Source organism: Juglans microcarpa x Juglans regia, chromosome 1D, assembly GCF_004785595.1.
Source record: "Juglans microcarpa x Juglans regia isolate MS1-56 chromosome 1D, Jm3101_v1.0, whole genome shotgun sequence".
In the NCBI taxonomy this organism is placed as follows: Eukaryota; Viridiplantae; Streptophyta; class Magnoliopsida; order Fagales; family Juglandaceae; genus Juglans; species Juglans microcarpa x Juglans regia.
In genome coordinates, this window is record NC_054594.1 from 7,585,809 (window position 1) to 7,657,897 (window position 72,089).

Sequence of the window (72,089 nt, forward strand, 5' to 3'; positions counted from 1 at the left end):
AGACCAAGACAACCGTGATGAAAAGAAGAGGATACAAGACAACCTCAAAGAGCTGATGGAGAAATAAGAGGAAATGATGAAGAGAACGTGTATGTTGTATTCGATAGATTATTTGCCTAAGATTTTCCGTTTATTAGAGATGATGGTCTCTCTACCTCAAAGTTCAAGGTTCCTCAGATGAATCTTTACGATGGGTCTAAGGACCTTGTGGAGCACCTAGAGACCTAATGTTGCAGGGGCTCTATAGAGATAGCATGCAAGGTCTTCCCCCTTGACCCTCAATATCACTAGGGAAGCCTGCGAATCAAGTTGATCACGGGTTTTGATGAATTGCATCTACAAATTACGTCTACAATTCCTCACATAGTTCATGGTCGACAAGAGAAGGAGGTAGGGGGTTCCTCCTCACGATGATGTAACGTGAATTCGGAGAGATAGTATACAAGGCCTTCTTCCTCTTGACCCTCGAGGAGATGACTAGGAGATAGTTTTGGAGCCTGCGAACTAGGTTGATTACAAGTTTGATGAATTAGGTCAATAATTCCTCATGCAGTTCATGCCAACAAGAGGCCAGCTGCCTTCTTACAGTGAAGCAATAGCGTGAGGATGGAACTCTAACCAGGATGAAAAGACATTAGCGACTTTGCAAGAGAGTTCATGGACTGGGCCGACAACCTTGTCAATGCTGAGAGCACTGATGAGAAAGAGAGAGGCGACAGAAGGATGATTGAAGAAGAAGATACGAATGAGATGACGAGGGCACGAGAAGGCATTATAGGCATTCACTCGAAATGCTAGAGCTGTTGTGCACACAAACTAGAGTGTGCAAGCCGAAGAAGAGCCTTGGAGGTAGTCAAGTGAGGAGAGAAGAATGCGCCAAGATTGTATGGTTTTTGCACCTATTATAGGACACAAAGTCACAACACTCACGTTTTGCATATGCTAGAGCTCTAGCAGCTGTGCACACATCACAATGGAATGTTATACCCTCAAGAACTAGATTGTGGAGATGTGAAGAAATGGGGAGCTGGAGCCCTTTGTGGTCGAGCAGTTGAGCACCAACCCCAACCAAAATGGAGGATTACAGAAGAAAAAGAGAGAGATTTGCAAGGATCACTAAGGAGGAGGAGTGGAAGTCTTAGAAGAAAAGACAAAAGTCCAAAGATCCGTGCGATAGTCGGGGGGGCTTTGCTAACAAGGGGTATGATGTCCTTTGTAAGGCATGAGGAAATATGTGTGTTGAAATTATTGCCTAAATGACTAACCGAAGAGGAGGATGAATTAGATTGTTTTAAAAAATTAACAATTATAAATCAACTACTTAACATAATCTGTAAATAAAAAAAGTAAGGATAAAAAGATGCAAACTAAGTATTTTAACGAGGTCTAGTCCCACTGCCTACATCCTCACCTCAAGCTAATCAAAATCTCATTCAGGTGTATATAGAAACCTACTACACCTTTGAGTAATACCGCTTTAAAGAATCACCTTACGAGTGATGATTCAATAATTTCCTGTGTAGAACTCATACTACACTCATAAGGGGTTAACACACCTTTTTACTATTTATACAAAAGCTGATAGTGGATAGGTTATCAGACTATACTCTCTTTAATGAGTGAAATAAAAAAAAGTACAACGCAAACTATATCTTTCATAAAATAAACAAGAGTTAAGGTTCAATGCTTAGCAGAGAGATTGAAAACGTAAGCTTGAAGTTAATGTATGTAGTGTTATGATTTTGAAGATTTCAAGTGAACGACTTTCTTTTCTAATTTCAAAATATTCAAATGTCAAAAAGGAGAGCATCACTCATTTCAAAGATTTCAAATAAAAGTTGTTTTTTTTTTTTTTTTTTTTTGTTTGCAATTGTAAAAGACAACACCACCAACCACCTTTCAAATTTTTCAAACCAAATTTTCTACTTTTTGCATACATGTCAATAAGAACAATCACTTTTCAGAATTTCAAAAAAAAAAAAAAAAACTACGTTTTGCATATGTCAAAAAGAACATCATTCACTTTCCAAATTTTTCAAACTTATCATGCACATGTGAGAGATGACAATCAATCATCCTTCAAATTTTTAAAATTCAAACTTTCAATCATGTCATGCACATGTCAAAGATGACAATCAAATCATCTTTCAAAATTCAAACTTTTAATTTTCAAATATATCATAAACATGTGAAAAATGCAACTTGATGCTTTATGAGAAAAGATTTTTTTATGAGCCTTAATCAGTTTTTTGAGTTTTGAAAGAGATGTATAAAATTTACTCTAAAAGCTTTATTTGTAAGCTTGTTCCCTTTTTCATTTTGCTTGATACGTTGATGTGCTTGGTCTTATTATGTGTATAACTTGAGCTTGAGACTCATTTATGCCTGAACTTGTTTATTATCATCAAAATCTATATGTAGTTATAAATATGATGCTTGAAACCTTGGGTTCAACATCATATAACTCTATTTACTCTATATTTACATAAGGAATTTGATGATAACAAACGAGGTCAAGCATAAAAGAGTCTCAAATTGTCCAGAAAATAGAGTCAAGAACATCAACAAATAAAAAATGGGAAACTTACAAATGAAACTTTTAGAGTATTTATGTACATCTCTTTCAAAATTCAAAAAAGGTTTAAGGCTAAAAAAGAATATTTTCTCACGAGACATCATTTTGAATTTTTTTCCGTGTGATATTTTTAAAAGTTTGAAATTTGAAAGATAACTGATTATCATTTTTCACATGTGTATGATATGATTGAAAGTTTGAAATTTAAAAATTTGAAAGGTGATTGATTGTCATTTTTTACATGTGCAGGATATGTTTAAAAGTTTGAAAAGTGATTGATGATCTTTTTGACATATACAAAATGTAGAAGTTTTTGTTTGAGAAATTTGAAAAGTGCAATATTCTCCTCTTGACAATGTGCAAAAAGGTAGAAATGTAGAAGCTTTTGTTTAAAAAAAATTTGAAAAATGAATGAGTTGTCTTTGAAAATTACAAAAGAAAGAAACTTTTTGTTTGAAATTTTTGAAAGATGTGATACTTCTTTTTGACAATTGCTTTATTATTATTATTATTATTATTATTATTTGAAAATGAACATGTCTATAGATCGCTCATTTGAGATCTTCAAAATCACACAACAATTTACAATATTCAGCTTTCAATCTTTTTATTTTCTAAGTATTGAGCCTTAACATTTATTCATTTTGAGAGATATAGTTTGTGGTATACGGTTTTCATTTCACTCATTGAAGAGTGTACTATGATAACCTAAACCCACTATCTTTTGAGTGTAGCAGGAATTCTACACTGGGAATAGCTGAATCACCACTCGTAAGGTGATTGTAACTGTAAAAGGTGTTATACACGAATTCATTGTTGCTCAAAGGTGTAACAAGTTTCTATCTACCTAAAGGAGGTTGAATAATGAATTTGAAAATTCTCAAGGGATAATAATAGCTTGAGGCGAAGAAGTAGGTAGTAAGACTAATATTTAGTTTGCATCTCTCTTACCAATCGCTCTTTATATTTATTGTTGCTTAGTATGCATATTTTATATTGTCTATTTGATTTATAATTGTTAATATTTACTGCTGGTTAGTTATCTGGACAATAATTGGTATTAGAGAGCAAGGGTTTTATATCTTATGGCTAACATTTCAGCTACATTTGGTGAAGCCATTGCTCAACTTCCACTATTTTGTGGAAACAATTACACATTTTGGAAAGCTAGAATGAGAGAATATTTCTTGAGGTTCAAGATCAAGAAATTTGGAGATGCATTGTAAAAACACTTTATATCCTAACAAAAGTTGTTGATAATAAGATTTGGATGATGAAGACAATAAATATCTCTTCAATTGAATGTAACGACGATTAGAAGTGCTCTTGATTGGAATGAGTTCAACAGTGACTTCCAAGTCGACAAAGAAAATTTGAGATAAGTTGGAAGTACTTATGAAGGAACTTTGCAAGTTAATGAATAAAAAAGTTGCATTCTTATTCATGAATATGAAATGTTTAGAATAATTGATGATAAATCTATTTCCTCAATGTACTCGTTTTACTAACATTATAAACAATTTAGCAACTCTTGGCAATGTTTATTCTAACTTGGAGATGGTAAGAAAAATTCTCAACTCTTTATCAAAATGCTGGGAACCAAAAGTAACAGTGATTTTTGAAGCAAAAGACCTTACAAAACTTGGGAAATGAACTCATCGGGTCACTTATCACCCATACACATAGAAAATGGGAGAAAAAGGAAGAAAGTTAAAGAAAAACTTGACACTTGACACTTCAAGTTGTCCCACATGAAAGCAAAACGAAGAATATAAGGAAACTTGTTAAACTTGACACTTATCAGAGATTCTTAAATTTGATAAAACTTTTGAAGGCTTTAAAGGTTTTTCAAGAAAGACCTGGTAAAAATAATTCTCTAATTTGTTACAAATGCAATAAATCTCTGGACATAGTAAGGCGGAATGTCTTGTACTAAATATATATATATATTTTTTTATAAGTAAACACATTTTATTGATCGAAGAATTAGGCAAAGCCCGATAAATACAAGAAACATATGCCCTAATTAAAGGGGCACAAAAGAGACAAGAAAGTCATTCTTATATGCAAATATTTATTGACCTCGTTGAGCCCGCGAACATTCCACAACATAATTTTGGGTTTCATTGGGAGAAGGCTAGCCCCTCCCTTTCAACCTGCCCCTGCTGGCACTACCCTCAGTATTCATCAATCACGTCAACCTTTTGAGCTCACGCTGTTTTTTTGGAGCCAGCTTTTCTTTGTTGTTTATGCCCCGCTTCAATGGCTGTAAGTAAGGTCATAAACTGTTCCTTGAAACCTTCGCACTCCAAACCCATGAATTTTTGAATTTCTTTGACCTTATCCATGACCCAATCTGACACCTTAGGATGAACAAGAAGCATAAAATTCAAGGGAATAGGTTCAACCTCCTATTGTCCAGCTTTGTACCTCATGTCTCCTACATCACAATAATTTCATCCAATCCCATGAAATTATCATCATCGGAGGACACCATTTCCTCCCCATCAGGGTCCAGTACTGAAAGGTTTGCCAGAGTCACAGCTACATCCTCGCACTATACCAGCACTGTCTGGCCACCATTCGCCGGAGAAACCCCACCCAGAGGTGTCAGAGAGCCTTTCACTTGATCTACCATTGAAATTCGCACACCCACCACGTGAGGGCCATCATCGGAGTGCTCCATCGTCGTTATTGGGATTTTTTGCATGCTCGCCAGCAGTTCCACCTCCGTCCGCAGGCATCGCGGCGAGGTCTTTGGTGGGTTCGCACGAGAGCCGCCATCGAAAGAAGCCCCAGGGCATTCTTTCCATGGATGTTGGGCCCTGGGCTACGGCCCGTGTGCATTCTTTCCACGTCCAGTTTCACTATGACCCATGAAGTGCGGCCTAACCACATGGCTCGAGGAATTTGCCTTACAACCATTAACCTTCCTCCAAAGAAGCTCATTCGCACGAGATCCCTCACCCCTAGACTTACTAAAACGCACGTGAAGGGCCTGAATGGGCCTTTGTAAGCCCAGCCCCTTTCCTTTGAAATCCTTAGCTCTGTCATCTTCCTTTTTACACCCAACACAAAATAGGATTTCTACCACTGCCAACTGTAGTTGCCGTAACTAGCCCTGCATCTCCAACAGCCTGCATAAGTCCCCCTCAGCCTGTCCAACAGCCTCCCTACCAGAACCCACGTTTCGTACACCAAGAGGGGCTCGACGCAAATTTATGTCTGTGCACCAGCCACCACCGTCACCCTCACTCAGACCATGGTGGTCCAATGCTAGCATGAGGACCTCCATATAGGACCATACATACAGCCTCTCCACCTCCTTCTGTGGCCTCAGTTGGGCTCCTCCGAGAGGGCCTCCCCTGTTTCTCCCTAATTGCAAACACTCCCACAAAGCCTCCCTTAGCCTCCTCCACCCACTCCCCCCCTCCCTTCAGGTATGAAAATAAAGCTTCTTCTTCCTCCCTCATAATATTTTGCAACCACCATGTACCTTCCATAGCTATTCTAGCACCTTTGTGCTATAAAGCTACGACATCCTTTTCTGGTGGTGCTATAAAACTCCCTCTTCTCCCCTCTCAAGCATTCATCCAGTGTTTTCCCAAGCCACTGAATTGTGCTTGACTCCACCAGTAGCTCATGCTCTTTTTTCCACCCTCTCTCTATAATACGTAGCAGACCTTCTTCCTTTACAAGTATGAACAGTTTCGAATCTATTACACTCTCTTGTGAAGGCCATCAAACTCAACGCAACACTACCGCACTGTCACCCAACAAAAGCAATATTACGTCCTTTGCAATCCTGTGTTGCAAGTCATTTTTGACAATCTCTTGTGCTAAATAAATATCGAAACAAGGACAAGAAATGAATAAAAGTTACATGTGATGATTCGAGTAGCTCACACAACGATACAAGTAATGAAGAAATGACAAATCTTTGTCTTATTTCCAAAGATGGCATTTGAGGTAGCAAATCTTGACAATATTTCAATTGAAAATATCTATAAAAAAAATATTTCAATTGAAAATACTTCATATGATGAATTGCATAAAACTTTTGAAGAGTTACATGTGGAACTTGAGAAATTAGGTATCAAATATATTATTTTGAGAAAGAAAAATTATTTTTTAATAAATGAAATTTGACTTTTTAAGAAAAGAAAATATCGTTTCAAAAAATGAAAATCATGAGTTGAAGAAGGTGACAACTTGAAAAGATTGTTGAAAAATTTACTAATGGAAAAAAAAAAATTGAAAAACTTATTGGAAATAAAAAATGTGCTTTTGACAAAGCAAATTTGGAATATATGCCAAAACAAAAATACAAACCTTAGAAAAACTTCTTTGATAAATCTTCTAAATCAAGTCTAGTACTGAAAACGCTTTTCATAAAAGTAATTTTTTTCAAAGAACTATTACAATTACTCAAGTTCTTTATATACGTCACAAGTCATATGAAATTTTTGTAATAGAAATGATCATATTACAATTGTTTGTCCTATTAGAAGGAAACATATAATGACTATTAGGACTATATGGTACCTAAAAACCTTTGTTTCTTCTAGTACTAATAAATGAATAATGGTACGTATGTACGAAGCCCTCTATAAGCAAAAACAAATGATTCCTAGATAGTTGATGCTCAAGACACATGCTTGGAGATAAAACTAAGTTTATTGCTCTTACATTCAAAGATGGAGGACACATGACATTTGGAGACAACTCAAAAGGAAAGATCATAGAAATAGGTAAAATTGAAATCTGTTGATGAAGAAACGAAACTTATAAAGAACACGGAGAGCCTTAAACTCAATAAAGAGAACACCACATAGGAAGTCCAAGATAAAGATATCAACAAAATTATCAAAACTTAATGCAATATGCAACTAAACAGAGAAAACTTATGAAAGATCATCCAACAGAACAAATTCTAGGAGAACTATCACGAGGTGTAAGTACTCAATCATCTCTTAGAAATTACTGCTTTTTTTTTTTTTTTTTTTTTTTTTTTTTGTTCATCTCATATTGAATCTAAAGATATTGATGAAGTACTTCTTGATGAATGTTGGATTCTAGTTATGCAAGAAGAGGTAAATCAATTTAAAAGAAATGATGTTTGGACACTTGTTCCTAAACCCAAAATTCATAGTATTGTTGGAACACAATGAGTTTTTAGAAACAAGAGAGATGGGCTAGAGTCATCACTAGAAACAAGGCTAGACTAGTAGCCCAAGATTTCAATCAAGAAGAAGGAATAAATTAGGATGAGACATATGCACTTGTCTCGAGATTAGAAGCTATTCAAATGTTACTTGCGTATGCTTGTTATAAAGATTTCAAACTTTTTCACATAGATGTTAAAAGTGCTTTCTTAAATAGTTCTATAAATGAGGTATATGTTGAGCAACATATAGGTTTTGAAAATTATATTTTTTTCAAATCATGATTTTAAGCTCACAAAAGCACAATATGGACTCAAACAAGCTTCTAGAGCTTGATATGAGAGACTCAGTGGTTTCTTGATTGAAAAATTTTTTTAAGAGGAAAAATCAACACAACCATTTTCATTAAACATGAAAAGGATGAGTTCACTAAGTGGAATCAGCAGCCCTAGTTACCATTACAACTTGGAATGCAATGGGAGAACGCAAGGTTCCCTCCTGAGCACGGTGTGCAGAACTAAAGATCTGCAACTATTACTCTACTCAAGTCACCCACAAGCCATCAGACAACTACAAGAGGAAGCCGTAAACAAGACAATTATAGGGAGCAATTTTTGAAAAACATGTGGCCAGACTTCTATTTAAAACTAATGAAGATGACAGAGCTACATAGTAAGAGGTCTCTTCTGTATGGACAGGTGCTCAGTTTACAGCTTCGATGTGACAGGTGGATTTGGACTTCTATCCTTCCTAATTAGGCCCTCTTGAGTTAATGATACAAGAAGCTGCCATTAAGACATGCAAAAATCAGTTGATGACACAAGATTCATTTGGAAGGAGAGAAGTACAAATGAACAATGTTATTCAACGACTTAAAATAATGTTATATAACCATTGTGATTAGGAATGATAAAATCTAAGATGAAAGAGTCATTTCTTATAAATTTGTAATCAAGTCTTTACCTCTCCCTTTCTATTGAACATTTGGCCGGAAACAAAGCCCCGTGCATTGTTGGCAACAGGACTGTAGATCTAAAAAAGAAAACTAGACGCATTAGCACCTCAACAAATCTAAGCATGAGAACTAAACGTTGCGAGACATATACCACAAAAAATATCCAATCATCAGCTCTGACTGACCGGTGGAACCACATTCTGAAAAGGAAATATGAAAACAAATTACGATAGTTAATGAAAAAATGTGGCAAAGAAAATACTCTTCAACCAATATTGCCAATGAAGTCAAACGCATATACTACATGTATGTTAAGATAATATAGTTTGCCAATAAGAGATACATCCAAGTCATGACCAGAAATATCATTTCTGACAAATGAGAGAGATGGGCCTGCTACCCACCCTATGTGGGTGAGGTGCCAGCCACCCCACCCCCCATACCCCCCGGGGTCGCATCCCCTTGGGCAGAGGGTTGCATGTGGAACCTAGCCCCCCGGCCCCATCCAGCATGGGTCCCAGGCGGGGTTGCTGGGCTGGCCAGATACGGGTACCCACCCAACACCCCAAGGAGAGCAGTGAATCCATTCAGAAACACATTTAAATAATGGATAGAGAGAGTAAGCAGCTCTCTAGACTGAAACAGTAGCCTCACTTAACTTTGTGCTTCTCATGCGAAATCTAAAACCAGGCACATACTGCATACAAACATGTTCTGATATTTTTTTTACGCATTTGTCAAATAACTTGGTCACTAATTACTTCATTACACTGGTAGGACGGAGATACTTACGAGTGGTTTAGGCTAACAGAAATCGTCTCCAAACCCTTCCTACGGTGGGGATTCAAACTTACATTAAGAAATATTAGATCTGATGCATATGCCACAACACATCTGCAAGCAACCAAAACAGAATGGTAAGAAAAATAATAGAAAAAATAAAGCCAAGTAAATTGAGCCTTTGTTCATTAATCATCTGATGAAGAGGGTAGTCCAGATAATCATAAATTATAAAAAGAAGAAAAAATCTGATTTATTCGTTTAATCATAGATCATCATGGACTCTATTAATCAAGTTCACATGGTATACTAGCAATTCAATTGTGTAAATTGTTGACAAAATACACTAGCCAAATCTTTTTTTTTTTTTATCAAGACAGTAAAAGGTTTCCTCAAACTCAAAGCAGACAAAAGGACAATGGACCATTTCGCATGAGCAATACAAATACTCATCCCGCTTAGTTCTAATCCAAGCAAAGCATAATCAACCAGTAAACTTGGATACAAGTTTGTAAAAAGGCTTGCTTACCTATGCAAAGCCTGGTCATCAGAGAGTTTATCCCTTGCTCTCAACCAATACCTCAAACTGCAATACAGTAAACACGTACCCATAGGATGTGGCATGTAAACATGGATAGGCACCAAACAAATTTCCAGAATTTGTGAGGTGTATATTCAGCCCTAAAAAAAGATGATTATCTAACACATTAAACGAGAATAACCTTGGAGGAGATTTAATCCCATATGTTGAAGTGCTGGGCTCACAAAAACGTATCTCTATGGGCCAAGGGATATATTTTCCTGTTGCCACGATGTTCCGATAAGTCCTGAATCCACGAAAACTACAATTAGTTATTTAATACGAGAGTTTTACATTCAAATCCATAAATTAACTTTTAGAGATCCAATTGTTAAGATCACAATCAAAATACAATGTTTAAGGTGCAGTAACAAGGAAAAACCATCCAGTTGCATAATAGAGGCAAAGTGCACATTAAGGGGGGGGAAACCAATGAGGTAACTAAAAAAAAAACATAAAGACAACAGCAAAAGGCTACTAATAAATATCCATCTCTTTCGTTTTCTAAAAATAGAAGCATAGAATTGATAGCATTAAAAAGTTCACTTTAACCAAAGCTGACAGATCATATGTAAAGCAAAAAATTTCGGTGTTTAACTACCAGATGAACCAGAATTTACAACATGATTGCGGTTCCCTTCATTCTTGGGCTTTAGCAAAGCACCTACAGCCTACCCTGATTTCCTATAAAGGAGGCTCGCAAGCTTATCAGAATAGTATCCAACATGCGTGAAAGCACATTTATTGAATGTTTGTTTCTATTGATGCAGGCTTGCATGCATCTTTTGTCTTTAACATGGAGGAACACTATGCTTTAGGAAGGTATTCTGTAATTTAAGAATTGTTGAAATGTTTCTTCCAAAACTGGAGCAGGCAGCCACTTTATGGACAAGTGCTCCCAGGTTGCATCCACATAACATTTGAATCTCAGAAGAATGTGGGAGACTTAGCAACCAAAAGGCTGGTATGCATTTATATGCACTTAGAAAAACATTTCTTCATGTTTATGAAGGTATAATAATAAGCCCAAGTGTATCCTAGAACTCCCATGCAGCATGGATAATAGAATAGTCAATGTGGCAATACCAAAATAGCATCTTCTTCTGATACTTAATGCAATTTTATTAAGAGTATGGACGGGCACAGCCCAAGTAGACAGCAAGTATAAACAAGGAAGCATAGCAATAAGAAGAAAAAGAGCAAAAGTCTTTCTCTCATCTCCAAAGCAAGTAAAGGTTGACAAATATGCTAGGTGCCAGTGTCCCATCTGCAGCCACACATGTCAAGTGAAAGCCAACATTCATGTCATCCCTAACCATCTTTCTTTAAGTATATATTTGCTGCCAGGGGAATGGTGAATTCCCAAATAGATCATAATTTAGTTAAAAGAAAAAAAAAAATCCTAAAATGGTTTTGCTTTCTAACTGGGGTAGCCTTATACCAAAACTACGGCTCCCTCGTCGGAGTTAAAGGAAAATGGTGTACTGTCGAGGTCTGAAGGAGATGTAGGATCCGCTATTACCCCAGAGGTGAAGGGACTTGCTGTCAACCCAGAATCTCCAATGGGGACCCTGATACCATTGGAGAGAACCAATAGAGTTGCTGGAGAACCAATGGGTTTGGCACTGGTGCCTTGTGTAGAGGAATGTCTAGAGTCGAGAGTACAGTTGGATACTGTGTCTGGGGATAATGTTGCTCCCTTGGTCTCTCTTCCTCCAATAGAGGATTGGATTTTGCCTAAAGTTAACGAGATTCAGCAATTCGTGAGAATTTTACATGGAGGATGTGAAGACCAATTTAAAGAACTAATCACTGCGATTGAGGCAAGCCACGCGCTTGAAACCAAATCAAGTTTCAAGAAAAGCAGGAAGTTACAGCATTTTTCTTGGGCAATCAACTACGATGCTAAGGGTGGTAGCTCAACTAGAGGGAAGTCTAAAGGGAGGCATTGTGAAGACAGGGAAACACGGGGTTGGGATTAGGTTTTCGGGTAGAGTTTTAGTTCTACGGGAAAGAAGGGGTTGGGGTCAGGCTTGGTGTATTTTGGGTTGTTTTTTCACGGGCTTTTTGGGTCATTAGGGGCTTCTAATATGGGCAAAGTGTTTTCTTGTATACATTCAGTGTACTTGGTTACTCCTTTTGATATATATAATATTTTTACTTATATATATATATATAAAAAAAAAAAAAAAAAACTTCTATTTTTTGAATTTCATTATAAAGTTCCCCCATACGAGAGTGAGGGATGAAAACCAACACTCGACTTCACACTTTATTGGATCACGGTATAAATTTCTCCAATTAATTTCCAAAATCTCAATTGAACAAGGACTGTATGGCTTAAAAGAATAAGGCATGTCCAACACTGTAAACTCAAAAGGTTATAAGCAGTGGCAAAGGCACACATGGGTATTGTTAATAGTTTCGCTTGTCGCATAGCTAAGTTACAATGATGGTTATACCCGTCCATGCACATCAGCATGAAAACAATCATATACCAATTTACAAATAGAACACAATAGCAGTTAACTATATAATCTTACCTTGGAAGAAGTGGATTGGTAAGGAAGCTCTCATGAACCCCCTCCATTGGCCAAAGCTGTAAGTCAAAGTTCAAGAATTGCTACATAAATAAACAGGAAACACTAAGGAAAGTGCATATTATTTACCATCCCTGGCGGAGGTACAGAAGGCATTGTTGCTTCTTGGTGGTCAAACCCTTCTTCTTCTTTCTGCAAAATCAACTTAACTTGGTTATATTTATTTACTTTTGAGAACTAAGTTAAGCTTTACTGATAATAAAAAAGTATGTAATCCAGGAAAACGTGGAGTATACAGGATCTGCACCCAAGCTAAAAAGTAAAAAAAAAAAGATTGGGCAATCATACATAAGAAAAGAGTTCTAAAGAAAACATCCTTTCCTTCTACCACTGTTTCCTCACAATCCACAAAATTTCACTCATTCTTTTCCCTCCAAATGCCCACCACATAACACAAGATGGGATCAACTTCCATATGGTAGCTCCATTTAGAAAACAAAATTGCTCTCCTACATAACGAAAGGTCTTCCACTCTATACGGCATAACCAAATTAAGCTTGAACCATCCAAAAATAGTGTTACTTAAAGCACTTGCAACCTTGCCATGAAACAAAGACAGTCAAATGTCACCCCATTTCTCTTACACATACAGCACCAATGCACAACTAAAATTTGACTCTTTCTATGATTGTCATAAGTAAGGATCTTCCCAAGTGCTGCAGTTCAAACAAACAACGCCATCCTCAGTGGAGCCTTATTCCTCCAATTTCCCTTCCAAGGAAAGAGAAACTACCATGAGGAGATAATGCTCTTTAAAATGATCTAACATTAAAAGTCCACTCGCTTTAACTGAGTCCAATGAAGCCTATCCACCCCATCCCTTCTCCATCATATGGAGTACAATATATCACAAAAACAAGCAATAATCCCCACTCCCCACCTACTAAAATTCTCCGACTAGATTACCTTTAGGGCCTTCTCACCACACAACACATCAGGCCAGAACCTTATCTTAGAACCATCCCCACCCCATATCTGGTAAAGAGAGAGAACTCCTCCCAACCCATCCAAATATTCTAGACCGACGCCATGCAAACCTTTAACTGCGAGAGAACACCACCCATTCACACCTGTATTTCGCATCCACCACTACCCTACAATAATTTTCACATTCTAAAAAAATAGCACCATAACCACTTTCCCAATAAAGCTCTATTAAACAAGATAAGGTTTCTAAAGCCCAAGCCTCCCTCGAAAATTGGAGAGCACACAATAGACCACTTTACCAAATGGATCTGGGTTCTCATCATTTAAACCTCACCACAAAATGTCCCTCTACAACTTCTCCAAATGATGAGCAATACCCACCAGAGCAGGAAACAGTGACATGAAATAAGTAGGTAAATTTGATAGAGTGCTCTTAATCAAAGTTTTTATTTTCCCCTTAGACAAATATAGCTGCTACCATACTACCAAATGATGCTCCAACTCAACGATATCATCCTATAAACATCTTGCCTTTAAAGCAACACCAACGGGAGGATGAAGAAACCTGCACCCAAGGATAGTGGCCAAGCTATAAACATTTTCTATAGAACCAATGGGAACCGATCTGGATTTTTCGGAGTTGATCTTCAAAAATAATAACTGCAATGAGCAAAGACGATAAGGAATCCCCTCACAAAAACTTAATGTATCTTTTGCAAACAGAAGATGAAGAAATAAACAGCCCATCAACAGCCCTTGGTCCCATAGAAAAGCTCAATAGTAAACCCACATCCTCCATTGCTGATATCATTTTACTCGAAGCTTGCATGACAATGACAAAAAAGAAGTGGATATAATGGATTCTCCTTACATAAACCATGAGAAATACTGAAAACCCATTAGGAGTGCCATTCACTAATACCAAGAAACGCACCATAGAGCTGCAGAAAGCTATCCAACCACAACATCTCTCCCCAAAACCACCATCCTCATCATATACAATAGAAAATCCCAAATAGCATGGTCATATGCTTTTTTTTATACCCAGCCTACAGAATATTCTAGGATTGAAATCTGGAATCAAGGCACTCGTTCGGCATGAGTACTGAATCCAATATTTACCTCCCCTTGACAAAAATGTTTTGAGATTGGAGATAATCTTCTCCAACAACAAGTTCAACCTATTTTCCAAAACTTTAGCAATGATTTTGCAAACCCACCAACAAGACTAATATAGGCTGAAGATCCTTAATATCAATGGCCTTTGGTTTATTCAGGCTCAGAGCAAGAAAAGTTGCATTAAATTTTCTAACAAGCTTACTCTAGCATGGAAACACCTTTATAATGACTTCCTTGACTATCTCACAACATGTTTGGAAAAAGGTCAAAGAAAAACCAACAGAACCTGAGGCTTTATTAGCAGTAAGAGATCTCTCCACTTCTTAAACCTCACTATCCTGAAATCTTCTCTCCAAACAATTCTTCCCATCCTCATAAAGAGAATCAAATGAAAGTCTATCCAACATGGGTCTCTAGTCATACTGTTCAATCTATAAACTCTTGTAAAAGACCTCAGTTACAATTATGGCCAAATTCAAGTATTCCAACTGTTTTTTTTTTTTTTATAAGTAAAAATTTATTAATGCCAATAGTCATAGCCAAGTACACTGGATGTATACAAGAGAAAACACCTAGTTGGGGTGCAAAAAAAAAAAAAAAAAGAAGATAAACCCATCTAGGAAAATGAACCTAACAAAGCCCTAGCCCAAGCCCAAAGACGCGCCTGCACCAAACCACCACCAGTGCACCAATGCCTATCCCACCAAACCAGATTTTGCCCTTACACCAAGCCACTGTAAATTCCCCAACACACTCCTCAATACTTGTAAACTCCGAAAGGGCCTACTCCACCAAACCAGTATTCCAACAGTTTGCAACTGGTAACATATCAAAGGCAAGAAAAGTGCATGATGATCATAAGATTTTAGAACTGCAGGTCAAAATTCCAACTCCAACTCAAATTAATGCAACCAAATTCATACTTGAAATGAAGCGAGCAATGTGAATATCATGTTTCCCTTTTGGATTGCATCTACTCTTCGGGTAGCAAAGCTTTTTCCATCACGTAGCCGATGAACTTCATATATAAATGGCTCTACAAAAGCATATGTATACAATTAATTACTGTTTCACTTATTTGTTATATTCAATGAAAAGGATAATAGACAAAGGTACCTGAAAATTTGTAGTATCTTTATTAAATAAATTTAAGCAGTGGGTTAAAATTATGAAGATATATCATTAATTCCTATAGCAGAAACAGTATATATACCGACAGTGGATAGATATACAACCTGCTGAATAAGAAATTTCACATGCAAACTGCAAGCACAAAACATTTGAAAACCGTAGTTTGTTCATGCTTCTAGTTCATTATGATTCATTCAAAAGTATATTGGATTTCCATAGAGACAACAAGAGGCTCAAAAACAAGCATGCTTAAACACAAAAAGAAATTCTGAAACAGGGACTAAACTAGATACAGAGCCAACTAGGAACCTCCAATCGCTTTTCCCCTGAATCAACTATCAAGTCTTAGTTGTGTATTTCTTAAGATGAAAGGGAGCAATATAGAAGGGGGAAAAGTCTTCTGATGAATCTACCAAAGCTCCTTTTTTTTTTTCTTTTCTCAACAATGTAAAAGGTAAAAGGTAACCTAACAGATAGAGACGTCCAAAATATTCATTATTATAAAGTCTAGTCTGAAGGTGGTAGGGAACAAATTTTTCTCTCACAACTATATGTTAGAATTTAGCTAGATTAGGGAGTACATGTATCTGCACTCGAAATGTACACGAAGTATTTCTAAAGAATTGCAATTGAAAAGAAAGAGAATCAATAAAATCTACAAATGTAATTGTATAAGGGATGCCAAGCACACAGACCACTCTAACAAAGATCTCCAAAACACTGATTGCAAGTCAATAAATATCAATAACTCCTCACCACTAGATGTAAAGTTATTTATTTCCTTTCCCATCACCCGCATTGATCAAAGGGGGGCAACATGCCAAAATTAGAACTCCTTTACTTTCCAAAACCATTAGCCCACTCAAACAGCAGATCAATTTGCTTCTTTGGCACCACCCATTTGATTCCAAACACAGTGAAGACAAAAGATCACAGATCGCTTGCTATTACATAATTATTCGACAAATGATCCCCATTCACAGTTCCACAATTACACTACACATAAACTCTCATCTACTAGAATAAAGTTCTTTTATTGGGATTTTGTAGTGTCAGGATTGTCTCTAAAGCTCCTGTCCATATGAGAGAGAGAGAGAGAGAGAGAGAGAGTTTAGCATTAGCATTATTAAGAACCTTGCAACACTGAATATCCATCCAAGGAACTGCACTAATTGGAACCTCATAATAGCTCATATAAAGAACAAACATTGAATCTTCTTAGATGATGAGGGTTACATCAATTGCTTGCACGAGGTAGAACGTATTTTTTATTACAAGAATGTCCCAGATCGTATGAAGGTCAAAATGGTCGTCATCAAGCTGAAAGGTTGAGCATCTGCTTGGTGGGAGCAATTAAAGGCAAAATTGCTATGGAGATTCGAGATAATGAGAAATTTGCCTGAAAAGGCAAAATCCCAATTGTTGCATAAAAATAAAATATGTAATAAAATAAGACTCTTACCAAAAATTTGGCTCAAATCAGAATCGAAATCATATCTAAAAGTGAAAGTTAAATATTTCCATAAAAAGCAAAAAATAACTTAAATTGATGCTTTCAAGAGGAAAATGGTTGTTTTCTCTCTGTTTGCATATTTTCTCATTCTCAATCCCTAGTTTCCGTTGATTAACTAGCCGTCAGAACAATTTTAATTCTATGAGATGATCCACTCTTTCACGTGTTGGAGTTTTTGAATACATTATTCAAATAGAATCAATAGACTCCAACTCTCTAGCATGAAAGGCTTACAAGCCTTTGTTACTCTTTCTCTCTCTTCTAATTTTTCTCTCCGTACATTTGAGAAAAAATGCTATGCCTTCTCACCGGTGATAGTTTACTATTAACAGTGGTGGTTATCTGTGTTGTCTAGTTCAGTCTTTCAGTACATTATGAGTAGTTATGAAGTAAGGGGGTTGAGTAGGAATGTTATTATCGATCAAAAATGTTTTGAGTTTAAGAAGATAAATGCAAGGTGGTGGAGAATCACTGAGAGCAGCTGTCGTGCTGTGAAGTTTATCTCTTTGGACCAAAGAATCTTTGGGTTGGTTGGCTGCCATGGTGAAGGAAGGTGCAGTTTTTTAGGGGCCTTATGGTTTTCTTAGATCGTGTAGAAATGGAACTCAGGTTTTGATTGTGCAGAGGCAGCACAACTCGTTTGAGAATTTTTTATCCATATCGGAGTTTGGTCAAGAGAAGCGGTGTGGCTTACTTGCGATACCGGAAGGGAGGAAAGGGGTGGGGTGGAGAAATTTTGGGGAACTGTTGATGGAAGTTGAGTTTTTGCAGCACCGAGAACGACACGATGACGACGGCGATGGCACAGAAACTGCCGTATGAGGTGTTCGGAGACTTCTATGTCTCTTTGGTACCGTCTGAAGGTTGGATGGTGTCGGTAGAGCCCAGGGTATCAGAGGATGTGTCGGTAGAGCCCAGAGATGCGAACTTGAGTTTTTGTAGTGCTGAGAATGGCACGTTGACGACAACGATGGCACTGAAACCGTCATACGAGGTGATCGGAGATTTCTGTGTCTCTTTGGTACTGTCTATCACGCCACAACATGGTAAGGGGACTCTGATAGGCGCGCCTTGTTTGGAGATTAATGGTTTTGCTGGGGATTTAATGGGGGATTGCACTAGAAATGAATCTGAAGTTGAGATGAGGACTTCTAATAATATTTTGGTATTCAGAGGTGAAGATGATTGTTCTAGTGGCTCAGGTGCAGATTTGGACTTGCAATTGGCTTTGATATATAAAGATTATGTTGGGGAGGAGGGAGTTACTATAACCCTGTTGTGTTCACTCCCTCCCAGCTCTAAACTTGGGAACTGTCCTTCAAACTGGGTTTTTAAAAAGGTGGAAGAATTATAGGCTATTTTTGGGGTGTCTTGTGAAGGCTATGAAGAACAATTTAAGGCCCTTGTTGTGGATATTGAAACTAATCGTTCAAAGTTAGCCTCTAAGCGGGATAGGGAACTTAGAAGGCTAACTTGTTCCATTAACTATGATGTGAAGGAAGGGAGTGGCGGAAGGGATAGATCGAAAGGGAGGGGCAATTTATGTTTACATGAAGCCTAAGACATATCATGGAATGTGCGGGGGCTCAATGATCGCAATAAACGCCTCCGTATCAAATCATTATTGCGGATGTGGAAGGGTGATGTGGTGTGCTTTCAAGAAACAAAGTTGCAACCTATTGATAGAAGTATTGTGTGGAGCCTATGGGGATGCTCGTATGTGGGTTGGTCTTACTTGGCCACTAAGGGTGCCTCAGGTGGAGTGTTACTTATATGGGATAAAAGATTGGTTGAGGCGATTGAGGAGTATATTGGAGATTTCTCAGTAATGACTCTTTTCAGAAATGTTGTTGATGGATGGGAATGGGCTTTTGTAGGCACATATGGCCCTAATGCAGACAGGGATAGAAGAAGGTTGTGGGAGGAGTTGGAGGGCCTACATTCCGTTTGGGATGTGCCGTGGTGTATGGGGGGTGATTTTAACGTAACTCGCTTCCCTAGTGAGCGATCGGGGCATTATCGAAATTCTGTGGTTATGGAGGAGTTTTCAGAGTTCATCTTTAATCTGGAACTTATGGATCTTCCATTGGTAGGGGGTGAGTATACTTGGTCAAATGGTCGGGTCTGGTCCAAATTGGATAGATTTCTTGTCTCTCTGTCATGGGAAGCTCACTTTCCGGAAGTCTGTCAGAAACAACTAGCTCGAGTCAGCTTCGATCATTTTCCTATTACTCTAGAGTGGGGGTATGAACAGGGGTCGCCAGTCTTTTAAGTTTGAAAACATGTGGCTTTTAGCGGATGGATTTGTAGAGATGGTGCGTGCTTGGTGGTCAGCATATCAGTATTTAGGCATTCCAAGTTTTATTCTTGCAAGTAAATTGAAGGCCTTAAAGAAGTAGAACTTGGAAGTTTTTGGCCACACTGACAATCAAAAGTCGACTTTGTTGGAAGAATTGCAGGAGATAGAGGATAAGGAATTTTTGGGTGATATTTCGGAGGTGTTATTGAGGAAACCCACGGTGATGGCAAATTTGGAGAGGGTTTTGTTGTTGGAGGAGATTTCTTGGCGTAAAAAATCTAGGGCCCTTTGGTTGAAAGAAGGAGATAAGTGTACGAAGTATTTTCACAAAGTGGCTAACTCACATCGGCGTAGCAACGCTATCGAGTCAATATATTCAGGTACTCAAGTCTTATCCTCTCCTTCCGAACTAGAAAATCATATTGTGCATTATTATGAGACCCTTCTCATGGGAATCGGCTAGCTAAAGGCCAAAGCTTGATGCGTTGTCTTTCGAGGCAATTGATTCTCAGAGTGCGAGTGTTTTGGAGAGACCTTTTGATGAAGATCGGATTTATAAGGTTATTTCTGGTATGGCTAAAGATAAAGCGCCGGGTCTGGATGGTTTTTCAATGGGTTTCTTTCAAACTTGTTAGGACATTGTGAAAAGTGATGTTTTGCATGTTTTTAGTGAATTTCACTCTTTCCAAAAGTTTGAAAAATCCCTTAATGCGACGTTCATTCCTAAAATGCATGAGGCTTCGATTATTGAGGATTTTCGCCCTATAAGCCTGGTTAGTAGTGTATATAAGATTATTTCATATGTTGTTGCTAACCGGTTAAGTCATGTGTTGGATCAGATCATTTCCAAGTCCTAGAACACCTTTATTCGTGGGAGACAAATTTTTGATTCGGTACTTATTGCAAATGAGTGCTTAGATCATAAATTGAGGGAGGGAGGTTCACGTATCCTAGGCAAACTTGACATGGAGAAGGCCTATGATCATGTGAATTGAGATTTCCTGTTATATCTACTTGGGAGGTGTGGTTTTGGTGATAGGTGGATTTCCTGGATAAATCATTGTATTTCTACTGCCCGGTTCTCAGTTCTAGTTAACGGTACACCAGTTAGTTTCTTTGATAGTTCTCGGGGCTTGCGACAAGGAGATCCACTATCTCCTTTATTGTTTGTTATAGTTATGGAGGCCCTGAGCCGGATGGCACAGTTTACTGTTCTTGGAGGTTTCTTATCTAGGTTTCAGGTGGGTAATGGTACTGATGGTTCCATCATCAACATCTCTCCATCTTTTATTTGCAAATGATACTCTACTCTTTTGTGAAACAGATAGCAACCAGATCCAAACTTTACGAGCATTGCTACTTTGTTTTGAAGCAGTGTCTGGGCTCAAGGTGAATCTTGGTAAGTCTGAGATGGTTCCGGTGGGTGCAGTTTCTAATATCCTCAGTCTAGCTAGCCTTTTAGATTGCAAGGTGTCCTCTCTACCAATGAAATACTTGGGTCTTCCTTTGGGAGCATCTTTTAAGGCTAGAGCTATATGAGATGCCCTCACTTTATTGAAGAGCACACTTACTAACCTTCTCACATATTTTTTATCTCTGTTTCCGACGCCTGTAGGGGTGGTGAACAGAATTGAAAACCTCTTTAGGGCGTTTTTATTGGGGGGGGGGGAGGGTATGGGGGAGTAAAAGAAATTTTATCTGGTTAGATGGAAGACAGTTTGTGCTCCAATGGTGTATGGGGGGTTGGGAGTGAGTGATCTAAGAACTTTTAATAAAGCCTTACTGGGGAAATGGCTTTGGAGATATCATTCGGAGGAGGGATCATTATAGAAAGAAATTATTAACGTTAGACATGGAGTTGCTTGGGGCGGTTGGTGCTCCAATGAAGTGCAAGGGGGGCATGGTGTGGGTTTGTGGAAGTTCATAAAAGGGGGGGGGGGGGGGGGGGCGGCCTTGTTTCGAAAAACACATTCGGTTGGTAGTTGGAGAGAGTAATCGAATCAGTTTTTGACGGGATGTGTGGTGTGGAGAACATGGATTGGAAAGGGCTTTTCCGGCTCTCTATCGTATTGCAACTAATAGGGAGGCTTCAGTGGCGGATATGCAGTTTTTTTTCTCATGGCACTCACCTGTGGAATGTACTTTTTAACAGAGACTTTCATGATTGGGAATTATCTAGTGTATCAGATTTTTTCAATCCACTATATTCCATGGGGACTCCTACAGCACAACGCGACATATTGAAGTGGAGAAACAAGGATCATAAGAAATGTACGGTTAAGGCGTATTATAAAATCTTGACAACATAAGATCCTATTCCGTTTCCTTGGAAGAATATTTGGAGGTCTCGAATGCCTTCTAAAGTTGTCTTTTTTGTATGGAATGCTGCTCTTGGAAAAATCTTGACCACGGACAATTTGAGGAAGAGGGGATGTATTGTGATGGATTGGTGTTCCATGTGTAAAAAGCATGGAGAATCTGTGGATCATCTCTTATTGCACTGTGAGGTAACAAGGATATTGTGGTATGAGATCTTCCAAAAGGTTGATATTGCTTGGGTTATGCCTTTGAGGGTGGTGGATTTGTTGGGATGTTGGAGGAAGATGCAAGGTTGTCATCAAGTGGCTACAGTGTGGAAGATGATTCCGTTGTGTATCATGTGGCAGTAAGTCCCACATTGATTAAGAATGACTATTGTATTGCTTTAGCCTCCTATATAAAGGTTGGCCTATGAGGCCAAGGCAATCCAAAATATAAGTTTATATTTTTTTGAATAAAATTTATACGTATATTATATTATAATTTGGGTCACATCTTGCGATTCCCGTGGGTGAACAGTGAAGCAAGAAACCCTAACTCAACCAACCCACCGCCACCCCTCACCCATCTTCAATCGGAGTGTGATATCTCACCTCCGTCACAGATGAGACCGGCGGACCCCAGCGTCCTCGCTAAGGGCAGTCCTGCGTCGGTGCTTGCCAGCAAACTTGGTTTTTTCACTTCATCTCTGTCAAAAGTGTCGTACTGTCGCCGTGCACTTTCAACTCCGCCACAGACTTGGACGATGGACTCTAGTGAGTCAGTTGTGAGGCATCCGACATCAGTCCTTTGCCGGCGATTGGGAGTATTCTGTTGTTTTTCCGTTACGTCCTCTGTTTACTTCATGCGACCTGAGCCTTTGCATTAGCCATCGTTACAAACGTGTTCAACAGACTCTAGCGACCCCATTGTGGGGTCTTCGACGCCGATCATCCTCCGGCGACTGGAAGTTTCAGTTATTTCAGTTAAGGGGTTTTGTTTTTACCAATCTGGTGCACCTTTGGGCTCTGTTTTTCCCAACTTGATAACTCCAGCCACCTTCGCGCACTACTTTTACTCGACAGAATGATGCATTTCAGCGTGGGATGCCCCTACATCTGAAGTCGAAGGGTTGATCAGTATGGGTCAACTGGTGCGCTTTTGGGTGGAATCGAAGGCTTTTGAGCTTTTACCAGAATCATGGAGATCGTCATTAAAAATTGTGGAGTAGTAGAAGGGTGTGGAGATTTGTAGTGATGGGTCGCAGTGGTCTAGAATGGTTGACAGCTACGATGGAAGCAGTATTACTAGTGGGAAAAAATTTGGACTTCACAAAATACTTGCGCGAAGGCAGCAGAACATTTATGACTCAAAGATGCTCAAATAAGCATGGTAGGTTTTTAACTGTCACCAAATATGGTGGAGGAGGCCGGCAGAGTGTTGTAGCCATTCCTGAAGGGTATAAGGTCTGGGTTGGGAGAAATTTGCTGCGGAATTACGCAGAGCTGCAGATATGCTTTTTGCTGATGGGTCAAAGAAGGAAAACCAAAAGAAGAATGAGAATATCAACTTGGAGGTGAATCATAAAGACCCAAGTACATCCACGGTGGCGAGACGATCATATGCAGCAGCTCTAAACACCAGTCATGATTCGGGGGTTCATAGTGAGGGGAATGACGTAAATGGTTTGCATATCACGCCTCAGAACCAGCTTGTCGCGATGCATAATTCTTTAAAGGAGATGGAAACCCAACTTGTCGAATTGAAGGCAGCGATAGTTTTTTTGTCTACGAAAATAGACCTGCTTTCAACTGGAGGCAACAGGGCTGTAAAGAACAAGACTAAGATAGGCTCGAATCCTTTAAACTCAGATAAAGGAAAACGGAAAATCGGATTTGGCACTATTCCTATAACCAGATCCAGAAGAGTATGGTGGGTCAAAAGGAAGTCTGGGTTATTTGAAGTGGGTTCTACGTTGGGTATCGGCATAGAGACATCTGTAATAGAATGTCATTTGCCCCAGATGACTTCTGTACCCAAAGAAACTATGGCTCCCTCATCGGAGTTGAAGGAAAAATGGTGTCATACCATTGGTGAAGGGACCCGCTGAAGTTGCACATAAAGGGTCACCAGAGGTGAAGGGACTTGATGTCATACCATTGGAGATAACCAATGGAGTTGCTGAGTAGCTACGGGATTTGAACATGAATTTGGCATTGATGTCTTGCCTAGAGTCGGGAGTGCAACTGCATATTGTGTCTGGAGATACTGTAGCTCCCTTGGATTCTGCCTAAAGTTAACGAGATTCGGCAGTTCGTGAGAATTTCACATGAAGGATGTGAAGACCAATTTAAAGAATTAATTACTGCGATCAAGGCAAGCCACCCGCTTCAAACCAAATCAAATTTCAAGAAAAGTAGGGAGTTACAACGTCTTTTTTCGACAATCAACTATGACACTAAGGGTGGTAGCTCAACTAGAGGGAAGTCTAAAGGGAGGGCATTGTGAAGACGGGAAACAAGGGGTTGGGCTGGGCTTTTTGGGCAGAGTTTTAGTTCTACGGAAAACAAAGGGTTAGGGTCGGGCTTGTGTATTTTGGGTTGTTTTTCACGGGATTTTTGGGTTATTAGGGGTTTTCTATTATGGGCAAGGTGTTCTCTTCTATACATCAGTATACTTGGTTACTCCTTTTGATATATATATATATATATATAATATTTTTACTTATAAAAAAAAATAATTTTGGTCTAAAAAATTTAGACCTAAAAAAAATTATAGACCCAGTGAATCACTGGATTGAGTGGGGGGTGGGATGGGGTGAGGTTTCAACCCCCCCCCCCCCCCAGCCTCACAGGGGCGGGGGGTGGGGTTGAACTTCCCCCGCTCTCCCAGGGGCGAGGGGTAGGGAGGAGGTGCCCCCACCCCACACCATGCTGGTAGCACCCTTATTGTAGAGTAAACAAAAACTTGGCACTAGGTGTTAGGGACGAAAATCGCTCAACAAGCCAGAACGGGAGAAAGAATCATCCACAGCCCACGATGGTGATTCGTGCCTTAAGGATATGGTCTGGAGACCACGATGGCAGTTTGGGGGAGTCAGTACAGTGCCCATACGTACATCCATATCAGTAAATGATAAATGAATAGAGGAAATATAAAGAGAGAAGAGGACACACGGATTTATGTGGTTTGGCATAGAGCCTACATCCAAGGGTCATTTGGAGGGAAAATCCACTATAATGAGAGTATTTTACAGTCTCTCACATCTCACTGTACAATGGGGTCAGTGACCCCTTTAGCCTAGAGTAAATCATATCTTTAGAGTCTCTCGTGGTGAGGTTGAAGAAGCCCTCTCAGTGATCCAGCCAGAGTGGCCCAAGAGCCTCTCTCTCTCTCTCTCTCTCTCATCAGATCTTAGTTCCTAGATTGTCCCCTCTCCTTTGGGTAGGAAAGCCCCCTTTATTGAGGTCTTGGTTGATGAGGAATGTCAGCTTTATGTCACATCACCATCTCCCTTTGTGTCTGACTTCATTTCTTGAGCCCTGACGCTTTGCCTTGTCTTATCCTCTTTTCCTTTCTATTCCCTCCTACTTTTGATGAGGGCCAGCCAATGGACTGGGCCTGGAATGCTATTTTGGGCCTGGTGTTTTTACCCCCAACACCAGGTGTCTGGGATCAAAGTTCTGACTAATCCTGGGGGTGCACAGACCCTCGGCAAGAAGTTTCTCAAAAATGCACTTCGGGTAATTCAAGGAGAAACTCCTCCAGTCCAATGGCCCCTAGAAATTGTTCTAACCTTCAACTTGGAGGGAGAATCAGACATGGCCCTTACCACTTAGGCCAACCCCCCAACCCCTAGGGGTTGGTAAAAATGCTCGAAACAGTCATATCCCTCCATGTTTCTCCAAGCACCATCTCTTTGACAGATAAACTAAGCAATCCTAGTTACATGAAAAAGCTTTTTTAATATCCAACTTCGAAATCAATCTGGCAGTGTGACTTTTGAGCCCCAAATATTCATTTGAAAAAAGCAATGAACCCAAGGTCTGTCTCCCCACAAAAGCATTTTGACACCCTGAAATTAACTTCTCGAGCACCATATTCATTCTTTTAGCCAGAACCTTTGCCATAGTTTTATAAATACTCCCTACCAAATTAATGGGCCAAATATTTGATGACATAGCACCAATGTTTTAGGAATCAGCATAGTGAAAGAAGCATTTAGAGACTTCTCAAGCCTCCAGGTATTACAAAATTTATTTAAGAAGGACACAACATTTCCATCTACAACCACCCAACAATGTTGAAAAAAAGCCACGGTGAGCCCATCCAGACCCAAAATTTATCTACTCTCATATCACTGAGAGTTCCTAACACTTCTTCCTTCTCAAATATTTCCAACGATAACTTGTCAGCCAAATCAATAGAAGGGAACTGCAACCTTACCCTTGGAAACAAGTAGACTGATTCTTTATAATGGTTCCCACACAAACAAAAACCAAATCCTTAACCTCTTGTTCTCCCTTGTGGTTTGACCCTGCTATATGAATTAGCTAATCAAGGAAACTAATCTAGTACTATTATCACCTTTCTTCTTCCCCACATCCCGTGATTTTTTATTCTAATATATTCAAGTCAACCTCTTTCCTTCGATGTTTAAACCCATGATCCAACTCAAAAGTATTTTTTATTAACCCTACCTCTCCAAAATCCCTGCTTGTTCCGATCCTTTAAATCCACTTTCATAGCTTTCAATTTTCTATCTATCACAGAACTATATGCATCGAGTCCACCAATTTCTGGACTTCTATCAACAAAACTATCCACTTTAAGCCACAAGTTTACCCGCTTTAAAAGGATAGGGCAATGATCAAACATCAGTTTGAGAAAAAGTTGTTGAATTACGTCTGATCAATACTCTTCTCACTAAAAAAAAAATGATCAATTTAACTTGTAGAAGGTTGATCCATAATATAAGACCAAGTAAACAAACCACCATCTAAGGGAGACCAACAAGATTTCAATTCAAAAACCCCCACCAAACACCAAGCCACTCCTCACCTATATCTATTTCTTCACAAACTACTACTCAATCTGTCATCAAACAACCAGACAACCCTCTGAAAGCTCAATTAAACTCATCTTCCATATTAAGAAGCAGACATGACACCAAGAACCTCCCTATAGCTACATCAATCTTCGCAGCCACCCCCATGTTCACACATCTTGTCTGTCCATTTCTAAAGTCTTAACTTTTCGAGGGAACATCATCTATGGCTTTCACATGCAAATATAATTTTATTACTCTGCAAAACTACCTCGACTTTGTTTATTATTTCAATAAATTCTAATTAAAAAATAAGGGTACTTTCAGTAGGTCATATAAATGTATTCATGGATTCAGGAAAGTAGACATCTGTTATGGAATTGATGGACAAATAAGTAGGGGAAATGATAGCATTGTAAAGAAACATTATTCCACAAAAGTTCACCACAGGCTCATAGAAATATTCTTACCATCAAAGTCCCCGCCAATAAGAAAATACGCGTGCAAACCATGGACAACCTTTAGAAAATCAACAGTTTTTGACGCTGCAGCCAGTGCCTGCACATCACACATCATCTTAGAGACTGTAAAAAAGCTGCATCTATTGTTAGTTTCGTCATGTATTTGACGTCCCTGTCCAACTAAATTCAAACTATATGTATAAAATAACATATTGAGCTGCAGATACTATACCCAAAACGTAATTAAGAGATAACAATTGGATGGATATTCTTATAGCTCTTAACCTGAAATCATGCAGAAATAAATATGATATACTACAGTTTTAGGCTGAGCAAAACAAGACAAGAAAGAAGATGGATTTGAAATAATGGAAGTCAATCTAATGCCCAGGAGTATCTTGAAAGTTCTCTAAAGATGATATCTAGATCAATCACCATGTTGACATTGAAAAATAATATTCCAGCACACATTGACATGTTCACCATTCAACTTTATAGATCATTACAAGAAAGTTATAATTTCTCAACTTCTAGAGACAAATGATCGTGGGGAATTCCCCACTGATGAGATGTGTACATATGCTGCATATGTGCAAATAGATAAGAGGAAGATTCTGCCTTAGGGCTGTAACAATATGTGAATACTTAATTCCTGTGCTAACTGGAGATTTTTATTTTTTTACAAAATTACGCCAGCTGTATAAATCATATAAGAAAAAGGAAATCAGCTTAATCTTACCTGTCCAATAAGTTGTCCACCAAAAACCCTTCCAGACTTGGGTGCATCTGGCGAGTTGATCCCCTGGAATATATCTACCTTCAAGAGGAAACACAAAAAAAATGAGCACGGAATTCAATCTTAGCATAAACCAAAAATTCAGAATCTCTCCATATGGGCATATGAAAGCATCTCCTAGAACATAAAATAATTTCTGGAACATAAATAAGAATATTTTGCAAATACTTCGTGCATCAATTTTATTTCATAGCATTTTAGCTCACTATAGACAACTGCTGGAGATTAAAATGGACAAGTTTCAGTCTGTGTCAATCATCTTGGTGCACTTGAACTTGTGTTGGAGCATTCCAGCTTATTTCAATTTATATCGATCCATATCTTTGGTCATGTCAAGATTAGTCTGAATATCTCTTCCATTAGGTTTCTTTCATTATTTATAGAAAAGAGTTACAACTTGCTAGATATTTCTTCTACCGATTTCTCTGTCACACGTTAAGTGTCTATACACGTTAAGACTATTTATAGTTAACCTAATTCTCTGCTATACAATCTAAAAATAGAAAGACCTAAATTATATACATAACATCCCCCTCAAATTGATGCTGGTGGATCAAAAATATCAATTTGTCAGCCAAGAACTGATGCCGGTGCCGAGAAAGAGCTTTAGTGAATATGTCTGCAGTTTAACGTTCAGTGGAAATGTGAGTGAGAGTAATCACATGTTTGTCAAAGGATTCACGTATGGAAAGGCAATCGACTTCAATATGTTTCGTACGCTCATGGAAGACAGGATTAGCGGCGATCTGAATAGCACTGGTATTATCAGCATGAAAAGGAGTGGGATGCAGTTGAGGAAAACCAAGTTCACCTAATAACCCACGAAGCCATGTGATCTCAGAGTATGCGGAAGACATAGCACGATACTCAAACTCAGTAGAGGACTTGGAAACTCTATCTTGCTTCTTACTCTTCCAAGAAATGAGTGCATTGCCTAAGAATATGCACCAGCCGATAATGGAGCGACGAGTATCCACACATCCGGCCCAATCAGTATCACTATACCCCATCAACTGTAAGGAAGATTCTTTATGAAAGAACAACCCGCGTGTAGAGGTGCCTTTCAAATATCGGAGAATGCGGCGGGCAGCGGCTAAATGAAGATGTCGGGGAGCCTGCATAAATTGACTGACTTGTTGCACAGCAAAAGAGATGTCAGGAAGAGTAATCGTCAAGTAGTTCAAACTCCCAACAAGCTGTCGATACAAGGATGGATCTGATAGAAGCTTTCATTCTTCCTGAAGAAACTTAAGATTTACCTCCAAGGGAGTAAAAACAGAGTTACCAGATTGGAGACCACCCAATGAAATAACGTCCTGCGTGTATTTGTGCTGGTGTAACAACGTACCAGTTGGAGTAAGCTGCACCTCAAGGCCAAGAAAGTACTGCAGGGGACCAAGATCTTTCATGTGAAAGGAGGCCTTGAGATGTTGTTGTAATTGCTTAATTAACTCAGTATCTGAGCCAGTAATCACAATGTCATCGACATATACGAGAAGCAATACAATTCCTGCAGAAGTCTTGCGAAGAAAAAGAGAAGAATTAAACTGACTTTGAGTAAAATAAAAAGCAAGCAAGTTAGAGCGAAATTTGTCAAACCATGCACTCGGAGCCTGTTTCAATCCATACAAGGATCGACGTAGCTGACAAACCTCTGAGGAAGGTGTAGCAAACATGCCGGGAGGTGGGGACATATAAATTTTTTCCTTCAAATCCTCATGTAGAAAAGCATTATTCACATCCATCTGCCGGAGAGACCACCCTTGTGACGCAGCAAGTGCCAAGATAGTCCGCACAGTAGTCATTTTGGCAACAGGTACAAATGTCTCTTCATAATCAATACCATACTTCTGTCGGTTTCCAAGAACCACGAGGCTGGCCTTATATCTATCCAGTGAGCCATCAGCTCGAAACTTGACTGAGTACACCCATTTACAACTAATAGGTTTGACATCAGAGGGACAAATTACAAGGTCCGTGATTGTCTTGAAGAGCTTGGATTTCCTCTTGCATAGCCTGCTGCCAACACGCTTGGGTGGATGCCTGGGTATAAGAGTGAGGAACAGAAATAGTGTTGAGAGTGGCAGTAAGCAAGATGTGAGGAAAACCATACATATCCGGTGGATGTGTAACTCGGGTGGAGTACCGAGGTATAGGAACCGCAGAACCAAATGATGGATCAGTGTCTGGAAGGGGCGTTGAAGAAGGGGGAAGACGTCGATGATACACCATACCTGGTTGAAAACGCTTAATAGAAGAAGATACATCATCAAAAGCGGGAAGAAGAGTAATAGGAGGATCAGAAATAACCTGAGACTGAAAGAAATATTGATTTTCAAATAAAATCACGTTCCGTGAGATTTGGGATTTATTTGCATGAGCATCATAACAAACAAACCCTTTCTGAGTAGGATTATATCCCATAAAGGCACATGTGACAGACTGTGCAACAAGCTTGTGACGCTCAACAGGTGGCAAATGAACAAAACAAATACACCCAAAGGTATGAAAGGATTGATACTCGGGAGATATGCCAAATAGTCGAAAATAGGGAGGATCATAATCTAGAATAACAGAAGGCAAACAAGTGATCAAATAGACAGCCGTAGATAAAGCTTCTACCCAGAACTTAGAAGGTACAAAAGAGGCAATCAACAAAGTACGGACGACATCTAAGAGATGACGATTCTTACGCTCAGTGACTCCATTTTGTTGAGAAGTATAAGGACATGAACGCTGGGAAATGATCCCCTTTTGCTAAAGAAAAGTTTGAAAAGAATGAGACATGTACTCCCCCCTGAGTCAAAGCGTAAAGTTTTAATACAAGCACTGAACTGTGTCTCAACAAGCGCAACAAATTTTTGAAAGACAGAAAACACATCAGCTTTAGAACGGAGAAAATATATCCAGGTAAATCGACTATAATCATCGATAAACGTCACAAAATAACGATACTGACCATGAGAAATAACAGGACTCACACCCCAAACGTCAGTATGCACGATCTCAAAACAGTTAGAAGCACGACTACCACGCTCAGGAAAAAGTAAAGTTTTACTTTTACCAAGACGACAAGTAGCACAATCAAAAGATACAGGAGAAGAAGAAAATGAATCTTTATTGCCCAAAAAACCATATTTCATAAGATGAGTCAAGACAACAGAATTAGGATGACCTAATTTCTTATGCCAGACTTCATTAGTATTGGCAGTAGCCGTACAAGCAAGAGAAACAACATTAGGAATAGAAAATTGTAAGGGAAATAAACGTCTTATTTTAGGCCCTTTCGCGATTACCGTCCCCGACACCTGATCCTGGACAAGAGGACCACCACGAGAAAATTGAACATCACAATTATTATCTACCAATTGTCCAACAGAAATCAAATTGGTAGACAATCCAGGAGAGACAAAAACATCGCGAAATGAAGAGCCCAAATTACCAACAGCAATAATAGGAAGAGCACTACCATCAACGATCTGAATATTTTGCGTGCCTCTATACTTACGAACACCATGGAGACCCGTCGTATTACCAGTCATATGATTAGAAGTGCCCGAATCAACAATCCAAGAAGTTGAGTTAGTACCCATACCTTGCAGGCCTAAGGCCGTAAAGCAGACACAATCATCTGTTGGACCATTGCTGGTGTGAGAACAGATGAATCAGAGCTTACAGTAGGCAGCGCAGAAGATGAAGAAGAAGACTATACAACAGCCTGAAAAGCTTGGGATTGACGATTCTGAGGCCGTACTTGACAATCTTTGATGAGATGGCCCTCTTTCTTGCAGTAGTTGCAAACTTTCTTAGGACAGTTGCGAGCGATATGACCAAATTCTTTGCAACTGAAACATTGCAACTTGTTCCTCCCTCTCCCTTGTGCTGCATAGGCTACATTCACAGTCTCAGAAAAGACCTTCTCAGAAGTCATACCTATTTGAGTAGATAATCGCTGTTCTTCACACAACAAATCTCCCAACAAATATCCAAAGAAGGAACCGGATTACAGTTCAACAAACCAGCTCGAACGGGCTCAAATTCAGGCCGAAGCTTCATTAAAAACTGATCGCGTTAACTCTCAACATGAACTGTTTGAAGAGCCACGAGTGCCGTAGTGGGAACATTAACATGAACAATGGCAGAATACTCGCACCAAAGGTTAATAAAACCAGAATAAAATCGTGTGATAGGTAAATTGCCTTGATTATAAGTACTAATTTCCAATTCTAATTGGAACTTCCGAGCACTATGATCTTGGTGGTAAATACGGTGAAGATAATCTCACATAGCCTGAGCTGTAGTAAAATAGCGAAGATTGGTCACAAGGTGAGACTCAATAGTCCCCAATAGCCAAGAGATTACCTTGGCATCCTTGACCTCCCATTGAGCAAATTCTTTTTCATCAGTGGGAACTTTAGTAGAATTATTAATATGATTTGATAATTCTTTTCCTTTCAAAAGCATCTTAAACTGAAATTTCCATGTAGGAAAATTCTTTCCAGTAAAGCAAACAATAGTATTTTCAATAGACATGATGAAAAGCACTTAGAGAAATATGCTCAAGTAGTCAATCAAATAAGCGGCAAGCCTAACTTAAATTAGGTCCAAATCCAAATGATAAGAGGCCCAAACATGTAAACCAGATCACCTGTAAGACACAAGGAGAAGCCCAACCCGTAAAACAACAACAAAGGAATTGAAGCCCACGTGAAATACCCACAAAACACAAAAGAAACACAGACCTGCCCAGAGTATTTCTGAAAACAGAGATCACCGAGAGAAGGAACCCACACAGCCACCACAGAGAGATCACCGAGACGTAGCCGAGCTCCACACAGCCACCACACGGAAGGAACCCACCACCACAGAGAGTGCCGTCTGCCACAGAAATGGTCGACTGCCTCACAGCTGCCCAGAAACTTTCGGACCTCCCCAAAGACCTCCACAGAAATTGCCGATACTCACCAAAGGAGACACCCGCACGTCTTTAGCCACCAGAAACTACCCAGAAACTGCCGAAAGCACCAAACTGCACTGCCCAGAACAGGATCACGGCAAACCACCACACAGAATCTGCAGACAGCCTCAAAGCCACCAAGGTGACGAGCCCACAAGTCGAAACTCACCAGACGTGTGAGAAAACACTCACCACAAACTTAGAAACTTACCAACGTGCGAAAACAGAGAAGGAAAATAATTCCTACTGTCGCAACTTAGAAACTCTCAAGGATAAAGACCACAGAGAACGATAATCAGAGTAATAGCTCTGATACCATGTCAAGATTGGTCTGAATATCTCTTCCATTAGGTTTCTTTCATTATTTATAGAAAAGAGTTACAACTTGCTAGATATTTCTTCTACCGATTTCTCTGTCACACGTTAAGTGTCTATACACGTTAAGACTATTTATAGTTAACCTAATTCTCTGCTATACAATCTAAATATAGAAAGACCTAAATTATATACATAACAGGTCATACATAGTTTATTCCTGGGAAAGCCATCTACAATTTCGCAGCAATGACTACAATGAAGACCAATGAGTGTAGAACTGTGAAAGCCTGGTTTGAGGTAGTTGGTGGGAAAAGAGAAGAAAATATTATATTAAAGAAAAGAAGGGTGGATAATTAGCCATTCTGAATGACAAGAATCCTGCAGCTGGCCAACCATGCTTGGATTGAAGGCGTTATGAGTTGAGTATTTACTATTTCCAGGATTTTCTCTTTTTATGGCCCTTAAAAACTATATATATATCCACTAGTTATATTCGTCTGAGAAGTATAATATATTTTACATAAAATTTATTAACTTTCTTTAAAAGTAATTATATCTTTGTAAGGAAGGAATTTAAGCATATAAAAGGACAATAGCATATGGTACTCGTAATAATATTGAACAAGATATATTAGCAACAAAATTAATCGGTAAATGCTCACAGAAGCATAATAACTCAACATCGAAAGAGAACATTCTCAAACAATGTTTGGGCAACATACTTCTATTGGCTCCAAGTTTAATATACTTTCCATAGATAAGCAGGTCTCAAGACTTTTATCTGTGCTCCATATCGATTTTTTCTGCAGCAAACTACAATGTTCATGGGGTAGCACTAAGCATGTCAGCTGCCATAACAAACAACACATCAGGCACTCAAACTAGGCATGCACATTAACAAGATGTTTGTGAATGATGCATAGGTTGCAGGGAAGCAACAGATAACAAAAAAAGAAACGCATGTTTGTGAATATATATTGCAGCTAACCTTGGACAAAGCAATTACATTCGCATGATGGATGTATGTAGATGTGCCTGTCAAAACGGGTTCACATTTAATCTTCCACATAATTGTGGGCAGCATCTTGAGCATGTATACACCAACGGAAGTAATACAAGAAGAAAGATAAATTTAACTTAGTTGAAAAATATATCAGGTGATGAAACTACAGTAATGGAACTACAGGAGAAGAAGCATGCAATCAAAAAATTTAAAGAGTAAGTTTCTTACTGTAACCAAAATAATCATAGCACTTCAATTGGAACTCTATATGACTTTCTTCATCACCAGTAATGGATCTGAAAACTTCAGCCTGTGAACCCGGTGGTTAAAATTTTAAGTTTTCTAAAACTTAATCATTTGGAAAAGGTCATCATCTCAATCTCAGTTGGGCTTACCTCTCCTTCCCATATAAAGTAAACTCCATCTCCTCTTTCACCCTCGCAAACAATATACTCTCCACCATCTACACCCAAAGATATTAAACAAACTGTTAGGTTTAGCAATAAATAGGAAAGGTAGAGCTAGAACCTCAATGACTGCATTGGGCTTCAAATCTTCAAGCCCTTTTTCATTTACAAAATAAAACAAACACAATACAAGATCCGAGCAGTTGCTAATGGCTACCACTTACACACTAACAAGGACACTACTGACACAGCAAGACTGACCCAAACATGTAAAAAGGAAATGACCCACAATGCATAAATTAAAGAAAATAAAATGCTTAAACTTAAATAACACCAGGCACTGAAAGCAAGTATAACAAGAGAAAAAACAATGAAAGATGCATGACAAACACTCTTCTTCAAAAGACCTTGCCCACAAGTTTCAAAATTTTCTTCAAGCGGAAAGTCTTCCCATGTTTTGTTTTCCTCATCTATTGAATTAGTCCTAACTTTGAATGCTATCCTCACTTGTGGGAAACTCCTTGCCGAGGGCATGTGCACCCCAGGGATTAGTCGGGACACTGTTCTAGACACCAGGTGCCAATCAAAAAAAAAAAAAAAAACTTTGAATGCTACCCTAAAAGATAGGGTCTCCACTTTTTTACCATTGTGGCCTATGCTAATAACTCTTTCTTGTATGTTTCCATGTAAATTCTTCCCTCAATGACTTGAGTGAGGAAAGATATGGGCATACACTCCTACATGAGAACTGCCCCAATGCCATCTCAAAAGGCATCACACTTGGTGATAAAAGATTTGGTAAAGTCAATAGGTCTAAAACTAGTGGATAGATGAAGTTGTTTTGAGTTCTTTGAAGGCTTGTAAAGTTCTTTTTGTCCAATAGAAGGAATCCGAAGTGAAGCAGTTAGGGAAGCACAACTCCCCCATACCCTTTTCTAACTTCTCATTCTAACTTGTGAGGCCAAAGAACCCTCATAAGACTAGGGATATATGGATAGGCTGATTAATCATAGTAGAGTTTGTGGAAAGATCAACCCTTCACCCCTAGTATGATATTAGATGCCCTAAAGTAGTTGAGTTCATGTGGCGTATTAGTGTATTACCATAATTGAGGACCCATTGATGACTCCTTAACACTATGAAAGCTACCTTTTGGTGCTCCAACTGACCTACTAGAGTATTACCCATAATTGAAGATATCATTAAAAGGTACTAGGATGAACCTTTAGAGATAGGCTTGAATGTATTAAGCATGAATTCTTGAAAGGTGGAGGGAGCATTGGTAAGGCAAAAGGCACTACTATGAATTTGTAATGCCCCTTGTGAGTCCTAAAGGCTGTTTGGGAAGATATCGGTACCTGATCTTAAGTCTGTATTTGAGAAGATAGTGGCCCACTTAACTCATCTAGGAGTTCATCAATCACAGGTGGTAATCTATATTTGACAGTCTCCCTATAAGAGTCTTATATAGTCCAACTATGACATGCTTTTCTCACTGACAATGCATATAAGGAGAAAAGGGCTTTAATATCCTGAAGCATCTCCTGCACTATGCCCTCGATATCACTTTTCTCTAAGTATGGATATCTACGTTGTGTCACACATATTTGTTTGGACGCCCTTTAAGCTGGATTTTGTGAGTCTGTGACTATGCTATCTAGGGGTGGTCATTCCCATAGGTTTTGAAAATGTCTTGGAACTTTCCAAACAACGTTAAAACTCTGGTTCTATAGGTTCAGTTAAGATAGAAGTGATGGTGTTACTGAGCCTCCCTTCTATCTATTCTAACTGGCCTGTAAAAGGTTTCTCCTTCCTCGAGGGACATCTTAGAGGGCTTAATCTCTGTTGTAGAACGTCTCTTCCACCAAGTAAGTTTAAGGCAGACAACTACCCCTTTGGGCAGATTTTGCCTTGCCTTGCCTTCTCTCGCACCTCTGCCCTTCTTAGATTTGCCCACAACCACCCTATGTGGCACACGTCTTTCAGAGGTTGGCTTATCACAAATCAAATGGAAACTAAGCAAAAAATGACCAAATCAATAAATTGAATCTCTCTCGAGAAAAAACCACCAAGATGACAGAGTAAGAAACAAATTAAACCTTGTCCGAATTCAAAACAGCGCATCAAATGGAAACAAAAACAAAATCAAAGATAGCAAGTGAGTAATCAATCAGAGACAAAGAAGAGAAACTATCCAGGTGGCTATGTGGTGGATCAGTGGTGGACCACCTAGGGTTCACGTCCATGAAACCCTCTAATAGAAGGACTCAAAACCGGTTAGTGCTGGACCTTCTAAGTATCCGTATTACCAGAAAAACAGAAACAGAGAATTATGCAAAGCATGCTTTGGATTGGGATCATTGGCCCAACCATAGCCCATTTTCCTCCCCAATTTTATTAGTGAGAAAGGCAGATTATCAATGAAGGATATGCATAGATTATAGGGTATTAAACAAAAACAATTTGGAGGATAAATAACCTATACTTTGATTGAGGAACCCACCACTCCTAACTCTAACCAACTTTACATTCCTTCTGTGAAAGAATGTGATGCAACGGGCATGAGAATAGGAGCAGTCCTCATGAAAGAAGGCCGACGAATAGCCTTCATGATTCAGGCACAAAAGGAGAAGAATTCTGTCCATATATGACAGAGTTATTAGATTAGTAATGATACTAAGAAGTGAAAACTTTATCTTCAGGGCAGCAGCTTGAAATTAAAATGGATCAACAGGGCTTAAAGTACCTTATAAGCAAAGGGTGGGTACTCCAGCTCAAACAGAATTGAATCACCAAATTACATGTTAATGATTTTGCAGTCAAATATGAGGGTGGAAAGGGAGAATAAGGCAGCTGATTCTTAGTCTAGGATCAATGAAACAGAAAATTAAAGAAGCATCTACGCCCATGTTATGTAATTCTTCCATATAATTTTTAGGTCCATCTTTCCTTCAACACAGACTCCAAAATCAAGTTATGCAATGCATGCACAACAGCCACGTGGGTTCATTCAGAGTAACACAATACATATCTCAAATGAAAAAAAAATATTTTATGGAGCTTTCTACAACCTCCTATTCCCACTCAAAATCGGATTAATCTCGGTGTCGGTTTTGTGGAAGGACTCCAGAGTTCCCACAGCAGCATTGTGGTGTGGGTAGTAGTTGAAAAGCTTCCAAATATGCTCATTACATCTCTCTCTCATCTCTACATAGCAGCACAGGTAGCTCAAATATTTTATGTCAACCTCTTCAAATTACATGAGGTATTTCAATCTCTAGCTCTTAATTGTATCTAGGTGTTCTTCCTCTTGGGTGCAAACAATTTCTAATGGCCATTGGGCTGGGGGTACTTCTTCTTGAATTAACTGAGGTGCACTTGCGGAAACCTTCTCCATTCATTAGCACAGAGGATATGCACAGATTACAGGGTATTAAACGAAAACAATGTTGAGGACAAATGACCTATAATAGTGATTGATGAACCCACCACTTCTAACTCTAACCAACTATATATATATACAAGCTTTCTGTGAATGAATGTGATGCAACTGATATGAGAATAGGAGCAGTCTTCATGCAAGAATGTAGTCAAATAGCCTTCTTGATTCAGGCAATAAAGGAGAAGAATCATGTCCACATATGAAAAGCTCGTGACACTTCATTTAGTCAAATGGCAGCAGAAAAATTCAGAGATACCAAAGCAACAGAATTCCATAAACAATCATGAATCACAACTATTTATTCTTTTAAAGAGAATGATGATCAGAATTCGAATTCACCATAACGTTTGACGAGGACAACTTCTGCGATCTTCTTCAGAGACGAGCCCGGTAGCCGTTGTAGCAACGGGACGCAGACCAAAAACTCGATCACTGCTAATCAAACCCACCCCCAACAGCCCCAAAACAAAAACAAGAAAATTCACCGAACATTCCCACACATGAAAACAAAACGATCAAACCATTCGAAAAGAAAAGAAACACTCGATTCACACGCACAGTTTTCTCACTTCACCACATTTCTATTCATTTCCTGGGAAACCAAGCGGAGCCGTAGCTCTCTCTCACCTGCTTCGGCGTCCATGGACGAGATGATTTTGGAGTGGTTGAAGTCAGAGCCTGTAGTATTTTATTTTCTTGAGAGTCAGAGACGTTACAAAGAAAGCGATGACAGAACTTAAAAAAATAAACAGACGTTGAAAACAAAGATCTCATTTTCTTGGAAGGAATAGGACTTTAATGCACGTGACGTAGGATAGCTAATGAAGCCCGTTCTATTTACACAATTCTAGGCTGAGCAAACAATTATTCTATTAATCATTCTCATATCATACATAATTTTTTTTTCACTTATTAAATATGTGATTAGGGTTGTAATCGAGCCAAACCGAGCCGATCTTTGACTTGCCGAGCTCGACTCGACTCAAAATACTCGAGCTTGAGCTTGAAATTTTTTTTTAGGGAAAAGCTTCCACACGGATGAGTATCAAACCCATTTTTGCACCAAGCTAATAGATGGCTAACACGTAGGCATTGTAGAAAAAACTACCATGAACTCTCGTGCATGCAGATCCAACTCTTTTCTTCTGAAATATCCCTCCCGTGCGAATCGTTCTCCCTCCCTCATCTCTGCACATCATTTTGTAGCCTAGAAAATTCGCCCACACACGCTGGAACGTCAGAACGCCCACTCAACGCGAAGTCCAATCGTTCTCCCTCCCTCCCCCATCTCTGCACATCGTTTTGCTTCTCAGAAAAATCATCTCCCTCCAAAACGCAAAACGGAATGCCCACACACGCCGGAATGCCCACTCAACACAGCGCCCACCACCTGCACTCATCTTCAAATTCTACTTGAAGGTAAACTTTGTTCAGAAAGCGATGCTTCAAACCACGTTTTCAAACCCGACAGCTATTAATTTTCATTGGTCCTCAAGTTCGCATTTTTACAATTTTTTTGAAATGTTCATGGCTTTATATGAGCTTACATACAGTTAGTTTGGATTTTAGACTTAATGTTGCCAAATTATTGAAATTTTTTCCCCACCCGATTCCCCTCTTTCCTGGACTTTATTTTTGAAATTCTTGCCAAATTGTTGTTTTAACAAGTTATTCTCCCAAATTGTTAATGTTGGGAAAGAAAGATAATTTGTTAACCGGAAGCTGGACTTTATCATATCATTCTTACATTGAGTGCATTGACTTATAATATTTTGCATCCCCAGTAGTTGGGATTTTAGGCACCTAGAATCACCTAATTTTTTGTTTTCGTATATTACTCATAATATTTTTCAAGGCCCAGAACTTATCGCCAAAAATGTGTTTCAACCATAAATAAGCCTGTGATTAGTTTGGTAATGTTTGGGTATATGTTATAGTTGGTGAAAGTTCTTTTCTTTGATTGTCTATTGAGTTATCGTTACCATGTAAATAATATCAGGTTGTGTGAATAATGAGTACATCAAGAGATCATGTTGAGATTTTAAATAGTTCTAATTATAGCGTTAATGAAGTTAAGATGATTGAAGAGGATGATGAGGTTGAACTCGATATGAACATGCCCAAGGAAGGCCATACAACGTCATCTTCATATGTGGAGCCGTATGTGGGGCTAGAGTTTGACGATGTAGAGAATGCACTTAGTTATTATAAAGCCTTCTCCAGACAAACTGGTTTTAGCATTCGAACAAATCATACTCGATTGTCAGGCATAGACAAATCATTAATTGGTGTAGAGTACGTGTGTTCGAGAGAAAGATTCCGTCGGTATAATTTAAACTTAAAGAGAGAGCAAGACCCGAGGCTCTGGAAATAAGGTGTGATTGTAAGGCGATGATGGCAGTAAAGAAGAATTGAGACAAATAGATTGTGTCCAAGTTTGCACTCCAACATAATCATGAGTTGTTGACACCTAGGAGTATAAATTTACTTCGTAAGCATAGGCAGGTGAGTGCGGCGCAAAAAACTTTAATAGATACGCTAAATAAGTTGGGGATACCAACACAGAAAATAATCTCCGTGTTAAGTAAGGAGCACGGTGGTGATTATAATATTGGTTGCATTCCTAAGGACATTCAGAATTATTTGGGCAATCGAAAGAATCATTTTCTTGAAGAGAGAGATGCACAAAAGTTATATGAGTACTTTTTGAAAAATGAACGCAATAATCCAAGCTTTGTATATTCGATCTAAGTTGATGTATATGGGTCGATGGGAAATTGTTTTTGGGCAAATGGTAGATCAAGATATGCATATCAATATTTTAGGGATGTCGTTACGTTTGACGCTACATACTTAATAAATCACTACAATATGCCCTTTGTTCCATTCACTGAAGTTAACCATCATCATCAATCTATGATATTTGGATATGCATTATTGATAAATGAGACAACTAAGTCTTACACATGGTTATTGAAAACATGGCTGGAAGTGATGCTTAGTCATGCTCCCTCAACAATATTAACTGATAATGACAAGTCAATGGCTAAAGCCATCGTGAAGGTATTGCCCAATACAACTCACAAATTGTGCTTATGGCATATCCTACAAAAAGTCCATTTACCTCATGTTTATAACAGATTTCCACAATTTAAATATGATTTTAACCATTGTATTCATGACACAGTAATTATTGAGGAGTTTGAGTTGGAGTGGATTGAAATGTTGGGTAAGTACAAGTTGGATGAAAACAGTTGGTTCAAACTATTTATGTCAAGAGAGAAAAGTGGGTGCTACTTACTTAAGACCTACATTTTGCACTGGAATATCCACAACTCAACGAAGTGAGAATATGAACAAGTTTTGTAAAAACTATGTTCGTTCAAGTACAATGGTAAGTGACTTCGTCCATCAATATGATAAAGTCTTGAATGCTCGTTATCTAAGTGAGAAAGATAAAGATGTGAAGACAAAAACATTAAGGCCAATTATGAAAATTTTTTACAGTATTGAAGAGGAAGTGGCCAAGATCTATACAAGAAAATAATTTTTTATCTTTTAAGAAGAGTTATTTTGTAGCCAGCAATTCAAGGCACACAAAACACGTGAGGAAGATGGAATGAAGATTTATTTGGTGGCCATTCCTAGAAGAGAAAAGCCAACATATGAAGTAAGATTTGAGAATAATAAAAATGTTGTGTCTTGCACATGTCTTAAGTTTGAATTTATTGGCTTCCTATGTTGGCACATCCTACAAGTTTTGACGAGAAAAAATATTTTGAATCTTGTACTGCAATCATATGTGTTAGAGAGGTGGACGATCAATAGAAAGAGTCGCATGGTATGTGGGATATGTGTCGATAAGGGGCCATTAGAGACAATCCCAACTGCATTTGAGAAGAAACATCGTTTGATAAGACAGTTTTATATAGTTGTTGAGATGGGGTCACTTTCTATTAAGAAATTTGAGCATGTTTCACAGGGCATAGAGACTATTCATCAAGAGCTTCTCTTGATGGGTGATGATGATGATGACACAATAAATAACATGGAGGGACATGCGGTCCAGAGCCAAATAGTCTCAAACTTTTCATTGCAAGATTTCCCAATCATTGTTTCTAAGGGAAGGCTCAAAACATTACGACAAAAGAATCCAAAAGAAAATGTGCTAACAAAGAAGCGATGGTGCAACATTTGTAAACAAGAAGGGCATGTTAGAATAAAATGTTCATCACATAGGTACTTGTAATGATTTAATTATGTTTATAATTATGTCGTATGTTCCTTATGTGAAGCTTTTTGCTTGATGAAATCTTTCTTTTTATTTTTTTATTTTTTTACAGTGGTATGGGCGAACCAAGTTCAACTACATTACCTCCAATGAACCTTTTTTTTCATGAGTTAAGTTCGATTCGAGTTTAACTAAGCGGGCTATCGAAGAGACTGATTCATTTACAACCCTATATGTGATGTATAAATAATAACTTAAAGAACTCAGTTAGTTTAAGGACTTGTTTGGATAGTGAGATGAAATGTGATTATTTTAGATGAATTAAATAAAATATTATTAGAATATTATTTTTTAATATTATTATTATTTTGGAAGTTGAAAAAGTTGAATTGTTTATTATATTTTGTGTGGAAATTTAAAAAAGTTGTAATAATGAGATAAGATGAGTTAAGATAATTTATGTATCCAAATGAATCCTAAGAAAAATAAAATAAATTAAAAAAGTTAAAATTAAAAAAATAAAAATAAAAATAAATGTGGTGTGTGATGTGTATAGATGATAAATAACAAATCATATTAATAGAGTATGCAAAAGTGATTGTGATTGCACGTAGAGTTTTTTCTTTTTAAAAAAAAACCCCACCCAACAGAAAAAGCAAAGACCGTGAAAATAAGACACATGTCTAAGTGGTGGTAATTTTAATTTTTGAACATTTTATTTTCTATCATGCGATTGGTTAGGCTATAAATACAATATTGTGGTGGCAATACAAGACTAAACTTGAACAAACAGTCCAAGCAGTCCACGACCCTTATCAACTATCTATATTGTTATGAGCAATCATTTGGTGAAATTAAAAAGATAAATTGAAAAGGTAATTGTTTTAAAATTACAGTTAAAAATGGGTACCATGAATTTTATTTTCCTCAGAAAAGGACATTCATTAATATAAAGAAACAAATACATCAGTTTAACATAACAAACTATTAGAAGGAAGTAGAAATAACAACAGGTAGGTCTTTCTCATTACGAAAATCCAACAAACACTGTGAAATTTGATCAGAGGAATGCTTTCAAAAAAATTATTGGAAGCTGCCCATTTTGCAATGGCATGCGTGCATCAATTCTGAAAACAATGTATTTTTTTGCTTCCCAGTTCAAGAAATTGTCCAGCAGCAATCTTGTATCCCTTATAGTACCTTCTACTACTCAGTCTTGAGTTTTTCTGACTCTGTCAATGCTAATATTGTTCTTTTAAGAGTCCCATTCAATTGTGATGTTCACTAAATACCTGGAATATGCTTCTTTGAGGGTACCATGAAATTAGTCTGGGTGCAGATTTCATAGCTATACCAAGAAAATAACCATTATATTAAAAATAAAAAATAAAAATAATAAAAGCGATTTTCGATGTGATCCTATTGGGGCTTGCAATATTGATGCTTTGAGTTTGGACTAGTGACTTCAAAGTCCTCAAAAAAGTTCTTTTGAAATTTAAATTTTTAAATTTTAAATTTCATAATTTTCAACGTATCAATAAATAATAATTGACATGTAGTGAGTAAATTTTTTGTAAATACATTTATCATTTTCCAAAAAATAAACATTGAACTGTCCTCTAGAAATAAAAGCTAAATGAGAAGGGGCATGGTCAGGGGATAAAAAGTAAATTATTTTATAAAAATAAATTATAAAAATAATTTTACAATATATCGCAGCACATCAAGTTACATTTTATAAGTTTATTTTGATATGACTAAAGCATTTTTAAGAGAGGAAGGAAAGAAAATAAGAGAAAATATAAGTAAACAACTTGAAGATAAGCTGGGAATGGGGTATACGCTAAAACCCCGATCAAAGGAGGGCAAAATGGCATGGTAAGGGGACGATGTCTGGTGGCCACGCATCGTTGCCTTCTAGTGGTTGTTGGCTAGAGGTGATGGAGAGAGTATGGCTGTTCTAATGGTATGTAACTTGGAGTGTTGTCACTGTTGTGGTTGGTAGAGAGATGTAGATCCAACTTCCAAGAGAGAAGAAAAACTAGGAAAAATATCAAAGGACAAAAGAAAGAGAGAATATGGTAAATTTTTTTATTTAAAAAAAAAAAAGAAAAAAAAAGAAGGGAGCAGTATATGGTCAGATTTAGAGGACTGGACGAAGGGAGAGCTAGTGGCTGCACATCATGAATCATTACTTGCTCTGTTCCCAGGTTACAGTTCACTTGAATCTGAACCTAATCCACCAATGACATAGATTTTCTCATCAAACTTCATAAGCAAAATAGCATATAACAGTTGGCATGCATGACTAACCAAGTATCTTATAAATGCGCAATCTGTTCGGGGAGAAAAACTCCCCATCTTTAAACATCATTTAACCAGAGTTGTTTTCTTTTTGTTTTTTTTTTTTTTTGAATAAGACTTTATTGATAACTGAAGAGGAGGAAACCCAGCACACAGGTGGTATATAATAGATCCACCAAACTAGAAAGGGGAACTTCTTAGGTTCACATTTTTATTACAATTGCTATTGTAACTTACCATTCAATAATGCATATAAAAGGAAACTCTGGGGGCAAAATCTTGGCATCTAAACGAATCACCAGGATGTTGCTATAATGCTCCTCTGAATGATATATTGTAGAGCAGTTCAAAGCTTCGATTTAACGGGTGGATTTGGACTTCTAGCCTTCCTGATTAGGCCCTCTTGAACTAATGATACAACAAGCTGCAATCAGGACGTGCATAAATCAGTTCATTAACAGACTTTCACCTTCCTTTTTGCTTTTTGTCAACATACACTTCCACATGGATGGAGAGAAACAACAGCAAAAACGGAACCACAGGTTTAGGAACTGTTTCTGCTACGACTATATAATGAAATCTTTACCTCTCCCTTTCTGTTGAACATGCGGCCTGAAACAAAGCCACGTGCATTGTAGGCGGTAGGACTGTGGATCTGTTAAAAACCAGATGCATAAGTACCTCAACAAAACTTTGAGCATGAGTGCTGAACACAGCATGACATGTACCTCAAATAATATCCAGTCATCAGCTCTGAGACGCCGGTGGAACCACATTCTGAGATAGAAATGAAAATAAATTATAATAATCTATACAACATAAGTAACAAAGAAGTAGTTTTCAAACAATTTTGACTGTTACAACACGAACTCTTTTTTGACAAGTTTGACAGTGGACTCAAACTCATTTATCACAATTGACAACATGCATGTAAACTTTAAAGATGATTTCTGTTTTTCAATACAGATACATCCATGTCATTCCCAGAAACAATGAGAGCAGTGTGTCCATTCAGCAACACAATGGTCGAATCCATCCACATAGAAAGAGAGAGCAGTTCTCTATTCTGAAACTGTGACCTCACTTAATTTTGTGACTACCATTTGAATTCTCAAACCAGTTCAAGCAAAGAATGATTCGGTCACCCTTTTCAAATGCATAACCAGATGACAGTCATCACACAATGAGGCCATATATTATCAGCCTTATACTGAATATAAACTTATTCTGATAAAAATTTTGAAGTATTTGTCGAACAGTTTGGTTAAGGGATAGAAATACTTACGAGTGGTCTAGACTAACAGAGCTCGTCTTCAAACCCTTCATACGGTGGGGATTCAAACTTACACTAAGAAATATTAAATCTGATGCATATGCTGCAACACATCTGCAAGTGATCCTAACAGCATGTTAAAGAAAACTAGAAGAGAAATAAAGCAAAATAAATTGGACTTTGTCCAGAACAACATCAATTATCACGAGTCAAAATCAGATACATAATTCAAGAGTGATGTGTCATACCATCATGTACTAATCAACTTTACCTTATGCCCTTAGGATTTATATGCAAAAAGGCTACAAGACACATCACAAGTCATGGCAAGTCCTACGTAGGTGGATTACTGCACTGGTAAAATGTCAAAAGAACTCGTATAAATACCAACCTGCCCATCTTTAAGACTTGGTACACCAACAAAAGATTTTCATCCTGACCTCTAGCACAAGTTAAAATCTTTAATCCTGACCCCTACCATTCCAGATCGTTGAATAATGCTAGCAATTAGGTTGTGTAAACTAGTAGAACAGATAAACAGATATATGGCATGTTAGCGTAATCAGGCTCTATCAAAATGTAAAAGATCAACAAAGTACAAGGTTTCCATAAAATCAGAGAAGACAAAGATACACTATATCTTACTGCTCATGCAATATAAAGACTCATTCAGAACAGTTTATATCCTCCAAGCAAAGCAGAACTAATCAGAAAACTTGGTACATATTTGTAAAAAGGCTTCCTTACCTATGCAAGGCCTGATCATCTGAGAGTTTACCTTTGGCTCTAAACCAAAACCTCAAACTGCAATAGAGTCAACATGTGACACATAAAGATAGATCCATATGAAAACAAGTTTCCAAAAGAAGTGATGTGCACATTCAGCCACAAGAAAAGGTGGACATCCAAAACACTAAACCGGGCTAACCTTGGAGGAGATTTAGTCTGATTGGTTGAATTGTTGGGCTCACAAAAACGTATCTCAATGGGCCAAGGGACAAATTTGGATGTGGCCACCTTGTTCCGATAAGTCCTGAATCAACAAAAACTTACATTTTATTCATTTAACGTATGCATCTTGTAGGTACTCGTAAAACATTTATTCAAATTTATGACCGTAACAAACTCAAGAATAACCCCTAGGGGTTGGTTCAAGTGGTAAATCCTTGGGCTTGGGGGTATGCTCCCCCAGGTCTAAGGTTCAAATCCCCTTGGGTGTGCAAACAATCTCTAGGGGGCCATCGGACTGGAGGATTTTTCCCTTGAATTATCCAAAGTGCACTTGTGGGAAACTCCTTGCCAAGGCACTCCTGGGATTAGTTGGGATGCTGTTCCCGGACACCTGGTGCCAATCAAAAAACAAGCAAACACAAGAACATTTTTTTCTATAGCCTGGTAGAAAATCAACCATTAACTGTACCCAAGTGTATCAGATTCCACAAGTAATTCTTTTAAACCTAATAGCTCTGAATGATTGGACGCAACCTCAAGGCTTCATAGAGAGCGGCAAAGGCACCCATAGGGTATGGTTAATGGTTTTCCTCATCAAATAGCCAAGTTACCATCACCCTCATACAGGGCAAAAATGCATATCAACCAGAGACTTACAAACAAAACAATCATACAACAAAATGCAACAACACAGGCAAGAAGAATTATTTATATCTACCAAGTGGAGATAAAGAATCATATGCAAAGGCAGATAGCAGAGAACTACAAATCGCATACAAAATCTTACCTTGGAAGGCACGGATCAGTAAGCCGTCTCTCGCGTAGCTCTTCCATTGACAAAAGCTGAAAGTCAGAGTTCAATAATTACAACAGAAATATATAGGAAACACTTAATTAAAAAAAGGAAGCCACGTATTAGTTACCATCTCTGGCGGAGGTACAGAAGGCATTGTTGCTTCCTGGTGATCAAACCCTTCTTCATCTTTCTGGAAAATCAACTTAACCCAATTAGACTTGCAACCAAAATAATTTTCATGTGTGCCATCTTCAGACACATTTATATTTAGTATATCTAGGGAAGCAAAGTGCGTGCTTATCAGAGAGTTTTAGAACAACTGGCCAAAATTCCAAATCCAACTGCATACTTGAAATGAAGCGAGCAATGTGAATATGATGTTTCCCCTTTGAATTGCATCCACTCTTCGGGTAGCAAAGCTTTTGCCATCACGCAGTCGATGAACTTGATATAAAATCGGCACTACAAAAGCATATTTACCCTTAATAACTTTCTGACTTATTTGTTATTTTTTATGAAAAGGATAATGTACCATGGTACCAGGAAGTTTAAAATATCTTTATGCAATAAATTTAAGCTGCGGGTTAAAACTATAAAGGTAAAAAAACTCATGAAGAAGCAACAGTATATACTCAAACGGCATGAATATACAGCATGTTGAATCAGAAGTTTGACATATGAACTTCAAGCACTCAAATCATCAGAAAGCCATGGGTAGTCCATACGTCTACTTCATCACGGTTCTCTCGAAATGAAGAATACTGTGGATTTTTTACACAGACAACAAGAGGCTGAAAGACAAGCAAGCTTAAACACAAAGAAATTTTGAAACACAGCCTAAACTTAATACGGAGCCAACTAGGGACCTCCAATCACATGTTCAGTCAAATCAAGTCTGTCCATATAGCCATCAGTCTTCTGAACCATTTATTCACATAGCTTGTCTGTCCATCTCAAAAAATCTGACTTTTCAGGTGAACAGCACTTATGGCTTTTGCACTCAAAAAGAAATTTTTCCTATTTGATGCAAAGGCTGACAAAAAGAGGCTCAAAGACAAGCAATTCTGTGCATATAGCCACCAATCTTATGAACCAGCCTTTTATTTACATAGCTTGTCTGTCCATCTTCAAAAATCTAACTTTTCAAGGGAACATCATTTATGGCTTTCACATTCAAATATAATTTTTTTTCCTCTGCAAAAGTACCTCATCTCTGTTTAGTATGTCATAGCATTCTAATTCAAAAAAGCAAGGATGGTTTCTGGAAGTCGCATAGATGTACCCACTGGTTCTGGAAAGTTCATGTCTTTTATGGAACATCCTACTAGAGAAAATATGGATAAAATATGAAATAGAGGAAATAACAACATTTGAGAGAAGCATTATGCACAAAACCTTCAATCAAGCTCAAATAAGATACTTACTGTCAAAATCCCCGATAAGAAGAAAATATGTATGCAAACTATGGACAACCTTTAGGCAATCAACAGTTTTTGATGCAGCAGCGAGTGCCTACACATCACACATCATCTTAAAGTCAGTATGTAAAAAAATTGTATATATACACACGATACTTTTAATTCCATATCACATTTGAAATCCGTGTCCAACTAGAAAACTCAAAGATGTGTAAAATAACACTCTGAGCTGCAGACAATGTTTTGAATACTGTACACGTGACTGTTTCGGTTGAGGCATTGAAACGAGATATTTCGGTACCGGTATCATTTTGGAATAGTCTATACACGAATAAATTATATATATAAATTATATTCCAAAATAATAGTCTATATATGAATAAATTATATGTAAAAATTATAAATAGTCTAGTCTGAATTGGGGGGTAAAAAAAAGAGCTTGCAGTTTGAAGAAATGAAAAAAAAAAAGAATAAAAAAGTAAAGGCCGAAATATCGGCCGGTATGGGCCGAAACGGCCGAAATTCTAACTGGTACGAAATTATACCCTTCTGTGTACCAGCTGCGCCATAGAAACGAAATATTTCGATCGTACCGGCGGGTACGGTACGAAATTCAAAACCTTGGCTGCAGATACTTCCCCAAAACATGATAATGCAAGATAAGAATTGGATGAATATTCTTATAGTTGGTAGCCAAGAGACACTAATAAAAGTTGATGAATAAATGGCAATAAAAACAAGCTTATCTTAACTTGAAGTCATGAACAGATAAATTCAGATGCCAAGAAACCCTATAAAAATGTTACTCTATATATGACATACTGCTATGGCTTTTTGGGTGTTGATTTTTCACCTCCTGCAGATTAAGTGGGTGATGCCCAAAAGGGAGGTGAAGCTATTGGCAATTTGGAGAGGTGGACTGGAAGGAAGTAATGTATGGAAGATGGCTTTGAAGTGCTTAATGCGGTGTATTTTGAACAAACGTAACATCCACAATTTTAAAGACCATGAGAGAATGTCACCGGAGTTAAAAAAAAAATTGTATGCTTGATCTTTGTATGAATGGTCAGCCAGCCGCAACACTACTAGATTTTCCTCTTTTGCAGGTTTTCTAAACTACCATTCTCTTTCCCCTTCTTAGATAGGCATTCTCCCATATATAGCTTCTAGTGTACTTGGGTAGCACCCTTTTGCACTTTTAATAAAATTCAGTATTGTTGCTTATCAAAGAAATATATACATGTATGTGTGTGTATATGTATGTATATAATACTGCCATTTTGGTTGAGTAAATTAAGGCAAAATGGAATATGGATTTAAGAAATATAAGTCAATAATTCCCTTGAGTGCCTTGAGACTTCTCTAAAGATAGTCTCAAGATGAAGCACCATGTTGACGTTAAAATGAGTACGTACATATATGTAGATATCCAAGCAGATATTGCATTTTCACCATTCAAGTTTATAGAACATTCCAATAAAACAAAATTTTCACGGCTGAGATGTGTGGGTTGCACATGTATAAAATAGGTATGAGCAAGATTCTGCCTTATTAAAGGCTGTCATAACATGCGGATACTAAATTCCCATGTTTATGGGAAATTTTTTTTACAAATATGTGCCAGTTGAATACATCAGAAAAGAAAAAAAGAAGGTTTTGTAATGGTGGATAATTTCCTGCATCTGTTTTAGCTTTATGGTGGTAGTTTCCTTTTTTGTTTCTGGAAGTTGTAGGTATTTCCTTTGTATACGTCTTGTGTACTTGGGCTTATGCCTATTTCTTTGAATAAAATTTATTACTTAGCAAAAAAAAAAAAAAAAAAAAAAAAAAAAAAAAGAAAGAAAAAGAAGGTAGCTTGATCTTGCCTGTCCAACAAGTTGCCCTCCAAAAACCTTTCCAAACTTCGGTGCATCTGGCAAGGTGATCCCCCGGAATATGTTTAACTTCAAGAGGGAAAAAGAACACAGAAATTTTAGCATAAACAATAACTCAGAATTTCTCTCTATATGGGAATATGACAACATTTCCTGTAACATTAAATAATTTCTATAAGGTGATACAAGAGAAACTTGATCATATTTAGCCTAAAAATCTGTGCAAAGAAAATGAAATGCAAGAGAAAACAATTAAAATGTTGAAATTAAATCCCTACGAGTCTAAGAAGCAAGAACCAGTTTTTTGTTTCTAATATTATTGCCTATAAAAAAATAAAAATAAAAAAATAAAAAGGCAAGAACCAAAGCTGTCAATTTAATTTTCCTTTTTTCTCTCTAGGCATCAATTTTATTTCATTTTGTTTCAGGTCAGAATAGACAACTGCTGGAGACTAAGATGGACAAGTGTCAGCCCATGCCAATCATCTCAGTTCACTTCAGCTTGTGTTGGAGCATTTCAGCTTATTTCAGTTTATATTGAGTCGTTGACCAATATCTTTGGCCACATATAACCTATCCCTCAGAAAGCCTTCCACAATTTTGTGTATAGGGTTACAATGAAGAGCAATGAATACAACACTGAAGGACTGCTTACAAGTAGAATTGTAAAAGGCCTCAAAGAACAAGAGAAGGTCCAATAGAAAATTTGGCTCTCACTGGTAATGTGTCCCATGCAAATTCAAAGGGATGTTCAAATGGCGAAGACTTAAAAAAGAAGGATGTAGCATCAACCATGTGAATGAAAAGGAAAGAGTGGTGCACCTGACCCCAAAAAGCTTGGAACTAAAGTTACTCGTCAAAAAATAAAAGCTCGGACCTAAATCTTCATGAGTTTAATAGTGATTTGATCTTTACTATTTCCAATATTTCCGCACTAGGCTTATGACTTACCTTCTTTTAAAGCCCTTAAAAAGCTACATATGTATTGTTATTTATATTTGTTGATAAGTATAATAATTTTTAAGCGAAATTACACTTTTTACCCACAAACTACTGACTACTTTTCGTTCTACATCCCAAACTACCAAAAGATTCACCTAAAAATACCTATATTTTTTTATTTTCACCCTTGGTTAAGATCTAGTTTTTAAGATTGTGCCACGTGGTCAATTTTTAGTTCATCTTAACAACCAGATGTCAGCCGAGAGTGAAGATTGAAATGTGTAAATTGAAACTTTTGATAGTTCGGAGTGAGTAAAGTGAAAAATAGGAGGTAGTTTGTAAGTGAAAAGTATAATGTCCCCAATATTTTATATGAATATTTATTAGCTTTCAACAAATGTATTTGGAGAGAAAGGAATAATAGAAATTTTGAGAATCAGGAATGAACGACAGAGGAGCTCAAGACTTTCTTTTTCAACACCCTACTCCTCTAGAGGACATCCATAGACTTTGATGGGCTTACTCTCCATGATTATCTAGTATCTCTGTCTATTTATAGCTAGATGACTTTCTTGTACACATCTCGTTGTACTTGGACTGCGCCTTTCTACAAATTAGTTTAAAGGAGCGACTATTTTGCAGTGTCACGTCTTTAAAATTAAGCTAGGTTACTCTCTATCTATTTCCTCTACGTACACTTTCTCATTGCTGATCATCTCTAGTGCTTAACTACGAGATAATCATGATTTTTTAAAAATAGATTCTTATCGAATCTAAAGTTTTCGAATTAACTAAGGAAGGTAGCTGATGCATAACGGAGAGAAGTTGGAAGGTTACAAAAGCATTAGTCCTAGAGATGTCCACGGTGAATTGATTCTTTAGAGCCCTTGAGGCATGTTCGACCAGAGATAAGGAGTTCTTTGCAACCTACATGGATGGTAACAGAAGTTACATTGCCTAGAGATGCTGCAATGCTTAGGGTAGGTATATGGTGATGGTGGCTGACAGAATTTCATTTTCATACCAAAAGACATGGAGGGGAAAGAGTGGAACAAAATGGTGGTTGCACCATGGGAAGTTTACGGCAGCTGGGGGAAGGAGAGAGGTTGGGCTGTCAAGGTCTTAAAACTCAACCCACGGTGAACTAGTTCAAAACGCAAAACTCAACACTCTGCCTAAGTCTTAAGCAGAGGTGGTTCAATCATTGGGGCTTGCTGCCGACAGTCACGAAGCTCGGGGAGAAGCAGCAGCAACAGTACCCAGGATGGAGGGCAGTTATGGGATTTTGAAAGCAAAGGAGATAGTCGTTGAGGGAGACAGAAGGAGACGTGCGCCGCTTACTCAAGTCTACAAAAATAGCACTATAATGGAAAGAAGCTTTCTGACCGAGAGAGGATACAAGGTGAAGGATGAAGATCTTTCCCTTAAAAAAGATTTGCTACAGTTAAAAAGCTTAGTAATCGACTGGGCTTGGGCTTGAGCCCATCATCCTTAGGTTTGGGCAAAAGCAGGCCAAGCAAAAATAGGATGGGTCAGGAGAGGTGTTACACTCAGGTCGAGAAGAAAGGGAAAGCCCCAGCCAGCCCAAGCGCTGGCGGGCTAAAAACTAGAGGCCTCCCAAAAAGGGTCGTGTGCCTGCTATCGGCAACGATATGCCGCCAAGCACCAATCGGCGGCCACACAGAACTCGCTGACAGGAGAGGAAGGTGAACCGGTGGGTGAAGCCCTAGCCAATGGGTCGCCAAAGATGATGACGCGATGGAGTTTGTAGCCGAGACAGTATGTTTCGGAGGTATGAGAGGCTTGTCGATAACGAAGAAGGGCCAAAAGGAGTCGGTGACAACCCTGAACCCATCGCCGGGAGCAGGAGATCTGGTGGGTGGACCAATGGTCAACGGCTTACTAGAGGTGATGCCGCCGGTGGAGATTGAAGCCAGGAATGTCCATTTCGAACGTAAAAGGGGTTCTCGGATAGGAGGTCCTAACTCTAGCTCAGCAATGACGGATCTTTCTAAATTTATATGTGAGCAAGAACTTCTGGACATTCCTCTAATGGGTGGCATGTTCACATGGTCCAGTAATAGAGAACATCCAGCTTGGTCAAGACTTGATAGATTCCTTATTTTGCCCGATTGGGAAGCAAATTTTCCAAACCTAATCCAAAAACGGCTTACAAGGTTATGTTCGGATCACTTCCCCATTCTCATTGATTGTTGAGGCATTCAGAGAGGTAAAAGATACTTTAAGTTTGAGAATATGTGATTGAAATCAGAAGGCTTGGTTGAGCAAGTTAGACAATGGTGGTCTTCCTATCTCATACAGGGCAACCCGAGTTATGTGTTGGCTTGAAGCTAAAGGTTCTCAAAGTGGACTTGAAAAAGTGGAATGAGCAGATTTTTGGGAATGTGGAACACTGAAAAAAGTCCCTCAACGACGAATTACAGGGCTTGGAGGACGTGGAGGAGGAGAAGGGGCTTTTAGAAGAATAAAATGCTCACAAAAAGCATCTCATCTTGGATATTAAAAGGTTGGCTTTAATCGAAGAGACCTCATGGAGACAAAAATCGAGGGCTTTATGGTTAAAAGAAGGGGATAAATGCACCAAGTTTTTCCATCGCATGGCTAATTCACATAGAAGACACAATATCATTGAGTCCTTATCAGTAGATGAGAGGATTACGGCCCGGTTTGGATATGAAAAGTGTTTCATCTCATCTCATCTCATCATTACAACTTTCTCAAATTCTCACACAAAATATAATAAAAAATTCAGTTTTTTCAAATCTCAAAATAATAATAATATTAAAACATTATATTCTAACAATATTTTATTTAACTTTCAACTTTCATCTCAACTCACCATCCAAACAACACCTACATCGAATCCGATTGAGATCACGAATCACATTACCAAGTACTATGCACAACTACATTCGGAGCAATTTCTTGGAGACCATGTTTGGATGGCCTTGTTTGTTAGTCGATTGACCAGCAAGAAGCAAGTTGGCTAGAGAAGCCATTTGAGGAGATGGAGATTCACAAGGTGGTAAGTATGGCAGGTGACAAAGCTCCAGGTCCACACAGGTTCACTATGGCCTTCTTTAAGGCATGTTGGGAGGTAGTTAAAGATGACATCATGAGCTTCTTCCATGAGGTTCATGAACGAGGTAAGTTTGGAAAAAGCCTAAATGCTACCTTCATTGTGGGGCAGTGGAAATTAAAGACTTTCGTCCTAACTCCTATTAGCTTGGTAACCAGTATGTACAAAATCCTTTCAAAGGTATTGGCCAATAGATTGAGTACAATATTGGAGAAGATCATATCCAAGCCCCAAAATGCATTCATATGAGGTCGGCAAATACTGACTCGGTGCTCATTGGCAATGAATGTTTGGAGAGTTGCATCAAGTCGGGTGAACCAGGAATATTATGCAAACTTGACATGGAAAAGGCATAGGATCATGTAAACTGGAATTTTTTGTTACACATGCTTGAGAGGTGTGGTCTTGGAGCGAAATGGTGTTCTTGGATCAAATTTTGAAACTACACCGTACGTTTCTCTATTTTGGTAAACGGTACACTAATGGGTTTTCTTCGGAAGTTCAAGGGGTTTTGAGGCATGGTGAACCCTTATCTCCATTACTATTTATTTTCATAATGGAAGCTATTAGTAAAATGATTGCAAGTCTCATGGAAAGGGGATTTCAATCTGGCTTTATTGTTGGGTATGCAAGAATCGGCAAACCTGACATGACCCACCTCTTATTTGCATATGACACTTTTGTATTATGTGGGGCTAGTCATAATCACATTCAAGCTTTGCGGGCTCTTTTACTTTGCTTTGAAGCGGCGAATCTTACCAAGTCAGAATTAGTTCCGGTTGGAAATATTCCAAGTGTTTTGAGCTTGGCTAATATCATGGGATGCAAAGTCTCCACTTAACCAATGAAGTATCTCGGCCTTCCATTGGGTGCCTCCTTTAAGTCGTAGTCTATTTTGGGATAGGGTGTCAGAAAAAATGGAGCACAAACTAGCGAGTTGGAAGAGGCTTTATGTCCAAAGGTAGTAGATTTACGTTGATCAAAAGTACTCTATCCAACCTCCCTACTTCTTATCTTAGTTTCCAATACCATGCAAGGTGGCTCACTGTTTAGAGAAATTGTGAAGAGATTTTATATGGAGAGGGGGAAGGGGGAATAAACGAAGAATTCAAGTTTCATTTGGTGAATTGGGCTACTGTTTCTACCCCTATGCGCGAAGGCAGGTTGGGAATTCGAAATTTGCTGGTTTTCAACAAGGCTTTATTGCGTAAATGGTTATAGAGATATCATGAAGAGTGGGGAGCTTTATGGAGAGTGATCATAGATTTAAAATATGGTGGATTATGGGGAGAATAGTGCTCGAATGAGGTGAGTGGACCACATGGGCTGGGGCTTTGGAAACACATAAGAAGAGGTTGGATCAATCTTCATCGATCAACACATTTTGTAGTTGGTGGCTCTAGAATTAAATTCTAGAATGACTTATAGTGTGGAGATTGAATCCTCAAAGAAGCCTACCCAATACTACACAGCATTGCACAAAGAAAGGCGGCCTCAGTAGCAGAGCTTATGGATTTCTCTAGTGGCTCTCCCCAATGGAACATCATTTTCCTTAAAGCTGCCCAAGGGTGGGAAATTGAAACATTTACAGATTTCTTCAATCTTGTGCACAATTGTAGAGTGACTAGAGGAGCGGATAAGATGATGTGGTTGCCATCCAAGAAGGGAAGATTTACTGTACAGTCATACTATAAGTCTCTTATGACACTCTACAAAAACATTCCCATGGAAGAACATATGAAAGAGTAAGGCCCCCTAAAAGCTTCTTTTTTTGTATGAACAACTTCGTTAGGGAAGATTCTCACCTTAGATAATCTAAGGAAACACTAACTTGTTATATTGGATTGGTGTTACATGTGTAAGAAAAGGGGTGAGTCTGTTGATCACCTATTATTGCATTGTGATACACCCATGAGTTTATGGAACAATATCTTTGCGACAGTGGGACTTATTTGGGTAATGCCAAGAAGGGTTGTTGACTTTTTGGCCAATTGACAAGGCATCCGGAGTAACTCTCAAATTGCAGCTATGTGGAAGATGATACTGACCTGCCTATGGTAGTGCATATGGATGGAGAGAAACGGTCGGAGTCTTGAGGATCGTGAATGGACAATGGACGAGCTTAAAATTTTTTTTCTTCACACTTTATTCCATTGGTCGATTGTAATAGGCTTTAATAGCATGAATGTACATGATTTTCTTATATCTTTAGACAGTCATGCCTAGGTGTGGCTTTTGTATATGTCCCGTGCACTTGGCTTCACTTATTATCAATAAAATTCTTATTTACTGATAAAAAATAATAGTTTTAAAGATTAAGATATCTGCATAAAAAAATAAATAAATGAAGTAAACGTGAATACAATAACAAAGTCACAATAAGCCTATTTGTACTTGTTAAAAGAATGAAAAAGATATGCTACAAAGAAAAGTTCATCTGTAAGTGCTCCATCGCAGAAGCATAAGCACCAAACATCAACAAGAGAAGATTCTCAGACAACTTTCAGGAAACGTACTTCTATTGGCTCCAAGTGTAGTATACTCTCCACAAGTGAGCACGTCTCTAGAGTGTTATCAGCACTCCATATCGACTTTGTCAGCAGCAAACTACAGTGCTCATGAGGTAGCACCAAGCATGTCAGCTGCCATAACAAACAGCACATCAGGTACTAAAACTGCAGACACACATTCACATTATCTAAGGTAAATTGGCTTCGCCTATTTTAATAAAATTCTTATTTACAGATAAAAAGAAACATTATCTAGAGGTAAATATCAGAGTTACCACTTGCTGTGGAACCCATTATAGTTGTAAAAAAATTAAAAGTCATTTTTTATCATTGAGGGGCCCACTACAATGGTGAGTACGGTGTGCCAGAAAATAGGCTTGTAATTAGATTTTTACAATCTCATAAGCATGAGCAATCTACATGATGCATATGTTATGGGAAGCAACAGCAAAAGAAAATGAAACGCGTTTGTGTATTTTGATTGCAGCTACCTTAGACAAAGCAATTACATTTACGTGATGAACTGATGTAGGTGTGCCTGCCAACACAAGTTCAAGTTATTCTTCCACATAATTTTCTTTTGATAAGTAAGAAAAATTTATTGATAATCAAGAAAATAAGAATAGGCATTATCACGGTACACAGAGGGTATACTTAAAGTACACCAAAAGAGAGAGGGGGAAAAAATACAAAAACTCCTAAATACCAAAATTGGGAGCACAAAGGTGGGCTATTGCCCAGTGGTAAAGACTAAAGAGTAGTAAAAAAATAAAGCCTTGAACTCTTCCACTGTTCTTGATTTGTCTTGAAAATTTCAAGCATTTCTTCTCCCCCATATCCACCACATCAAGAAAATTTGGGTCATTTGCCATAGGGTTTCACTGTGATGACTCTCAAAACCACCCTTTCTAGCATGCCAAGACATTCACCACTCTTTTGGGCATCACCTATACTAGTCCATATGGGCTAAGCACTGCTTGCCACAAAGAGGTGGCTACCTCGCATTGAAGTAAAAGGTAATCCACCGATTCCCCCATCCCATTTACACATAATTGTCTGCAGTATCTTGACTCTTGAGCGTATATTCACAGAAAGTAAGGCAAGAAGCCAGATAAACTTAAGACCATTGAACAATATTAGCAACAACTTATATGAAACTACTGTATACATGACAAAAAGTATCAATATAGCAACCTCCTTACACCACTTCATAAAAAACATTATCTAAAGAGATCCTGAGCAATAACGTTGTAAAATGTATTTAAACCTATTTATAATAAACAATCTTCAAATGCGAACTGCCCACATGCTTTAGATGATATAATTTTTTTTTTCAGTAACTTCAGAAGTTAATAACGAGAAAAACAAAACCACATAATACACAAAAAGTAGCTTATAATAAAAACATTAATAGAAGTTTCTCACTGTAACCAAAGTAATCATATCGCTTCAATTGGAATTCTGGACGACTTTCTTCATCGCCATCTAAGGATCCGACAACTTCAGCCTGTGAACCAGGAGATTAAACTTTAAGTGCTTTAAACTTGATCATTTTAGGAAAGTGGTCATCACAATCTCAAGGAAGCTTACCTCTCCTTCCCAAATAAAGTAAACTCCATCTCCACTTTCACCCTCGCGAACAACATACTCACCACCAACTGCAACCGAATATATTAAATAGGTCATTGCTCATTGCTAATCCCCCGAAAAAAAATTAAAAAAAAATGGTGGAATGCTTTATCGATTGGCATCGAAATGACCAAACTCTGTTTGGGGTTCGTAAGAAAATGAATCTTTATGCCAAATGGCACCAGATAAATTAAGAAAAACGAATCGGGCAAAGCAGCAATGTTCCGTACATTAATTCATGAACTAAGAGTAATTTTTAGAAAGAAAGAATTGATCAGAATTCGGAATCACCGTATCGTTTGACTAGGACAACTCCTGCTATCTTCTTAAGAGACGAGCCCGGTAGCCGTTGTAGCAACGCGACGCAGCCAAAAAACTCAATCACTGCGAAACAAACACAAACAAAACTATCAAACCATTCGACAAGAAATTAAACACTCGGTTCGCACGCATCTTTATCATTTCACTCTATCAGCCAATTCCTTTTTCTATTTCATTTTCTAGGCAACCAAACGAGGCCATAGCTTCTCTCACCTGCTTCGGCGTCCGTGGACAACATGATTTCGATCAACGGCGAAAGAAAGTGCCGACAGTTTCCGTTGCCGTCTCGCCTTTCGATGAGATGATATCTTCTGGCGGGGGAGAAAGTTGGGGGATTGAGTGGTTCGCGGCATAGAATAAGATTCTGGACCTGATTGGCGAGGTGACCTGGCCAATGAGGCGCATACTGCAACTATTTTGGGCATCGGGCCGTACAAGTCTAATTACACCACGGGGAAATAATGATTATTGTGTCCTTTTCTTGAGATGTCATATAATCGTGTGTTATGGTACATAACATCTTGTGACGGAACGTGAAAAATCGTGTGTCCCATATATTTTAAGAAATTAAAAATGAGTCGGACTACTTAAGCCGTTCAACTGTACCACTTTTGATTTTTAATTTTTTGATTTTATTTTTCTTTTTATATTTTTAAATATATTTATATATTTTAAAAAATAAAAAAATATATTTTAATACACTTAAAATTACTTCTTTAATCACTAAATAAAAAAAAATTTACCACTCAATCAAATGGAACGATAAACTTGAGAGAAAAGAATAGTTTTTTCCATTAAGAATTAGTGCACTTATATGCATGTGCAAGTACATGTGGTTTTTCTCATTTAATGATTAAAAAAATCAAATTGAATAGATCTATTTGTCCAGTTATTTATATAAATTAATTGCATAAAATATTAAATGAGAGGAAACAATGATCTATGTCACGATATCAAACAACAAAAAGCAATAGCAAATATTACGAACTTAACCTAAGAGTTACGATACTATATTTATGGATATTTACAGTGTCTTTTTCTATTCTTATCAATAGTTCATTAAGAGGTTTCTTCAAATCTCAGAAAGGTATTAGACAAGGTGACCCATTATCACCTTTTCTTTTTATACTTGTCACAGAAGGTCTTTCAAGGATCTTATTAAAAGCTAGAATAAAATATCTGGGATTACATACGTCCTTCAGCGGAAGCAAAAAAGAAAATTACAGTGATATGTTGAGCAAAGTAGAGAAAAAACTGAAAGACTGGAAGTCAAAGTTACTTGCTCAGGCAGGCAGAACCATGCTCAAAAAATCTGTGGTAAGTACGATACCAACATATCATATGACTACTTTTCAACTGCCACAATCAGTGTGCAAATCTCTAGATATGGCTTTTAAAAAATTTTGGTGGAGATTCTCGAAAGACAAAACTCATAATTTATCATTAAAGTCCTGAAAATCTATCTGTCAACCGAAAAAAGAAGGTGGCCTTGGTATCAGATTGATGGAAAAGATAAATCAAGTTATGCTAGCAAAAACAGGCTGGGAACTAAGCAAACCTGAAAATGGCCTATGGCACTCAATTCTAACTGCTAAGTATCTGAAGAATACAACATTTTGGGAAGCCACATAGAAAGCACCAAATTCTTCTATGTGGAAAGGAATTCTTAAAACAAAAGATTTGCTCAAAAAAGGTCGATGTTTCCAAATTTACAATGGAGAATCGGTAAATGTCTGACAGGACTCATGGATTCCTTCTCTAATTAATTTCAAACCACAACCAATCCAAGGTATGGATCTTCAACATCCAAATATTACAGTTTCAGATCTCATACAAATAAACCATTGGATTTGGGATGTGCCAAAACTACGAGATCTTTTTGAACATGAAAGCATATTAGAAATACAGAAAATCTTACTACCAATACAAACAGATGAGCAAGACAAAGTCGTTTGGACTTTAAACCACAATGGGAAATATTCAGTTAAATCAGGGTATCAAGAAACAATGCTAGATCAAGTTCCAATTCAGCAAAACCCCTCAATAGCACTTTTCAAGCCAATGTGGAGTCTTAAAATCCATGATCGTCATAAATTACTGATTTGGAAACTTCTTTGAAATATTCTACCTACTAGATGAAGACTTGGTGAAATCATCTCCCTCAAAGAAACAGAAGAATGTGTATTTTGCAACCATGAGAAAGAAACTCTGATGCACCTCTTTGTTGAATGCCCAATCAACAGAATTCTATGGCAACAGAGTACTTGGCCTTTAAACCTTGAAAATTTGCCAATAGCATCTATATCAGACTGGATTTGAATGGTCATATATCCAAGAAAAGAACTAAGACTTCGAAAAGAGGAAAGGCACCACTTCCAACTATTTGCAATCATAATGATAGACTTTGTTTGGAGGAAGCGAAATGAAATCATTCATAATCACACTTATTTTTCAATTGAGGAAGCAAATATTCAGATCAAGCACATCTATGAAGACTATAAAGAAGCGTAGAAAGGAAAAATTGAACAACAAAGCAAAGAAGATATATGGTATCCGCCTCCACCAAACTATCTAAGTTTCTCTTTTGATGCAGCAGTACGTGATCAATTTTCAGTAGTCTCAGCAATTCAAAGAAATCATAGTGGTGATATTCTGGGAATCAGAACGAAAAAAGTACAAACCATTATTCCTTTAATTGCAGAAGCACAAGCAGCGCTGCTCGCAACCAATATGGCTTCAACTCAAAGTCTTGCAATAATAGAAGGAGATTCCCAATCAGTAATTACATCAATTGAAAACCCAGATACCCCTTCATTCTAGAATATTTCAACAATTATTGAGGACATCTAGCACATAGCTAATCTTCATCAAGACTGGAAATTTGCTAAAATATATCGATCCCAAAATCAGTGTGCGCACTCAGTTGCGCAATGGGCAACTACCAATCATGTATTTGGAAGCATACCCTTAGATAAAATTTCTAGATGTTTTTTGTATATTGATAGTGGAAAGGATCCTCCTTAAACTTTGTCTCTTTCTTTCTTATATAATATGCTTGATTAGAAATATATATATATATATATATATATATATATATTTATGGATATTTAAGTATATAAACATTACTTCATAACCTAATTGTTCTATGGATACGATACTATGTTTAAGGAAATAACCTTGATAAATTACTTCATTACTTGACTACTTCATGTTTATGGATACAATACTATATTTATGAAGTACTATTTCTTTTAGTCCTTTTTTCTTTCTGAAAAAGGTAGAGAGAGTGTGTGCTCTAGGCACGCCCTGAGTTTGTTATAACGGTTTTTTGAAAGCTTCCGTAGCTGCTTGTGTCGTCGTGGGAGACGATTGGTGGTGAGGAGAGGTGGTTCTGAAAATGGGCTGAGGCAGTAGTAAGGAGAGGAATGGAGGACCTTGAGGATTGGTGGGAGTTCCTAAAGCTTACTAAGGAAGAGAACACAGATATTGTGATTGATGTATAACTTTTAGCCAGTGTTGCTGCAAAGGGGGAGAAGAGCTTGGTGGGGAAGTTGATTTCGAAAAGAAAGGCAAGTAAGGAAATCATCAAGTCTACTTTTACAAAGATCTGACGGCTACAGAGATCTTTTGATTTCCTTGAGATAAGTCATAACCTGTTTGTTATTTCGTTTGAAATTCTGGTTGATAAGGAGAGGATTTTAGAGGGTAGACCCTGGCTGTTTGATAATCATCTCCTCGTGCTAAAGTCGTTCGATGGTCTTGTCCCTCCTCAGAAGCTTGAGTTTGATCATGAAAGATTCTGGGTTAGATTACATAATCTGTCCTTGGCTTGTATGAACAGGGAGATTGGGAAGCAGATTGGAGAATCTTTGGGTTCTATTGTGGAGGTGGAGACGAGAGGTGATGGTACAGCCTGGGGTAATTTCCTAAGGGTTCATATTATTCTGGACGTAAGGAAAATTATGGCGAGGGAAAGGACTGCTAACCTCTTAGGGTGTCGAATGTGGGTTCCAATGACTTATAAAAAACTACCCAAATTGTGTTTTAGATGTGGGAGAGTTAAGCATAGTGCTTATGGGTGCCAAGCTTGTGTTGAGGTGGGAGGTAAGATGCAGTATCAAAGTTGGTTATGAGCACAGATTAGTCCGAGAGGATGGGAGGAGTCTAAGAGTAGTTCTTACAGTTCGCACCAGTAGGGGTGTAGTATAGAGGGTTGTGGAGAGAACGAGCAATGGGAGTCTTGTTCAAGAAGCTACCCCATTGTTAGCTTAAGAGGAGAACTGTTGGAGAGAATGGCTAAACTATCTAAATGGGGTGCTGAGAAGGGGTTAGAAGTAGGTGGGGAAGGGGTTATGCATTCGGGAGACCAAGTGTTTGTTGAAAGCCCTATGTGGGGGGATAGTGAGAAGGTTAGTAGCCCCACTTTGCAAGTAGAACAGTTGTTTGAGGTTGGTGTGGTAGACTCTGTCGTGCAGTGTGTTGCTGAGGCAGCTCAACTAGGTGAGTTATCTAAAACAGAAAATAAAGGGAAGACTAATGAGACTGTGGGTATGAGGAGATGGAAAATGAGGGCAAGAGTGGGAGAAAGACATCCCTGGTGGGGCATGTAATTGAAAGGAAGAGAAAGGGGCGAAGATGGTTCTATTGGGGCCTCTGTGTTGAAGAAAGGGAAGCAGGGTTGTGTGTTACCTGTTGCTAATGAGATTACTGCAGATTTGGTAGAGGCTACTTGCCAGCCCCGCCATCCATTATGAAACTCTTGAGTTGGAATTGCTGAGGGTTTGGAAACCCTCGAACAGTTTAGAGCCTTCACTTATTGGTGAAGGAAAAGAAGCCCATGGTTATTTTCATAATAGAGACAAAAATGCCTTCAGGAAAATTAGATACAAGAGAAAGTTGGGAATGGAGAACTGTTTTGTTGTTGACTGTAGGGGAAGGAGTGGAGGATTAGCCTTTCTATGGAGTTGTGAGGTGTATTTGGAAATTGTTAATTTTTCATTCCACCATGTCAGTGCTAGCATTTACTGTTTGGAGAGGAGAATCCCTTGGCAATTTCCTGGTTTCTATGGCCATCCAGAGACTGGTTAAAGATGGGAGGCATGGAGATTACTGCCCTTATTAAACCTTGATAACAAACCTTGGTGTGTTATGGGGGATTTTAATGAAGTAGTTTCTCAGGCTGAAAAGGTGGGTGGTAAACCGAGGGGTGAGGCTCAAATGGATGACTTCAGGCAGGTTTTGGTGTCTAATCTGATATGGGTTGGACAGGTTGCCAATACACATGGAGCAATAAGCACTCCGATAATTCCTTCACAAAGGAAAGATTAGATCGAGTTGTAGCTAATGGGAAGTGGACTGATATATTTAGTGACAGAACTATTGAAATAGTACATGCTACACAATTTTATCATAAAGCCTTGTTGATGCAATTGGCCAATGGTACAGCTAGCAGAAGATTAAAAAGAAGGATTTTCAGGTTTGAGACAGGTTGGGCCTTGGATGAGGATGGTATACTAGTAATTGAAAGGGCTTGGGGCAGTAGTGGTGATGGGAACCTAAAAGGCGTCCAAGAGAAACTGAGGAGGTGAGAGAAGGGATTAGTTAGTTGGAGTAGACAGAAAAATAAAATAAAATTAAGGCTGAGCAGGTTTGGAGGCAACAAACGAGGCTCTTTCAATCTGAGCAAGAGAATAAGGGTAGTCATAATGTGGAGTTGATTGGTCAGCTGCAGTCTCAAGTGGGGCTCATCCTTGAACAAGATGACCTGAAATGGAGGCAAAGAGCCAAAAGGAATTGGTATAACCTTGGTGACAAAAACACCAAGTTTTTTAATTCTTGCGCAAATCAAAGAAGAAAGAAGAATCAGATCAGAGAATTAATTGACTCAAGGGGCAACAGTGTAAAGACTCAGGAGGATATTGAAGAGGTGTTTCATGTGCACTTCAATAATTTGTTAAGTTCGACTAGTCCCTCGAGGCAGGCAATTGAGGTTTGTCTTAAAGACCTTTTATCCTTGTGTTAACTTTGATATGAATTCTGAACTGGAAAAGTAGTTTCTTAGGGAAGAGGTGGACCTTGCTTTCAGCCAAATGGCTCCTCTTAAATCCCCTGACTCTGATGGGTATGGGGCTTGTTTTTACAAAGCCTACTAGAATGTGGTTGGGCAAGATGTTATAGAGGCTGTTTTGCATTTCCTTAACAGTGAGACTAATATGGATAGATGTGTCAACAGGACTTATATTGCCCTTATACCTAAGGTCTCTAACCCCACTGTGGTAACTGAATTCAAACCCATTAGCTTGTGTAATATTCTTTATAAGCTTGTATCGAAGGTGTTAGCTAATAGGTTTAAAAAGGTGCTACCCCATATCATTTATCCTAATTTGAGTGCCTTTATATCTGAGAGACTCATCACTGATAATGTGATAGTTACCTATGAGACCCTCCATACGATAAAAACAAGGTTGAAAGGTAGGGTGTGGAGTATGGCCCTTAAGCTGGATATGTCAAAAGCTTATGACAAAATTGAATGAGTATTCTTAGAGGAGGTTATGAAGAGAATGGGCTTTGGGGAGAAATGAATTTACTAGATTATGAAGTGTGTGACTTATGTTTCTTACTCTGTGCTTGTTAATGGTAAAGTTGGAAGATGGTTTAAACCAAGTAGAGGGCTTAAGCAAGGTGACCCTATTTCCCCTTACATGTTTATTCTTTGTGCTAAGGGTCTATCTTACCTTCTTAAGGGAGCTGAGGCTTGTGGTTCTTTGAGGGGCTGGCTGTGGCAAGGGGGTGTTAGAGTTAGTCATCTGCTTTTTGCAAATGACTGTCTGATCTTTGGAAGGGCTAAAGTCTCTGAATGGCAGTGTATATATGGGTTGTTGAAGACTTATGAAGAGGCATCAGGACAATGCTTAAACCTCCAAAAAACTACTATGTTTTTCAGCTCTAACACAAGCAGTTCTATCAGATCTTGTATAAAGATTGCATCTAGGGTGACTCTATGTGTTAACTATGAAAAATATCTTGGATTACCAGCTATGGTTGGTTGGTCCAAGTTTAATACTTTTCAAGTTCAAAAGGAGAGGATTTGGGCCAAGATTTGTAATTGGAAGAATAACTTCCTGTCTCAAGCAGGAAAATAAGTCCTTTTGAAGGCAGTGACCAAATTAATTCCCACCCTTGCTATGAGTATTTTTAGATTGCCTCTTGACTTTGTGTTGACATTAACTCACTTATGGCTAAGTTTTGGTGGGGCCACAATCAGAATGAGAGAAAGATACATTGGAGAAGTTGGTGGAAAATTAGTGAAAGCAAGGGGAATTGGGTTTTCAAGATCTTGAACATTTTAACACTGCAATGCTTGCAAAGCAGTGTTGGGGTTTTTTGCTTAACCTCTCTTCTTTGGTTGCTACTGTGATGAGGCAAAAATATTTTAAAAATGGGAAGTTGTTGCAGGCTAAGCTGGGTAGAGGGCCCTCTTATGCGTGGAGAAGCTTATGGTCTGCTTTGGACCTAGTTAAAGAAGGGGTTGCATGGAGAGTGTGAGATGACATGAGTGTGGATATATGGGTGATAAGTGGCTGCCCAGCAAGACTCATCCCAATATACTATCTTATGCTGACAAATTGGATAGGGATTCCAAAGTTGCTGAGTTGATTAATGCAGAGGAGAGGTCCTGGAAATTGTACATACTGGATGATATGTTTTCAGCTGAAGAGGTGGAACTCATCAGAGGCATTCGGCTAGGTAGTATGTTGTCAGTTGATAAGAGGGTGTTGAGTTCTTCTAGAGATGGTAGGTTCACTGTTAAAAATGCCTACCACCTGGAGTACTTGAGGGGTAAAAAAGTGAAGGATGAGTCTTCTAAAGGGGATGAAAATGGTAATTTCTAGTAGAGAATATGAGGCCTTAACGTGCAACTATGTGTAAAGCAATTCATATGGAAGGCCTGCCTTGACATGTTGTCTACAAGGGAAAACTTATGGAAGAAACAAGTGGTGAGATCTAACCTGTACCCTATTTGCAACTTGGAACAAGAGTCAATTCTTCATGTGGCATGGGAATGCACAGTAGCTTCAGATGTTTGGTATTAGGAGTGCAGTCCAGTGTAGAAATGGAGCTGTAATGAGTCATGCTTCATAGAGTTATGGAGGAAATTAACTGACAGATTGAAACAAGATGAAGTGGAGCTGGTTGCATGTGTTATGAGAAGGCTGTGGCTTCGAAGAAACAGCTGCATTTTTTAAGATAAGTTCCTTGATCCTAAAAAAGTTATGAGATCTGCTATAGATGGGTATCATGAGTATGTGATAGCACAAGAGCATAGAAAATGTATGATGAAAACAGCACAAGAGGCCAACAGGGATCGAAGATGGGAAAAGCCTGAACCTTCTTGGGTGAAGGTTAATTGGGATGCATCTATTTGTTCAACTTTGAATAAGGTGGGTATAGGGGTGGTTATAAGGGATGAGGAAGGGGATGTTTTGGCCTCTTTGTGTTTTGTTATATATTGTTTACAAGATCCCTCAGTTGGGAAAGCTATTGCTCTGAGAAGAGCAATTCTGCTTTGTGATGAGCTTGGCCTTTCATTGGCTGTTTTAGAAAGAGATTCACAGATCATTGTCAAGGCTGCTAACAGTAAGGATGATCTAGTTGCCACTTATGGAAATGTGGTGGACGAGGTAAGGGGCTGTTTACAGGCAAGAGTGAACTAGAAAGTTAAGTTTGTACATAGGGAGGCTAACAATGTAGCTCATTTACCAGCCAAATTAGCTTATAATTATTGGCCTATAGAAAGGGTCTGGTTTGAAGAAGGTCCCATGGAAATTTTATATACTCTCCAAATGAAGAAATACTGTAATGATTGAACTTGGTTCTTATTTGAATGAAATATGAGGTATACTTTAAAAAAAAAAGTATATAAACATTAGGGGTAAAATGTAATGGAAATTAATTTGTTTCATGAAATTGGAAATGAAAATAATCAATGGAAAATAAAAGATGGTATCTGTGACTCGTAGTTCGACGATATATCCTCTAAGTAACAAATAGGAATGTGAGATTGTGAGTTCTAATACAAGAAGTCATATCTTTGTAGAGAGAGAGAGAGAGAAGTCATAGATTTAGACTATGTTTAGTCATAGATTTAGACTATGTTTGGATAATGAGATGAAATGATAATTTTATAAATAGTAGTGAAATAGTTTGAGTTAAGTTTTATTCAGTTTTGTGAAATAAGAGAAAAAAAATTGAAAAAAAATATTGTAAATTTAAAATATAAACTTTTTAATATTATTTTTGTATTGAAGTTTGAAAAGTTGTATTGTTTTTTTTATTTTATTTGGAAATTTGAAAAAAATTGTAATGATTAAATAATGATTAAATGAAAAAGTCAAAAACTTAAAATTAAAAAATTATTTATATTTTGTTAATATTTGATAAGGAAATTATGAGAAATTTTAATATGAGATAAGATGAGATCATCTCACTTTCCAAACAAGTCCTTGATCGTTACGGGTAATGCGTATATGTTGCAATGAGCCTTCAATCTTGAAATCGCACCTGAGAACTCCCATTAATGCCTGAAGAAATTGCTCATCTGCCTTGCAAGAGCATAGGAAAGTGAGAGAGCTGCAAGAACAAACTGAATCAAGACTTGATCTCTAGAGCGATGGGAATAAAATGATGCATATTAGGTAGCCAAAGGAGAAATAAAATCAATATTTGAAAGGGTAGTCTTATCTTAATAAGCAAATGGTGAGTTGTCAAGTGTGAGATGGAGTCATACATCCAAGCTGGAAATGTTATCTGAAGTAGGTGAAGCATGATCATAAGCTTTGTTAGAAATTCTAGATCAGAGTACATAGCATAAACGTTTATCTCGAGAGGCAAATTATGGATTGGTGTGGTTGTTCAACAGACTTTTCTATGGGTGTTGTTTGTCCAAAATTATCCTTGTCAATGATGGAGTGTACTACATGGTAATAAGCCAGAACAATACCCACATGTTTCACAACCTAAATACTGAGACTATAGAGAACTAACACTTAAGAGATAGATTTTCGTAGAGTGTTTGTCCCTAAAAGTATCTCATCCAAAGGGGGGAGGTGCTAAATAGGCCCTCTAAGTGGAATGTCTGACTGGCCTTAAAGGCCAGGCATCAAGGCTCATAGTGGGCCAGACTCATATACTATATCTCATACTCACACATAATGGGCAAGACTCCAGGTCTGCATCTTTCAGTATGTTATCAATCTTGTTCATACTAGCAGATAAGTTGTGTGACCACCGGGCACACTTATAAAAAAAATGGGAGCACTATACTCGATCTCTTCGAGAGAAGACCAGTTAGCAGTATTTCGAAAAGTGTATCGTTATGCTCCGACTCATTAGTCATATTAGACTAAGCATCCATAATCCATCTCGAGTCCAAATGACTTAAAAAAATGCTTAATCTCCATAAAACATGATGTACTCACCACTATGTTGCAACTTTCAAGAAGCAACATAAATTTTCGGCAGCGAGTACAAACGCAATATTGATGCGCTACCAAATAGTCTTCCTTTCGCTATTATGTCATTCAGTTTTAGTCTAGTTGCTTTCCCATTAATGTCTATCTAGACCGTATCATTCATGATTATAGACCACATACCAAAATAGCAAACACTAAAACTTCAATCTTGTGACACAGTTAAAGATCTCCTAAAGGCAGATATCAATTAAGGTTAATAATAATGACTTATAGGACTCACACGGTGAGAAAGCAAGGATCCATTCACTCACTTCTACTGTTGGTGGTACAAGTACATATAGTATGAAATACATACTATGATGGAGTTCTCTTTAAAAAAAAAATATGTCTAATCTCAATACACCATATAGATCTTAGTATAGTCGCTATCTCAGCGCCTAACCCGAATCCCTTTATTTGCTCACTATCCAAAGTGCCAAAGAGGATCTCACATCTGGCTAAACTATAAGCTACATAGATTGTGGGCCACCCATATACGATCTTAACAAATAACAAAGATCTCATCTTAACTGAGCTAAGGCGGCAATAAATTTGTGTCAACCATCTCTATATGCTACATAAGCATCAAGAGACACAATGTCTCATCTCCTCTCGCTACCAAGCACCAGAGATGATCGCTTGTGTGAATAAGCCGATCTAAGTCTGTTGACATACATTTTTCACCACAACCCTTAAAATTCATGATGAATGTGTGTACTCATTAAATGTTCCAAGTCAAACCACATGATCACATAACACATTACTATCATGTTCCTGAAGAGCAATACCAAGAAGGAGAGAAATCATATGGTCATTTACAAATGATTAAACCACAAGTTTCAAGTGGTGTTTAATGATCATTTCTCTCCATGCACAATCTCATATATAGAAACCTTGCAAAAAATATGTGCCTACCAAGAGACTCTGCTTTTATACATAAAAAACATTTGCAAAATCATAAAGTCAATGACGCGAATCTCATCTAGGGTCAAACTCACAATATAAACTTTAGATTCTAGTTAGCAATTTCAACTGCGACTTTTAAGATTACAAGATGACCACAAAATATCATTAAGAAAATTTAATTTGTGACTTCTGAATTTCATATGAATCTTTTGTACTCAACGACAGCATGTGAGATAACCAACCTTTATTTTTCATTAAAAGTAAAGCGATTAAGGCCTTTGCCACTAAGGATAATCACAACAATCTAGTCATTACTCTTAATGATTTATTCTTCGTATCACAAACTTTTTTAATCAAACAAGTCATATTTACCCTCTAACGAAATCTCAACCTCTAACTCTCATGAGGAAACTATAATGGAAACATAAAATAGTATAGGCAAAAATAGATTCTTTGGTATTTACCATCTCATTGATTGTCAATTGATTTTGAACAAGAGCTCTTATAAACTGTTTTTCTTATTAATAGTCTCACAAGACATAAAGTCTGAGCTAGTTTTCACAAATTCATGTCCACTACTTCATAGTATGAAAACCAATCATTAGACGACAATTAGTAATCTAAGACAACCAAATAACTTTTGTAATTGAAAAATTCTCGGACCATTTCTTTGAAAAAATTGGTTCTTTAACTCTTCCAACATTTCTTTTTTTGTTGTCGCATATATGATTGTTCGCAATGTCTTACGATATAGAATTCAAGATCCAACACAATATCATATTGCTGCAACACTCCCATGCTTCGTATAGAGGATTGGAATCTACTTATTGGTTTATCACTTCCTTGATAAAACCAATCTTGTTCTTAGCCATCAAAAGCTATTTGCATCGACATACACCATGTGTGGTAATTGTCCCCCATGAGGACTTGAGAAACAAGTACAGAACCAG

The 72,089-nt window shown here is 38.0% G+C and overlaps 3 protein-coding genes and 1 long non-coding RNA gene across 9 annotated transcripts; all 4 read right to left on the reverse strand.

Moving 5' to 3' along the window:
* Positions 1–3,097: 3,097 nt before the first annotated feature.
* Positions 3,098–3,433, reverse strand: LOC121268097. The gene is made up of 2 exons (XR_005941112.1): positions 3,294–3,433; positions 3,098–3,257 (listed from the first exon to the last, which is right to left on the reverse strand). It is a non-coding gene; the product is annotated as an uncharacterized LOC121268097 (long non-coding RNA).
* A 4,222-nt stretch (positions 3,434–7,655) lies between these two features.
* On the reverse strand, positions 7,656–39,126 carry LOC121268047 (acyl-CoA thioesterase 2-like). 6 transcript variants are annotated; one of them, XM_041172168.1, is made up of 17 exons: positions 39,001–39,126; positions 38,713–38,808; positions 34,920–34,987; positions 34,753–34,834; positions 34,510–34,556; positions 34,244–34,369; positions 28,190–28,267; positions 27,460–27,547; positions 15,625–15,737; positions 12,725–12,787; positions 12,599–12,654; positions 10,198–10,302; positions 10,005–10,061; positions 9,488–9,589; positions 8,847–8,895; positions 8,704–8,772; positions 7,664–8,525 (listed from the first exon to the last, which is right to left on the reverse strand). In XM_041172168.1, the coding sequence occupies exons 1-17, from the start codon at positions 39,014–39,016 to the stop codon at positions 8,448–8,450; spliced, it is 1,293 nt and encodes a 430-aa protein (XP_041028102.1). In that variant the 5' UTR covers positions 39,017–39,126; the 3' UTR covers positions 7,664–8,447. The 6 variants fall into 6 exon arrangements, with proteins under 6 accessions (XP_041028118.1, XP_041028134.1, XP_041028093.1 ...); XM_041172177.1 differs by having other exon boundaries at positions 7,665–8,525; positions 38,713–38,805; XM_041172184.1 differs by lacking the exons at positions 38,713–38,808; positions 39,001–39,126 and adding an exon at positions 37,435–37,591 and having other exon boundaries at positions 7,656–8,525; positions 34,244–34,324.
* Positions 29,428–29,927, reverse strand: LOC121268083 (uncharacterized mitochondrial protein AtMg00810-like). Its single transcript, XM_041172211.1, has 2 exons — positions 29,899–29,927; positions 29,428–29,766 (listed from the first exon to the last, which is right to left on the reverse strand). The coding sequence occupies exons 1-2, from the start codon at positions 29,920–29,922 to the stop codon at positions 29,476–29,478; spliced, it is 315 nt and encodes a 104-aa protein (XP_041028145.1). The 5' UTR covers positions 29,923–29,927; the 3' UTR covers positions 29,428–29,475.
* Positions 39,127–44,877: 5,751 nt separating the features above from the next.
* Positions 44,878–60,125, reverse strand: LOC121235512 (acyl-CoA thioesterase 2-like). Its single transcript, XM_041131860.1, has 17 exons — positions 59,936–60,125; positions 59,693–59,785; positions 59,363–59,430; positions 59,198–59,279; positions 58,264–58,310; positions 57,779–57,904; positions 51,212–51,289; positions 49,353–49,440; positions 48,278–48,390; positions 48,056–48,118; positions 47,920–47,975; positions 47,110–47,214; positions 46,929–46,985; positions 46,194–46,295; positions 45,637–45,685; positions 45,495–45,563; positions 44,878–45,332 (listed from the first exon to the last, which is right to left on the reverse strand). Exons 1-17 carry the CDS (start codon positions 59,958–59,960, stop codon positions 45,255–45,257), a joined length of 1,299 nt encoding a protein of 432 aa, XP_040987794.1. The 5' UTR covers positions 59,961–60,125; the 3' UTR covers positions 44,878–45,254.
* Positions 60,126–72,089: the final 11,964 nt, after the last annotated feature.

What these genes read in the sequence shown, in the direction of transcription:
- LOC121268083 (XM_041172211.1), bottom strand. Translation starts at nt 29,922, where the DNA reads ATGTTTGCTACACCTTCCTCAGAG. An exon ending in TTGCTACACCTTCCTCAGAG is followed by an intron (nt 29,767 to 29,898) that starts GTTTGTCAGCTA and finishes TTTCTTCGCAAG; the next exon opens with ACTTCTGCAGGAATTGTATT.
- LOC121268047 (XM_041172159.1), bottom strand. Translation starts at nt 37,576, where the DNA reads ATGGACAGAATTCTTCTCCTTTTGTGCCTGAATCATGAAGGCTATTCG. An exon ending in CATTGCTCGCTTCATTTCAA is followed by an intron (nt 12,788 to 15,624) that starts GTATGAATTTGG and finishes TTGATTTTGCAG; the next exon opens with AAAGAAGAAGAAGGGTTTGA. An exon ending in ATGATTGGATATTTTTTGTG is followed by an intron (nt 8,773 to 8,846) that starts GTATATGTCTCG and finishes TTTCTTTTTTAG; the next exon opens with ATCTACAGTCCTGTTGCCAA.
- LOC121235512 (XM_041131860.1), bottom strand. Translation starts at nt 59,960, where the DNA reads ATGTTGTCCACGGACGCCGAAGCAG. An exon ending in ACTGATCCGTGCCTTCCAAG is followed by an intron (nt 47,215 to 47,919) that starts GTAAGATTTTGT and finishes TTGTTGATTCAG; the next exon opens with GACTTATCGGAACAAGGTGG. An exon ending in TCTGTTAGTCTAGACCACTC is followed by an intron (nt 45,686 to 46,193) that starts GTAAGTATTTCT and finishes TTTCTATCTCAG; the next exon opens with AATGTGGTTCCACCGGCGTC.